The sequence below is a fragment of the Microtus oregoni genome, unplaced genomic scaffold (genome assembly GCF_018167655.1).
Source record: "Microtus oregoni isolate MIOR12 unplaced genomic scaffold, Mior012 000064F_ref0000363, whole genome shotgun sequence".
NCBI lineage: Eukaryota > Metazoa > Chordata > Mammalia > Rodentia > Cricetidae > Microtus > Microtus oregoni.
In genome coordinates, this window is record NW_024543874.1 from 3,135,563 (window position 1) to 3,189,808 (window position 54,246).

General features: G+C 43.2%; 1 protein-coding gene across 5 annotated transcripts; it reads right to left on the bottom strand.

Moving 5' to 3' along the window:
- Positions 1-6,093: 6,093 nt before the first annotated feature.
- Fam221a (family with sequence similarity 221 member A) lies at positions 6,094-26,586 on the bottom strand. Of its 5 annotated transcripts, XM_041640769.1 has the most exons (8): positions 26,522-26,586; positions 21,386-21,559; positions 17,813-18,003; positions 15,769-15,975; positions 10,453-10,569; positions 9,044-9,046; positions 8,486-8,565; positions 6,094-6,162 (listed from the first exon to the last, which is right to left on the bottom strand). In XM_041640769.1, exons 1-8 carry the CDS (start codon positions 26,584-26,586, stop codon positions 6,094-6,096), a joined length of 906 nt encoding a protein of 301 aa, XP_041496703.1. The 5 variants fall into 5 exon arrangements, with proteins under 5 accessions (XP_041496703.1, XP_041496702.1, XP_041496704.1 ...); XM_041640768.1 differs by lacking the exon at positions 9,044-9,046; XM_041640770.1 differs by lacking the exons at positions 9,044-9,046; positions 10,453-10,569 and adding an exon at positions 12,803-12,805.
- Between the last annotated feature and the right edge of the window lie 27,660 nt (positions 26,587-54,246).

Below are 54,246 nucleotides of genomic sequence, written 5' to 3' on the forward strand. Positions count from 1 at the left end.
TTGTCTAGATTCTACACGAGAAACTCGTGTTCGTCTCTGTGAGTCCACCTTATTTCACTTAAAATGGTGGTTTCCTGTTCTAGTCATCTTTCTACAAACGACAGTTCTTCTCAAACTGAATAGTACTTCACGACATAAAACGAGACATGATTCTTCACCCATCCCTTCGCCTATGGTCATCTAGAGTGAGTCTATACCAGCCATTGTGAAGAGTGTCATGGCATACATTGGTATGCAGGTATCTTCTACGATACAGTAACTTTGATTCTTTGGGGGTGTGGAATAGCTGAGTCAAACAGTAGTTCTATTTTTAGCTTTTTTGTTTGCTTGTTTTAATTTTTTATATTTTTTATTTTTATATATATATATTTTTTATTTTTAGCTTTTGAAACGCCTCCAAACAGATTTCCAAAATGACTGTCCATTTGCATTCCTGCCAACAGTGTACCCCATCACATCTTCGCCAGCGTTTGTTGTCCTTTGCTTTCTCAATGATGCCCATTCGACGAGAACTGTTGCCATCTTGGTGTCGCCCTGACTTGTGTTTCTCTCGAGGCTAAGAGTGTTGGGCATTGGGCATCTGTCGTGTGTACACCTTCGCAGGTTGGCATGTGCAGCTCATTTTCCAAGTACTGACTGGACTGCTTATCTTTCTATATTTTTCTACTTTCATAACATGATGTCTGGACCCGCTAATTTGACAGTGTCCTTCTTTGCTGATTTAAATATTTGTTGTCCTAAGTTTTCCTATAAATACTACTTTAGCTACAACCCAGGAGTACTGTTTTCATGGTCAGTTATTTTTAAGCACCCTTTTGTGAATGGCTAAACTTGAGACAAAGTATTGAATTCAAGTAATGAACACAGTTATGAAAGGATATAAAGCTAATTATTTGTCCAGTTCTAACTCATTTATGTTTTTTTCATTTTTTTATTGATAGGTAAGTATGTAAAAATATACTTGAGAGTGAAAGTATAATATCAGATATGATGTGCCACAGCTTCAGCGTGGAAAGGATGCTAGAACCATATAGAAGTTCATCCAGTTGCATAGTCTTTGAATCTAGTTAATTTTGGTAATAATTTTTATTTGTAGTTTTATAATGAAGTGTAAAACATTTTAAATGCCCCATTTATTTATGTATTTATTTATATAAATGTACGCTGAGTAACCCAACAGTGGCCGTCAGCATGCTTGAGAACCTGCCAGCTGCTAGGCCCACAAAGCTAGATGCCTCAGCAGTCCCAGGCAAGGTGCTAAAGGCCTGGAAGATTCCTGGACAGATGCTGATGTCCAGTCCACATTAGTAGGCCAAAGAAGCTTGTGTATGGTATCAGTCAAGAATGGAAGCAGAGCAACACAGGCACTCAGCAGCAAGGAGGGAAAGCAGGTAGGCTACACTTTTCCCTTAGGTCTCTTGGCCATTGCAAGGTGCTGCCCACTTTGAGGAAGGGTCCTCTTCCCTCAGTTAATCCCTTCTGGAAATGCCCTCATAGACTGACTCATCCAGAGGCAAGCCTCTTAGCTGATCCCAGATACCACCAAGGTGACAATCAAGAGCAACCATTGCACCTGGCCACCAAAACAAGCTCCCCTGCTTTAAAAACAAAAATTTTAAAAAAGAAGAAAGGAAGGAAGAACTAGGAGTTGGGAAGGACCTACTGAGGAGGTAGCTCACTCAGTCAAATAGGAGACCTTGAATTTGATCTCCAGCACCCCCCAAAACAAACAAAAGAAGCCAGGCGCAACAGGACGTGCTGGAATCCCAGTGCTAGAGGGGCAGAGCCTGGAGGATCATTGGGGTTGTGACCCTATCTCAAAGACCAAGGTCAGTGGCTACTGAGGAATGACACCCTCAGGCGACCTCTGTCCTCCATACACATGGGTTGGCATTCCTACATGTGAGTGTACACACAAAACCTTTTGTTAAAAAATACTCTTAACCAGTGGGCCAGAATATTTTTGGTCCTTTTGAATCTGTTAATGCACATCCTGTGCCTTTGTGTCCTTGACTGAAAATGTATTAACCTTTATCTGCTGAATAGTTGCTCTAGTAAATATCTTCCCCAGAAAGATTTTCAGAAGATAGTAAAGATCCTTCCTGCACTGTGTGTGTGTGTGTGTCAGCTTGACACAAGCTAGAGTCATCAGAGGAAGGAGCCTCAGATAAGGAAATGCCTCCATGAGATCCAGCTGTAAGGCATTTTCTCATTTAGTGATCAATGTGGGAGAGTCCAGCCCATGGCGGGTGGTGCCATCCCTGGGCGGGTGGTCCTGAGTTCTATAAGAAAGCAGGCTGAGATAAAATGAACAAATGGGTCAAGACCATGATGGGGAAACCCACAGAAGCAGCTGATCTGAGCCAGTGGGAGCTCACTGACTCTGGACTGACAGTAGGGGGACCTGCATAGGACCAAACTAGGCCCTCCGAATGTGGGTGACTGTTGTGTAGCTTGGGCAGCTTGTGGGGGTCACTGGCAGTGGGACCAGAATTTATCCCCAGTGCATGAACTGGCTTTTTGGAGCCCATTCCCTTTGGAAGAATACCTTGCTCAGCCTAGATACAGGGGTAAGGGCCTTGGTCCTGTCTCAACATGATGTGACAGACTTTGTTGACTCCCCATGGGAGACCTCACCCTCTCTGGGGAGTAAATGGGTGGTGGGATAGAGGGAAAGTAGGGTGTGTAGGAAGAGGGGAGGGAGGGGGAACTAGGATTGGTATATAAAATATTGTTTTAAAAAATAAAATAAAATAAAGCAGCCTGAGCAAACCAGGGAAGCAAGCCAGTAAGCAGCAACCTCCATGTCCTCTGCATCAGCTCCTGCCTCCAGGTTCCTGCCCTGTATGAGTTCCTGTCCTGACTTCCTTCATTTTGAAGAGCAATGCTGAAGTGTAAGCCTAATAAACCCTTTCCTCCACAACTTGCTGTATGGTCCTGGTGTTTTGTCATAGCACTAAAAACCCTAACTAAGACACTTCCTGAAGGGATCTGGAATCTCCCTTCCTCCTAGAACCAGGACTGAACTGCTTTAGAACTGGTAAGTAGATAAGAAATTGTGGAGTTTGTTTGTTTGGTTTGGTTTTTTGTTTTTTTCTGTTCCATTACCAGAACTTACATGAGCCTTCTGCTTGCCAGTTACCAGTTTGGGATTTGGGTTTATTGTATTTGAGAGATGAGGCAGGAGTAGATATCTTAACTGCCTTCCCTTTGTATCGTGAACTTAACTTAATCAAACTCATGCCTTGTTGCCCATTTCGTTACATTAAGCCTCTGACAGTCAGATTCCCCCACTTGATATTCCATTATCAATCTGCTCGGAGTCCAGGATAAGGGCAGTATCTTCCAATAATCCTAAATTGTATTGGTCAGCCAGGCGAAGGTGACGCACGCCTTTAATCCCAGCACTCTGGAGGCAGAGGCAGGCAGATCTCTGTGAGTTCGAGACCAGCCTGGTCTACAGAGCTAGTTCTAGGATAGGCTCCAAAGCCACAGAGAAACGCTGTCTCGAAAAACCAAAAAAAAATAAATAAATAAATAAAAATAAAATAATAAAATAAAAATAAATTGTATTGGTCAGACCTGCTGAGTTGTTTCCAGGACACTCTCAGCTATTGCATAAGACCGTAGTGGTGAGTATCATCCAGGCCTTCCTAGAGGAGATTCAGACGATAGCTTCTCCAGGTTACTTTTCCAACATAATATACACCACAATAACACTCATTTCCCAGTCCCCCCAGGTCCACCCTCCCACCCTTGGACCCTCCCCAATAAAAGAAAACATACACCAAGTCCAATTTGTGTAGCCCATATATTCATTGAAGCATGGTCAAACTCCTAGTAGCCAGCCCTTTACTGAGTCCACAGGGTGGTGATGGAACACGCCTTTAATTAATCCCAGCACTTGGGAAGCAGAGGCAGGCAGATCTCTGTGAGTTTGAGACCGACCTGGTGAGTTTGTAGTGAGTTTGTAGTGAGTTTCAGGACAGCCAGGAAACTCTATACATACATACACACACTCATACACACACACACACACACACACACACACACACACAACTGAGTCCTTCCCCAGCCCTACCCCACCCCCACAGAAGTCATCAAGTGTGGAAGAGCTACACTTCAGATTTCAGAATCCCTATGACAATTTTGAAGGACTCTCTTCAATGGCTTCCTGTCTAGACTGGTTTGTTGTTGTTATTGTTGGGGGTGGGGTATCACAGAAGCCTTCAATGTCTCTCACTCTCAGGCATTCTGCGGTCAATCAGGCCACTGCAAAAGAAGCTTTCTTGTGCATAACAGCCAGCAGCAGCACAGATCATGGACTTCCACATGGTTTCCAGCAGCAGCAAGGATCATGGACATCAACACGGCCTGAGACAACATGGACCACAGACAACTCAGTCTCTGGCAGCAGCACAGACCGTGGAGGTCTTTCGAGGAGGCCCAATCCAGAAATGAATCATTCTCCATCTCGGACATCCTGCCGTTGCTCAGAGCCAAGGAAATGGTGTGACTGGGCAGCACTTGCCTGAGCTCCAAGCTGCTGCACAGCACCCTGCCAGCAAGAAGGTACCACGTTCCCACACCTGTCTCCATTGCCGTGTCTGTAGTTCTCCCTATTCCCGCCTGGCCCCACCTGGCATGTGACTCCATTCTGCCATCTTTCCCAACTCTCCATCACACATGTATTCATTGAACTGTAACTGCAAACTTCAGTGTGTCACTGTGTGTGTGTGTGTGTGTGTGTGTGTGTGTTTGCAGCTTTACATGCAAATTCTTATGACAATGAGCCATTGGTCTAGTTCAAGGTTCCTGGTTTCTGAAGCACCATAAATACTACCACTGAGACTCATCTCAGATACCCTGTTCTTGCCCAGAACCAGGGTGACCTTGCAGGGTCAGCACCTTGAGGCCCATTGCTCCTTGCCTCCTGGCAGGCAGAGCACCAGCCCTACTCAGCTGTGACAAGTTCTTTATCCACTACAGCCATGTTGCTTCTCTGTTTTCAACACTCTCACATCCTTGAGTTTCTGACCCTTTTATTCAGTACTATGTCAAACAACTTCTGAATTCCATATAGGCATTCCATATCTTCTGTGCACCATCCCTACAGTCTCTTAGGGCCAACTGCAGGCACCTTTGTCAAAGTCCAAATCGCATATCCTTATGAGTGCTTCCGCGTCATCCTTTCCTACCTTACTTCATATGCTCTTTTCACCCCGCTCTTTGATCCAGCATATTCTCAAGATCTGCTCTCAGACATGTTTCCTGGGTTCCAGCCAACACTCTTAGACCAGAATCTGCAGTCCCATTCAGGACATAGTATTCTCCTCAAGGCAAGACTATTCCCCAAAGGGGTGCAGTGAGACCTGACCCTCATTATTAATCTGGAGTCAGTGTAAGGTAGCAGGAATGGGGTGTGAGAAGGACAAGTGTCATTTGTCATACAACTGCCTTAGGTTATTTTTTAATTAAATTTTTACTACATACAGGTGTGTGTGTGTGTGCGCGTGTATGTGTGCGCGCGTGCTTCACTGCAGGTGTACAATACACCTATACCCAATGGACAAGTTTGTAAGACAATGTAAAAACTCAAGTGATTTTTATTAGAAAGAGACTTGTAATTAAAATATAATTTTTAATTAAAATAAGTTAACATTCCAAAGCTTAAAAAGTAAAACCTAATGGTTGTAACTTTCCATTTTGAATGAAAAACTGACCAGTATTTATTTGTTTAATTTTATAGATAGCCTACAAAAGTTAAATATAATATGCTAAAAATATTTAAATAGTTTCAGGGTTCTAATAATATGAAAATAACATATATAACTCGCTGAGAGAGAGAAAACATACGTGTGCTGTGGCGGGAGTACTGTGACTTCAGCACCAGCCTGGGCTACATAGTAGACCACATTTAAAAAGCATAGAAAGTGCTACGTCAGGAATTCTGGCAAAAATAATTTCATTTCACTTGTTTCAATAAAGATAAACAAAATTCAAAAAGACATATTTATACAATAAGAACGTACACAGATCGAGAGATAATAAATAAATAGAGATGTGTCCAGAAGGTGGCTTGTCCAACAGACTTCAAGAAGGTTTTGTACCTGGTGGCAACAGAGCTTTTCCTTTCTGCTTAGCAGATTTTTCCATTTTTACCTGTAAATTTAAAACATTTATTGATAAAATATTTAAATTATCCTAAATAAAGCTATACATATCATACCTTGTTAGCCATGCCTTATTTAGCATAGTCATGCCAGAGTTATTAACTGTTAAACACTAACACCAAAATCTGATCATTAATGGTGCATGACGGCATTCTTCAAATGACCGGCTTTAGCTTTTCAGAAATTTGATAGGAAGAATATATAAACTAATATTGCCTTGGATAAAAATAAATCTGAAATGTTACTGGAGTATTTCTGAATGCTTAAAATCCTGACAGTGCACCTGGCCTGTCTGTTTCCTGCAGTTACAGAATAAACCTAATTCAACAGGATCATCTGTGACGCACCGGCACCAGTCAGGGTGAGTTCCTAGGATCCCAGAGTCCCCAGGGACCCTAAGTGGCAGCTGCCTAACTGAGGAACATGAACCTTCTCATGACAGCAGGGACTCCCCATAACACCAGCACATCTACTTCTTCGTCACGGCCACTCAGGACAACTCCCAGGCACACCATCTCAGCCTCAAACTTCAAGGGGACAGGGGCTGGAGAGATGGCTCAGTGGTTAAGAGCATTGCCTGCTCTTCCAAAGGTCCTGAGTTCAATTCCCAGCAACCACATGGTGGCTCACAACCATCTGTAATGAGATCTGGTACCCTCTTCTGGCCTGCAGACATACAGACAGAATATTGTATACATAATAAATAAATATTAAAAAAAAAAAAACTTCAAGGGGACAAACAAAAAATAAAGGGCCCAAAGTGAAAACAGGACCTTTGAGCTTAAGAGACAGCACAAGGGGAAATGGAACAGGGATTGAATATGACCAAAATAAATTATATACATGTATTAAATTCTCAAAAAATAAACATTTTTTTAAAAAGAAACCAAAAAAAAAAAAAAAGTCAGGAGGACGGTGTAGCTCAGTGGCAGAACACTTGCCTAGCAAGTACCAAAACTTGATTTCCAGCAGAAAGGGAATGAGAAAGGACAGGACAGAACAGGAGGAAACAGAAGAGGAGAAGAGACGAGGGGAGACTAAAGGAGCAAGGGAGAGCTGTAGAGATCAATAAAAATCAATTTTAAAAAAAGAAAAAGATGCCAGAGAGCTAGCTGCCTTACCTCGTTCACAACCACACACCAAGAAGGTACCAAATATGGACCGGAAGGCAGCTCTCACAGGATACCAAATCTGCAAATGTCTTCACTAAGGCTTCCTGGCCTCAAAAACTTAGTAAGCTTCTATTGTTTATAAGCTACTTAGTTTACGCTATTTTGTTAAAGTAATCCGGACAGAGCGCTGCAAAAGAACTCTGCAGTGGTGGAAAGGAGGTATCTTTGCTGTGTCCGTGGGAGCTGCTAGATCCTGTGGCTACTGAGAACTTAAGCCATGGCTCGTGCAGCTAAGGAAAATTGTTTCATTTTTAATTTTATTTAAATCTAGACTTATACAGTCACAAATGATACGTGATTATAGCACAGATAGCGATAGTTTCTATCACTGCAAAATGGTCTGCCATTTATCTCTGGCCTAAATTGTGTCCAGGATGCCCCTTCCCAAATTCAGAACCTGCCCCCCAACTTCAGGATTCCTCATGGAGGCAGCTGAGGTAATCTTGTTCTCTTTTCACCTCCTGTGCTCATGCATGGAATTTATTTAATATTCTACTTCTAGATCCTCCATTTCATGGTGAGCTGAGCTAGGCATCATGGGGGGACAACAAAGTAAAAGGAGAGTAGTTAATTATGTATACTGGCGAGCTGCAGTGTGGTCCAATACAGCATAAAACGTCTAATAATTGCACTAAGGTAGTTGGCATATCTATTACCTCAAACATAAACCACTCCTGTGTTTTAAAGCCATTCAAATCCTCTCTGCTAGCCATTTTGAAGTACAGTCGAGCATTCCTGGTATGCTACAGAACATTAGAATGTGCTCCTCCTACCCAGCTTCACCGCTGCACTCATTAACCAGCCTCTCCCCTGACAATTACTTATGTAAAAAACTTTAAATCATGTATAAAAAATTCAATACACATAATTAACAAATATGCAGTTGGTTGATGTTTATTTTACTTCTGTATTTAATCAATATATTTATGAGTTTCACAAATCAGCTGGTAGATGAGTCCATTTACTCACTGGTGCTATTTCTATCTGCATTGTTCTAAGGAAGCCTTAAAGCCCAATACCAGCTGTGAGTTAACCCTTTACAAACTATTTTCAGTGATGCTGCACATACTCGATTGAATCTTCAGTGGTATCTGTGTTTCAAGTAAAGCCTTATGCAAGTAAATTTCCGCAAACACTTACCCTTTCCTGGTATCGCCTTTCAAAGTAAGCCATATCATCCTCTTCAGGTTTCCTTAAGGAAGAAATCTGAGTGCTTGGACCTAGTAACGTGAGAGAAAAATTCAAGTTGTGTATTTATAACATTACGTGCCCTCTCCCCAGAAGGAGATGGGGAGGAGGCAGAACTCCCTTATACCAAGGAATAATAGTTTATTGTTCAAACCGGAAATGACCTAGTGGTCTCATATTAAATTCTTTCTCTACAAGAATTCCATCACAAAAGTGATTTTTCCATGGCAAACATTCTCTAAATATTCAATTGGTTCCCATTAAACAACCCCATACGGCTATTCCATTTGAGTAGCCTAGAAGTAGGCACAGAGCTTATACCTAAATCCAAGCCACTGAGAGAGGCAGGAAGAGTTCAAGTGGACTCCCTACATAGCAATCCACGCTACGTTAGGCTACACCGCTGCATCAGAAAGTAAAAGAGAGGAACCACAGATGGTTTGATAGGTAAAGGTACTTGTCACCAACCTAAGTTGAGTTCCCAGGACACATGTGTTGGAAGGAAAGCACCAACTTCAGCAAGTTGTCCTCAGAACTCCACATGCGCGCGCGCACACACACACACAAATACACTTATTTTCCAACTATTTTTAGGATGTAACTAGAATCCACATCATACCTTATGAGATAATATACAGCATTGTACACTATTGAGGCTGTCTATAGGCAACAATAGAAATGATACTAACTGCTTTGAAAGTTCCAGAACTAAAATAGTTTAACCATCTTTCATGGTGTTTATTTTGTAAAAATTAACCAATATTGCTTTCATAAAGTCAATTTTTTCCACTTCTGTGCAAAAAGCATGGGATAAAACCAGACTCGCTGAACATAGCGGACAATGAGGACTGCTGAGAAGTCAAGAACAATGACACTGGGTTTTGATCCTACTGCAAGTACTGGCTGTGTGGGAGCCTAGGCTGTTTGGATGTTCACCTTACTAGACCTGGATGGAGGTGGGAGGGCCTTGGACTTCCCACAGGGCAGGGAACCCTGACTGCTCTTCGGGCTGATGAGAGAGGGGGACTTGATTGGGGGAGGGGAGGGAAATGGGAGGCTGTGGCGGGGAGGAGACAGAAATCTTAAATAAATAAATAAATAAATAAATAGAAAATAGCATTATTCCCTGAAGCCTATAAGAAGTAAATTTGATTTAAAAAATCATCTGATGTATGTGTAACTATCATCTGCAAATAAAATAACTAGAACAAAGTGAAAAAAAAAATTAACCAATAGTTGGTTTAGTGTTCTGAAAGGAATTTAAAATCGGTTTTGTTTTTTTTTTTTTTGCTTTTTCGAGACAGGGTTTCTCTGTGGCTTTGGAGCCTGTCCTGGAACTCGCTTTGTAGACCAGGCTGGTCTCGAACTCACAGAGATCCGCCTGCCTCTGCCTCCTGAGTGCTGGGATTAAAGGCGTGCGCCACCATCGCCCGCCTTAAAATCGTTTTTATATGTGTCTGTGTGAGTGCTGGAGTGGGGTTGGACTCAGCGCATAGACCCAGGTTCCTGGGAATTGCAACATTCCTTCCAAACTGAAACATTGCCTGCAGGAGGGGGGAGGAGGCTTTTTTCCTTTACAGCCTCACAGGGAAATGGGAGGTAAACAAAAGGCCACCACTGGAGAAAAACGAGAATTCCCAAGATTCTCCCAGCTGTGAAAAACAGGAGTAAACAGCTGCTGTGGGCAGAGAAAGCCAGACTGTGGAAGAGATCCCCAACTTGGGTTGTCCTGAGTTGGGGTCTTTCCGGTAAAGCAGCTTTCTTGAGCTATCCCTGCTCCTCACGACGCTGTTAGCAACCCCAGTAAAAACTCACTGGCTCACTAAATTAGACACTGGTACAGTCCTTACCCTGGTCGCCTGGGAAGCACATCAAAGCTCCATATTGTTAGATTGTACACCCAAAAGTACTTCTTTTACCTTCATTGCCATCTGTTAGTGTTTGTGACGCAGAAGTAGATGGCATCTGCAAGGCTCTGAGGAATGGGTGGTCCATGGCCGAAACTGGGGACTCCAAAACTGCAACTGAGGGTGCACCTGGGGACAGAAGATCCAGAGGATGGAAATCAATCTCTCTCCATAAAGATGGATGCAATTCATCATTTATATAGATCAGAACATCAGCAGAACTGCCAGGAAGAAGTCCTGTCTATAATCCCATACTTAGGAAGTGAGGCATTAGGCCAGTTTAAAGAGTACAGTGAGACCCCAACTCAAAAGAATACACAAAATCAAAAAACAACGACAAGCACAAGGAAACAAACAGGAATTTTTATTTTAAATTACTTTTATTTTCTGTGTATGAGTGTGTTGCCTGCATGTATGTCTGTGTAATGTGTATGCCTGGTGCCCAGGTGTTAGATCCCCTGAAAATGGAGTTATACAGTTGTGATCTTCCATGTTAATTCTGGGAATCAAACCCAGGTCCTCTGCAAGTGCAACAAGTTCTCTTAATCACTCAGCAATCTCTCCAGCCCAATGAATTTTTATTTTAAATTCTTATCTACCACATAAAGAAAAAAAATAGCTTTAAAAAAGTATTTTGCATTTCTCATAAACGCTTCCACCAAAGGAAAAAATATTGTATACCTATGTCCAGAAATAAGTATCAGATCTAATATAGTTATAAAACACTAAAACAGCATTCAGTATGAGGCAAACTGAACCTCTAATCCACTCCTTACTAGAAAACCAGTGATCTGCGGTGTTCGTCAGCTGGACACAAACTAGAGTCATCTGAGAAGAGGGAGCATCTTTTGAGGAATGCCTCTATCAGGCTGTCCTGACAGCATGTCTTTGCACTTCCTGATTAGAAATGACTGATGGGGCTGGACGGATGGCTCAGTGGTTAAGAGCATTACTCTTCCAGAGGATCTGAGTTCAGTCCCCAGAATCCATATCAGGTCGTTCATAAACACCTGTATCACCAGCTCCATGCAATCTAACACCCTCCCCTGGCTTCCAAAGGCACCTGTATACATGTGACTTACATACACACACCAAAATAAAAATACATTTATTTAAAAAAAAAAAAAGAAATGATTGTTGGGTGGTGGTGTCATTAACCTTTAATTCCAGCACTTGGGAAGGAGACACAGGCGGATCTCTGAGTTCAAGGCCAGCTTGGTCTACAGAGCAAGTTTCAGGGATACACAGAGAAACCCTAATTTAAAAAAAAAAAAAAAAAGACTGGTGGAGGAGAACCCAGTCCACTGCGGGTGGTGTCATCCTTGGGCAAGTGATCCTGGGCTGGTTATATATTTGGAGTTTTTGTTTTGTTTTGTTTTGTTAGATGGGGTCTATGTAGAATAGGCTGGCCTCAAACTCACAGAGTTCCCCTGCATCTGCCTCCTCAGTTCTGGGATTAATGGCATGCATCCTACCCTAAACCAGTAAGAAGCATTCTTCCACAGTCTGTTTCAGTGCCTGCCTCCAGGTTCCTGTATGGCCTCACTCAATGACAGATCATCACTTGTAACCCTTTCCTCTCCGAGTTGTTTGGGGGCAGTTTTAAAACAGTCAACAGAAAAGCAAACTAGAACAACCAAGTATGAAAAATGAAGTTCTTTCTTCAATGAACAAGAAACATACACTGCCCACAAACTACAAAAACTGCTAAAGGCATTAACTCTTGAACCAAAAAGAAGGAAGCTACAGAGAAACAGATCAAACCATCCTTCCTCAGAAACCACCTCCTTGGAAATGAATTTTCAGTCTAACTGGCTGACAAGCCAGTCTTAGCTCCTAAAGCACACAGCTCAGAAAAAGCACTCATTCTTCCAATCCCTAACCCTGCCCATCTCCACCATGCCTTCCTGTGACGGTGGGGACATGGGAGGCTCAGTCCAAGTGGGTCTGTACAGCCTCACTTGTCGCATGGGTTCCTGGTCTCCAGTGGTAAGAGCTGGCATAAGACAGGGCCTCATGGGCTCCCATTTACTCTCACTGCAAGTGCAGACTCTACCAGGCTCCAGTGCCTGTCACTTCCCATACCGAATCTTCCAGTGATGGGGACCCACCTTCAGCTATGCTCTGGGGTCACCTTAGCCCCACTACAATAGACTGCATGGCAGACCTATCATCTCACAGCTCAGCTGTCTGTCCAGCTCTCCTGAGAGCTGGGAATTACGGACTGCTTCTAAATCACAAAGGAATTAAGTCCCAGCCAAAGAGCACCACTGTTTAGAACTCTACATGGCTGCGAGCAGAAGCCTCACAGCCCTGGGTGGTCCTTCAACGGGGCAGAAACTTCTGGATCTCCTCTCCTCACCCACTTTCCCTTACCACCCCTCCCTCATGGGTTGTGGTGGTTGACTAAGAATGGCCAATAGGCTCATGTCTGAATGTGTTCCCAGTTGATGAAACCGTCTGAGGAATATTAGCAGGTGTGACCTTGTTGGAAGAGCTGCGTCACTGGGGTTGGGCTTTGAGGTTTCAAATGCCCATGTCATCCCCCATTAGCTCTCTACCTCCTAGTTGTGGCTCAAGATGTACGCTCTCAGCTATTCCTACAGTCAGGCCTTCGTTCCCCCACCATGGACTCAACCCTCTGGAACCATAAGCCCGAATTAAACACTTTCTTTTCTAAGTTAGCTGCCTAGGAAATGATGTCTTATCACAGAAATAGAAAAGGAATATGAAGGCAAGACTGCTTTACACCGCAGACTTGAGGGATAAATATTAGATAAATATTAATTAGATAATTAAATAAATATTAGACAAATATTCACCACCACTATTCAGGACAGCTGTAAAACTATTAATAAAAAGATTTGGAAGCACCTGGGGAGAAGCAAAAATATCATTATTTGCAAACTGTACTGAAAATCTATCTAAAACTCCCAAGATTGAGGTTCCACACGATAGAGGTACTCCAAAAAGTTGTTGTCTGGGCTCCATATGTGTTCTCATGCATATACATGTGCGCCTACACATACATACACACAGTGCACAAATGTAATTTTTAAAAATTTTAGAGATTAAGAGTCGCCATGATTCTCCCACTCCAGACAGACGCAGGTTAAGATCTTTCCTGGGTTTTTCATGACAATGAGACACGTCTGCTCCTGGCAGCACCAATCTACTTCAAGAGGAAGATGGGCATCGAGAGGCTCCTTATGGAGTTGGTTAGACATTTGGGCAAGAAACTGCTCCTTCCTGGACTGATGCATAAACTGGACACAAAGAACCCGCAGAGAGAGGACTGCTGAACTTGCCTAAAGGTGAGATGGGGTTCCTGATTCATAAAAGAGTCTGCAAGACATTCTGCAGAACACAGCAGACAGTGACTGTCTTTAAAATTTCCTGCTTCATGGAAATGTTTGCTGGAAACTATGGGCCTGTAGGCCAAAGATGGATGTCCCAACGGTACAAAAGAACTTTGGGTGACTGTCCAGACAGCGAAGATGTCTCTGTCACTTCTAGAGCTTTGTACTTCTTGTTGGCTTAGGTAATATTATATCCTTCTGGAGTCTTTGATGGAGTTGAAAAATAAATGGATAGTTATAGTTTTCCTTAGTTATGATAAAAGATAAAATAGATATAAATATTGTAACTGTAATTCTTGCTTGATAACTGTTTTGTTATATGTAATTTTACTATGTCAAAGTGAACGCCTTTCTTTTTTGTTTAAACAGAAAAAAGGGAAATGATGGAGAAGGGTCATCTGTCTATTGGTTAAGGTCATTTGTCTATCTGTTGCTTTCATTGGTTAATTAATAAAGAAACTGCTTGGCCTCTGATAGGACAGAAAATTAGGTAGGCAGAGTAGACAGAACAGAATGCTGGGAGAAAGAAGCCGAGTCAAGCAGTCGCCATGATTCTCCCACTCCAGACAGATGCAGGTTAAGATCTTTCCTGGTAAGCCAGCTCGTGGTGCTACACAGAATATTAGAAATGGGTTAGATCAATATGTAAGAGCTAGCCAATGAGAGGTTAAAACTAATGGGCCAAGCAGTGTTTAAAAGAAAAAAAAATTTAGAGATTAAATAGAAATAAGAATTGTGTGGGCTTTCTAGAAAAATAATTTCAGAATTCTACTTGTCTGTACAGAAGAGCACAAATCAATGAAGATAAAATATTATAAACTATCAGTTCTTTCTATATTAATCTGCATATTCAATGTGCTTTTAATTAAAATATTGTGATGTTTTTATTAAAAAAATTAGGCCAAATTTCTGAAAAATTTTAAAAATAGGTCAGAAATATTCTGAAGTAGTAAAATTAAATCGTAAGTTAATTCATTTACTTACTGTGAGCCCACAGTAATGAAAATAATACGGTGCCTATACAGAAAGAGACAAGAGTGAGGCAGACCCAGGAGTTCAGAGCAATCTCTAGGCTGAAGCCAGTCCTACTAACTGATGAAGAACAGCCAATGTAGTATATCTATTGCTCATCAGTAAAGCAGAAATCTTAACTTACCCCCACAGACTCGCTTTAATAAATGAGATCATGAGAAGTGGTTGGAACAACTGAGAGCACTACAAAGCTTCAACCTTCATTATCATCAATTTTGTACTTGCTTTGGGTTTTCTGAAGCTGTTGCATGAGCCTAAGAAAATCATGTAATTCAATCTACAGAAAATTTTGTTTATGTGATTATACAATTATGTAAAATAGAAAATATATAAAAAGTATCATAATTTTGACAGATGAACACAAACAGGAAGAATAGGTCAATGAGAAAAGATGAAAAAAAAAAGGAAAGGAAAACTGAGGAGGGAGGAGAAAGAGCAGGAACATAACAATAGCAAGTTGCACATAATAAAGTAACAAGTAACTCTATCATATCAAACAAAAGTGTCATCCAGCTTCTTCAATAAACAGGAACATGGATGGACTCAGGTTTGGATTAAGTATGAAAGACAGAATAATCTTTTGTGTTTTGTAAGTTTTCTATAACAATACGTTGTATAGTACAGCAATTTTTGTAAGACACAAATCAAATAAGGAAAATTTTCTGGAAAAAAAATATGACGATAAAATGCTAAATAAGGCCAGGTGGTGATGGTGCACACCTTTAATCCCAGCACTTGGGAGACAGAGGCAGTTGGTGGGTCTCTGTGAGTTCAAGGCCAGCCTGGTCTACAAAGTGAGTTAGTTCCAGGACAGCCGGGGGGGGGGGGGGGGTCTGCTACACAGAGAAACTCTGTCTCGGGAAAGAAAAAAAAAGTAAGGATTCATTACTATTAGTGCACCTTGTGCCAAGTTCACACTTCAGATGCTTTCACTCACCAATGCCACTGTCATCTAAGCGCATGTAGCCTTCTGCCAATGAGCTGAAACCAGTTAAACCTCCCATTGCCGCATAAGGAACATCCTGTCCTACTGGTTTGCCCTGAGCCAACCTTTCTTGCCGTGTTTCCACCACTGTGTCGTGGGCATATGCCGGCTGGCCACAGGCACAAGTGAAACAGCTGTGGAAGCCTGAACACTTGGAGCCTGGATTAAGACACAAAGGGTAAACCGTTAATAAATGCTAAGCTGCCCACCCTAAGACATGTATCTTAGGCAAAGCCAGCTAGGGGTAGGTCCTTCAAGCCCGCACCTCTTATCTCCCGTCACGACTACTCTACAGATGCTGAAGTGGCTAAGTACACACTGAGGGGAAAATGTTTCAAACACCAACTGGGCCCAAAAGACACTGAGTTAAAAACCTGAGTGCCCGAAAATGCAGACCCTCTTCCTCAAAAGCTACACTAAAGCTGAGCACTGTGGTGAACTCCTGGAAGCTTAGCACTTGGATGGCTGAGACAGGAGGATCACAACTCTCAGGCCAGACTAGTTTACACAGCAAAACCCTGTCTCTAGAAAATAAAATAAATAAAGGCTGGAGATGGTTCAGGGGGTTAAAAGCATGCACTGTCCTTCAGTTCTCAGCACCTACATGGTGGCTCACTACTGTCTGCAACTCCAGCTCCAGGGGTCTAATGCCCTCTTCTGGCTTCTGCCAGCACCAGATGCATGCATGCAAACACACACACACACACACACACACACACACACACAACTTTTTAAAGTAGCCATAGTGGAATGGAGACCAGAACATACAATGTAAAATCTTTACCTGCTCACACCACTTATACCTGTGTATGGGAACCAAAGCTCCTAAATTTTATGCAACTAATGCCATTCTTGGCAGATGAAACACATTTACTGCTGCTCTTGTCAGTAAAAATGTGTCTCGGGTTGAGTATCCTTATCCAGAATACTGCAAGTCAGAACTGCTTCAGGTCTGTTCTGGATTTGGAACTGCTACATGTAGAATTTACTGGCTGAGCACCCGTAGTCAGAAAATATAAAATGTCTGTCAGGTTGTTGTATCTTCTTTACCTATAAAATTCCTCTTTTAAAAGTCTATAAAGAATTAATTTAGGGCTGTGGGTGTAGCTCAGTGGTAGAGGGCTTGCCTAGCATTCATGAGACCTTGGATCAATCCCCAACACCAACCCCCATAGCAAAAAGGAACCAGACTGACTAAACTCTCATTATTAAAAACATTTTTGTCATTTTTTAGGTTTATTTATTTTAATGTATATGAGTGTTTTTCCTGAATGTACGAATGTGCACAGTGTTTTGTAAGCCATCATGTAGGTGCTGGAACTGAACCTGGGTCCTCTACAAAAACAGTGTTTTTACTGCGGTGCCATCTCTCCTGTTATTGACAACTTTTAATCAGAACTAGAGAGATTCTTCTAGAGGACCCGGGTTTAATCCCAGCACCCACACGGCAGCTCGCAGCCATCTATAACTCCAGTTCCAGGGATATGACACCCTTTTCTGGCCTCCACATACACCAAACACACATGTGGTTCAGACATGCATGTAGACAAAGCACCCAGACACATTAAATTTAATTTAAAAAACTTTTAATAAGGTGGTATCTAGTAATTCTTTAAAATATATTCCTATTACTTAAATCATTTAAATTCTATGACACTGAAGTTTATTATTATAAATCATACCAGGAACTGAGTATCTACCCATTGAATTTTGCTTTGTAGCCAAATAAATTGTTACAAAAATTCATCACCGGGCAGTGGTGGCACACACCTTTAATCCCAGCACTCGAGAAGCAGAGACAGGCAGATAGATCTCTGTGAGTTAGAGGCCTGCCTGGTCTACAAAAGCTAGTTCCAGGACAGGCTCCAAGCTACAGAGAAACCCTGTCTCGAAAAACAAATAACAAAAAAACAAAAGGAAGGGAGGGAGGGAGGGAGGGAGGGAGGGAGGGGAGGAACTAAAAACGGTCTGCAACTGTGTATAAAATGGAACTTACAGGAATTGCATGCGAAGCCAAGTGCAGCACTGTGCTGGTCAGCAAAGTGCTTGCACCTGCAGCGAACAGGCTGGGTACCATTCAGAGGAACATAGTGGTAAGCCTTACACTGGCACCCAGTCACTCGGCAAGGCAGCTCAATGGGGCGCTGCTGTGGGACTGTTTCAAAGTCAGTTTTATGCTGTTTGTACCTTTTAAAAATAGAAACACAAACACAATTTGGATATTGTCAAACATTACAATTTGTTGTCTATTAAATGCATATGTAATTGTTTTGATTCTGTTTTTATCTTTTGCTATTCATATTAATAAGGTAAAAGTAACCACTCCCACATTCAGTATTTCTATCTGCTTTGGTCGGTCAGTAGTCGTCACCTTTTCAGATTTTAATTTTTGGTTACGTAAGAAGTTTTACAATTGTATAAAGGAATATAATTCCCTTACAATACTCGTCATTGCAGTTCTTCAGTGTGGATGCATATCCTCAAGGGATGAAAAAGCTCCTCTTTAGGGACTATACTGGAAATCAAACCCAAGCATCAAGTATACTCAGCCAATGTACCATGACTAAAATATAACCAGCCATACAAAATAGCGCCTTACAAAAAATTTGCTTTCCATCAAGACAGTGCGTGCAGTGGTATTGAGAAAGTGGAGGCAGGAGGATCATGAGTTTAAGGCCAGCCTGAGCTATACAAGACCCCATGGAAAACCTAAGGTGTGAGGGAAGTGGTGAGATGGCTCAGAGGGTAAAGGCGTTTGCTGCCACAACTATGACTCCATAAAAGCTCCATGGTGGGAGGAGAGAACTGCTCCCCTCAAGTTGTCCTCTGCACATCCACACTGTCACACTGTGTCATAGTATATCTGTGTCCTCTCTCCTCTCCCCTCTCTCTCTCTCTCTCTCTCTCTCTCTCTCTCTCTCTCTCACACACACACACACACACACACACACACACACACGCAGAGAGAGTAAAATTATATGAAATTTGTAAGGTTAGGTAGGTAGAGCATTTGCATGCTATGTACAAGACAATGAGTGTCCTAGCACACCAAGAAACTAAGAGGGCCTGAGAGATGCCTCGGTGGGTAAAGGGACTTGCTACAAAGCCTACTGTCCTGAGTTTGTTCTTCTGGACCCACTGACCTCACGCATGTACACATATACACACACATACACAATAAATGAATTAATATAAATGTAAGGTTTTTTTTAAAAGAATTGTTTTCATCAAAGTACATCACTTAAATTTATTTTTATGCTTTGCTATCTAAACCTAAAACAAATTTAATAAAATATTAATGATATTTACTTAACTATAATTTAATTTTTAACTTTCAACATCAAAATGAAGTAATGGTATTGATAAGGTATTTTAAGGTGTGTGTTTTTGGTTTTGCATACACATAAAATAATAAAAAATCAATTTTTTTTGTTTTTGAAAAGAGGTTATGACAAAACAACCAGTTCCATTTGGTGTTTCAAGAAACTTTAAAAATTCCATCCTCTTACCCTGGAAATTAATTTTGGAAAACACACCTCAAGTAAATAATTTCACATATAGATAAGGGTTTCACATAAAGGCAGTGTTGACAATAGTACACACACTAGTAGATATTTATGTATAATAGGCAAAAAGGGAATGGACAAATCCATTACTAGAGAGCAGTGTTTTTTTAATCTAAAGAGAGTGACAAAAGAAAACCAGAGAATCACAATACTATATATAAAATATTTAGAATTTAGATGGTTAAAGCCAAAGGAAGAACAGCAATTGGAGTTCCCACTCCTGTAACCTGCCTTTCTGCCTGGCACCCTGGAGTCTCACTCACAGTTTGGAGAACAACAGTGGACTAGTTGAGACATGGACTAGTTATTTGAGACCTGCCTTGAGATTGCTAATAGCCGCATGCATGCACATTTCCTGTGATTCGATCGTGAAAAGACAGTGTTGTTTTATGAATACACAGAATACAACTAAGTGAACACTGCAAAGAGAAATTATACAGGCAAAATGGGAAGCACTAACAGCAGCAGGCTTCGGGTGGTGAGTGTTCTACTTTCTATATATGCCCTGTTTCTCTTAATAACCATGTTTCACTTATATAAACAGAAAAACATGTGTGAGACAGGAATTTCATTAAGTGAGGAATACCACAGAGAAATTTCTTCGTCGTTGGGTTGGATTTCGAGGGTCATTTCCAGACTGCACAAATTCCACACAGAAACTGGCACTAGACATTCACAAGCATAAATCATAAGACTACCACACATTTGCCCAACCCCTTCAGTTTTGACAAATATCAACATGTACCCATCATCCTCCAGTCCTCCACAGTGCTTTTGGTTATGGTTTCTAGGTAAGTCTAAAGTCAATCTACACACATTACTCATCCTAGCAACTGCCTAACAACTTTTGGCAAACTACAACTCTGTAAATAGCAACTAGACAAAGAGTCTCTCAGAAAGAGCCTCGCAGGTTGCTGTTGAAGCAGGGCGGTTCCCCTTCAATGGATTCCTTAGAACAAAAAGTCAAACCTGGTCCCTAAGAAAAAGTACTAGGTTCGGTGGATTTTCCATTTTGTACTTTTTACAACGCACGTTGGTCATTTTGCTATTTACAATTGTGAGATGATATAAAAATCTGAAGGAATGTATTGCACAACAATACAAACAACGCACATCATGACTGACCTCTCACGTCTCTTCTCTCAATGATGTTCTTGAACACAGCCATTTGAAGTCAGAAGAATTTGTATTTTTTTGTCTGTTCAAGGTAGGGGCCAGGTATGGTGGTCGCACCTGTCATCCCAGCAGCCGGCAGACAGGAGAAGCATGAGTTTGAGGCTACATGGGATGATTGCACAGCAAGTTCCAGGCCAGCCTGGACTGCATAATGGAACCCTCTCACAAAGAACCGAGCCAACAAATACAGAGTGGAAAACACCAACCCAGCTCCCTGCGGATGTAAAGAGTGATTCGTAATCCTGAGAAATGGGTCTACCTGTGGATGAGTAAGTAGTCTGACCAGCGCGGGTCAGTGTGACCCCATGTCCTATTTTTCTAATAATGGGACCAGTAGGTGCTACCTTCACCACACCGAAAGACCTCTGGACAAACACCATCCTCTGGTTTTGCCAATGGCAAAATAAGAGTTGCTCATGGTGACAGACCCTGTGATGAGTTTTAACACAGTACGGGGGTTTATTATACGTTTAAAAACCTTTACATAATCCTAGTGCATTATGTAAATGCTGGCATCAAATGCTTCTTAATCATCACAATGTTATTTATAGGAGGAAGACATGTATTTGCCATAACTTTCATTTTCATTAACAAGCACTAAAGTAGGCTGGAGAGATGGCTCATCAGTTGAGTGTGCCCACTGTTCCTGCAGAATCCGCTTCCCTGCCTCTCAGGTGGCTCACAACCATTTGTAACCCCAGCTCCAGGCATATCTGATGCCTCTGGCTTCAAAGGCACCTGCACTCACATGCACATATCCACCAAGACACACACATATACATAAGTAAAAATAAAATTTTTTTAAAATAAATGATGCATTATCTTACCTATGTGTACAAAAACACAGTGTCTCTGGGCCGATGAGTTTACAGTCCATTCCTGTTGGTGACCGCCAGCTCACAAATAACCTGTTCTGTACACGCATGGGTAAGACCTTTTTCTTGTACTCTTCATACTCTTCAGGAGTAAACAGTTTCCCTCCATCGTCCTCACCAACAATTCTACAACAAAAAGTATTCTTATAACCCTGAAATTTTTCCAGGCCCAAAATACTAAACTCTAAAATTAAATTATTCTTGTATATTTAAATAAAAAGTAGCTTTGACTTTGGATTTTTCCTTTCAACACAAATACATAGTCAAACTGCAAACGGTAACAATAAAACTGCTGCTTCTGATGGAGTCCAGGATGTACCACACCTCCCCCGACACTTGGCAAGCACCTTCTTGAGCAAACAGTCAAAGTGGGACCGCTACTCCCACCTTCCCTGAAACGGGTCCTACCCCTTGTTCCAGGAGGAGCCTCCTTCCACCCACATACTTACAGATGGATCTACACAAACAGTTCATTGCCATTAGGTCATACCCTGCTGTCCTTGGGTTATGTTTCTCTCTGGCTGGTCCCCATTCCATAAACCTAAGCATAAGGTTACAGTATTTCCTGTGTGTTTATTTTTTTTTCACTCCCATGCCACATAAACTTGACTCTGTAAGTGTTTCCCTTGTCAATCTTCCTTTTATTTTAGGTACTTTTGCTATGAACCCAGGGATGTCTGAAGAAAGAAATCTTTTCTCTATTCTCTTCCCATATAAAAGATTGTAAGTAACAATTTTTAAACATGACTTCACTGATTGTGGCAGTCTGACTGAAAAATGTCCCCATAGGTTCTTGTATCTGAACACTTGGTCTTCAGTTGGTGGGAACTGTTTGGTGACATCATGGAACCTTTAGGGGTGCACCCATGCTGGAGGAAGTACATTGCTCAAAGCCAGCATTGAGAGATTATAGCTTTTCTCCACTTCCTGTTCTGTCTGTCTCTGCTTCCTGTGTGCAGACAAAAAATGGTCAGCCACCTTCCTGTTCTTGCCACCATGTCATAATCCCCGCCATAATGGACTCTAACCCCTCTGGAACCATAAGCCCAAACAAATCCTTCCTTCTTCAACTTCTCTTGCTCATGGCATTTCATCACAGCAGCAGAAAGGGGACTCTACACTGATCAAGGTCTATCAGTGATCATCACTACTCATCTCAGTAGCTCCTTAATTCTGAAACAAACATTCATTCATTAAAAGCTAGATCTGAAACCAGATGTGGTGTCCTCCCGAAATCCCATCTGAAATGGCTAAGGCAGGAAGATGAATTAGAGGCCAGCCTGAAATACACAGCAAGCCCCTGTCTAGAGAAAATACAAATCTTGAGCTTAAACCTCTAAAAGTTATGTTTTTACCCTTTTAAAACAGTACTTTAATTCACACCTTTAATCCTAGCTCTCGGGAGGCAGAAGCAGGCAGATCTCTGTGAGTTCAAGGATACCCTGGTCTACAGAGCAAGTTCCAGGATAGCCAGAGCTACATAGAGAAACCATGTCTCGAAAAAAAACAAAACAAACCAAGGAAATAGTACCTAAAATTAAAACTCTATTAGTGCAGAAGTCAACATAACATTTTGGCCTACCTGACCTCTGGACAGAAGCTGAAAGTCATGTGAGCTCTGAAAACCTTGAAATGTTTCAATTTACACAAGGTCAAAGTCATGGTTTATAATGGGTGATCAGACGTTTTGAAGTTTCATAAGATTCCAAAATCTTATGAAAAAGAAAACTATTTCTATGGGGGAAAATTGCTTTGCTAGAAGAAAGAAAAAATACAATTTAAAAAATTTTTCAATTGTTCACAGCGGAAGAAATTTCTCTTTGAAAATATCTCCCTTTAATTTCTTCTTTAAATAATTCTTTATTTACTTATTTCACATCTTGGCTGACGTGTTATTTTTTTAAATATTTATTTATTATGTATACAATATTCTGTCTGTATGTATGTCTGCAGGCCAGAAGAGGGCACCAGACCTCATTACAGATGGTTGTGAGCCACCATGTGGTTGCTGGGAATTGAACTCAGAACCTTTGGAAGAGCAGGCAATGCTCTTAACCACTGAGCCATCTCTCCAGCCCCCATGACGTATTATTTATAGAATGTTTATGTGATTTTTTTTTGTACATTACATACTTCTCCATGCTTTGAAACAGCTGGTTGCAGTAGAAAATCGAAACCCAGAGGCAGGTGGCAGAATCGGAGTTCAAAGCCAGCCTGATCTACAAAGCAAGTTCCAGTACAGCCCGAGCTACACTGAGAAACCCTGTCTTAAAAAAACAAACAACAAAAAAAAAGAAGAAGAAAGGGAGAAGGAAGGAAGAAGAGAAAATGAAAACCCAATTTATAAGCTATACAATCAACACAATTATCTTTTTTTTTAATAAACTGGCAAATAAAATTTCACACACTGAAATTAACCAGCCCCAAAGCTACAATGTTAGAATGCCCTTTCCGAAGCTGTGAGCTTCACATTAGATGTTATACTTACAGCATGGAATATATTTCTATACACTTATCTGCCAAGAAAACAAAAAAGTCTATGACATGTTGAAATACGGAGCGGCGGGCTGTGTCCCGCCACCCGGCTAGCTTTACCCGAAATAATTACACGGAAACTGTATTCTTTTAAACACTGCTTGGCCCATTTCTATCTAGCCTCTTCTAGGCTAGCTCTCGCACCTGGATTAGCCCATTTCTAATAATCTGCTGTAGCCCATGAGCTGGCTTACCAGGAATGATCTTAACTTGCATCTGCCTGGAGTGGGAGAACCATGGCGACTCCCTGACTCAGCTTCTTTCTCCCAGCATTCCGTTCTGTTTACTCCGCCTACCTAAGGGTTGGCCTATCAAATGGGTCTAGGCAGTTTCTTTATTAATAAGAAATCACTCCCACATCAATGACAGAGTTAGGACTAGAAAAACAGCTTTGTACCATCCTCTTTCACTCCTGTGTCCATTGCCTGTGCTCAGTTCCTCCTCTTCCCAAATGCTCACCCTCTGGCTCTCTCCTTTATTCTTTTGATTTTTCTCTTCTTTGCTTAAACATTCTAGATACACACAATAGTTCTTAATAATGAACTTATTTGAGATAAGGTTTTACTATAGCCATCAAAGAATATCAAGAGTACCAGAAAGCTCTTAAGTCAAATGCAGACCTTTAAAGAGAATGCTGGTGTTTACATTTCCAAACTGAGCACTCAGACTTTATTGTACATCCGTGGTCTCCAGCGCCTCTGGTTCACTGCAGAACTCAGTCACTGAGTCTGAGTAAGCCCCAGGTGAGGCGGGATGCCAGGGGACCCACCTTCTGACACTTTGAGTAGAAAGACTGTATACTCCCTCCAGACGCCTCCCACCCAAGCTAAGTCAAAGTTAAAGAAAACTGTGAAGAAGCCTTCGTTTGGTATTTTTTCTGTGTTTGCAGAACCCAGGCCTCCCAAGTGCTAGGCAATGGTTCTACCACTGAGCTACAGCTCAGTCCTTAGTTTTTGAGCAGGTTCTCCACCCGTGGTTTTGACTGACCTTGAACTCACGGCCCTCTGGGTTGAAATGTCAGGCCTGGGCTACTGACTGTGTTGGAAAGTTTATTTCTGATGGAGATCATTTCGGGAGCCTCCCCATATAGCCCTTTTATATCTAGGAGCCCAAGTCCTCATGTCTCTCAAAGCTTGTTGATGGTTAAAGGACATGATAACCTCTCGTAAAGGGACATGTCCCATGATACTTACACTTGCACAAATAATTTCAGATGAGCCTGTCCCTAGCATTTTCTGGACAAGAGACAAGTGAAAGTCCAATCCATGTTTGTAAATATGTAAGTCTTCATTCGGTCAGCCTCGGGATCAAGTGACTTCCTCAAGGGGAAAGCCAGAGAGCCGAAAGGAATGACGCCAGCCCCGCTGGAGGTAAGAGGGTAAACATGTGATGGGCAGACCTGCCATGAAGACTGTGGGCTAGCTAGTTTGACGCCAACTTGAGAATCATATAGAAATATAAAATCTCAATTGAGAAAATGCCCCCAACTAGATTGGGCCTGTGGGCAAGCCTGTAGCTTTGTTTGCTGATTGATGTAGAAAGGCCCAGTTCACTGTGCTCAGTGCCACTCCTAGGCAGTGTCTAGGGTGCAATAAAATAAAATAAAATAAAAAATAAAAAAAAAGCAGGCTGAGCAAGCCCTGAGCTGCAAAGCAAGCTTCACCCCTCCATGGGCACTGCAATTAGCTCCTGCCTTGAATTCCCCAGATGATGGACTTCAAGCTGTAAATGAAATCAACCCCTTCCTCCTCATGTTGCTTTCGACCGTGGTGTTTTATCATAGCTTTAGAAACCTGACAGATAGAATGATCAAGCTGTTACATCTCAAATTTCCTGTTGAAAATCTTCAGAAAGTTCTAAACATTACCACACTAATGCAGCAGTATGCCGGGAAACCCAACTGCCTAGATAGATGCCCCCAAATGACTTGGGGGAAGCACCACACTTCTAGCCTTTCTTTTGTTCCCACACATACTCCTGACAAGTGGTCTGTAAACCCCATTTTCCCAGTTTCCCAACTGCCAAAATGAAACTTAGGAGATAGGAACTTAGAGGCTGATGTATCTATCAGCCTTAGTGCAACCTTGAGCCAAAGGAGCAAGCAGATGTGCCCCCTGCTTCGGAGAGAAATCTCTGAAACCAAGTCCTAAAACCATCTCCCTAGGGTTGGAAGTGCATTCATCAGTTCACGCCTTACCCATCACTGAATTAAATGTGCAAACTGACGTCTACTAACTTTTATAGGTCCCGACTGCTTCAACTGTTACTAAGAAAAACAAAAAAGGACCCACTATAAAAGTCATTAATCACCCCTCTTGTCAGGTGAGACTCAAGAGGTCTCGGAAGAGACTCATTAAAGAATAGAACCGTCTGTCGGCATATTTAATCACAGAAGAGAAAATGTGAAATTAATCCAGGCCTCCCGAACAGCCCAGGAACGGACTCCCGGAACCCTAAAGCTCTTGCCCGATCCCTGCTCGCCCCACAGTGCTCTGACGACGAGAGACTCAGCCGAGAACGGAGTCCGCCCCGGGAAGCAGATTAAGGCCTCACCTTCGGTACTCCAGGTACTCGTCTACCGCCGCCGCGCCGCCGGGAGGCAACGTCAGCCGCTCCATGGCCCCAGGAAGCGAAAGAAGCCCTCGCCTCGAGCCCTGAGGCGGCCCTGCAGCCGCCAAGCGAGGACCTGCGCGCGAACACCAGCCTTGCCGCCGGAAACTATCAGGCCCCGCCCCTCTGAGCTCCGCCTTCGCCCGACCCCGCCCCTACCTCCTCGCGCTTAGCTCCGCCCCTTAGTCCCGCCCTCGTCCCCACAGCTCCTCCCGTTTAGCACCGCCCTCTCCCCCTCAGTTTCTCCCCTATTAGCCTCGCCCTCGCCCCGGGCTCCGCCCCATTTAGCTCCGCCCTAACCTTCCCCAGAGTTACTTCCCTCCCTATCGCCACGCCCGCCCCTTGCACCCCGCCTGCCCTAGCGCCACGCCCCTTCTTTATACCACGCCCTCCATAGCCACGCCCACTCCGACCCATCTCTGGATTGACTAAACCTCTCCACCAGCCCTCAGGATTACTCGCCTGGCCCTCTTCGCTACCTGGAGGACCTCTTTGGTTCTTGAGCCTAACGTAGCTTGAGCATCACCACCGTACCCGGTACCTGAGCCCTACAAGCTGGCTTCTCCTGCATAGAAGCAGGCTGCAAAAGAGATGGGGTTTGCCACCTTCCTCTAACACTATGGTTATCACTGCTCCATTCTCAGAGACTCCTCAAGAACAAGGAAATCCAATGCCTGGATATAATGGGTTCACAAAATAGGGCTTTGTACACCTCTTTTCATTTCATCCATCTCTTGAAATATAAGTGGTCTTGGAGAGATGGCCACTTGGAGCGGTTAGAGTGCTTGTTGAGCAATCCTAAGCAGTGCAGTTCAGAACCCAGCCCCCACATAACAAACCAGGCATCTCACAGATGCCTTAAACTCCAGATTCGAGGTGGGCGGAGACGAAAAATCAAGGAGGCTTGCTGGCTTTCAACCTAGCCAAGAAAACTCCAACCCTGGGCTCAGGAAGTAACTACTAAAAAGGACTAAAGGGAAAGTGCAGAGGAAAACACCAAACACCCTCCTCTCTGTCCTTAGTACAGGTGATGAGAAAAAATGCTCTCTGAAGAAAGTGAATCACAGGTCTAGGGAAGAACAAATAGAAGCAATTCAGCCAAGTTCTTGCCATCTGGGTCGGAACCCAGAGCCTCTGAGGTGCAACAGAAGCCCTGTACCGCCAAACTATACACCTGGCTCCAAGCTAAGTCTGTTCAACATATTAAAAGAATCTCCACACATTTTATATAAAGACGGAATTATCATCCATTAGTAATTTAGCCATAAGTTGTTCTGGCAAGCTGGAAAGGGGTAAGAAATCTGCCATACTCAGGACAGAAGAATCCTTGAATAGTGAAGCTCTCTGGGGACCAGGTTTTGCGTCCTTTGTTAATCATCTTGATTTAGACATAGTTGTGTTTTTACAGAGTCAAGGTTCACAGCAACACGCACGCACCAGGTCGATTGTGGCTGTCTCCTAACAGTGTGTCTCCACTTCAGAGTCTACCAACTGAGCTGTGTCCCCTGGTCAGGGTGATGAGGATTCTGAGAGAAGGTCTCACCATGAAATCCTGGCTGACTTAAAACTTCCTAGGCTGTCCGGGCTGGTTCACACTTGCGTTCCTCCTGCCTCTGCTTCTCAGGTGCTAGGAATGAATGGAGATGTTCTTTTTTTTTTTTTTTTTTTTTTTTTTTTCGAGACAGGGTTTCTCTGTGGCTTTGGAGCCTGTCCTGGAACTAGCTCTTGTAGACCAGGCTGGTCTTGAACTCACAGAGATCCGCCTGCCTCTGCCTCCCGAGTGCTGGGATTAAAGGCGTGCGCCACCACCGCCCGGCTGGAGATGTTCTTAGTATTAAACTTCTTAATGTTGTTAGCCTTTCATTCAAAACCTTTTTTTTATTATTTTTAATTAATATACAACATATTGGTTTTCCATAAGGCTTTTTCACACATCACTAGTTTTGTTAACTCACCATTCCCCTTCCCTACCCTCATCCCTACTGAAGACTCCCTCTGCTTTCTTTTTTTAAAAATACTTATTTATTTATTATGTATACAGTATTCTGTCTGTGTGTATGCCTGCAGGCCAGAAGAGAAAACTAGACCCCATTACAGATGGTTGTGAGCCACCACGTGGTTGCTGGGAATTGAACTCAGGACCTTTGGAAGAGCAGACAATGCTCTTAACCTCCGAGCCATCTTCCCAGGCCCCTCCCTCTGCTTTCAAATCACAGGGTCTACCATCCCCTCGCCACACTGAGGCCTCTTTCCCTCCCCCTCCTACAGGACCTTTCTGGCTCACTGATGTCTACAGACACTCCATATAAATAATAAATATATAAATTTGAAACACACATCCATGTGGCACGTATCCTTTTGGGCCTGGGTTGCCTCACTTAGCACAATATTTCACTGGTCATTTTCCTGCAAATTTTATTTTTTTTCCAGATGAATAAAATCCTGTTGTGTACATATACCACATTTTCATTGCCCATGCAACAATTGGTGGATATCATCTATCGCCTCTGATTCCGTGTCCTAGCTGCTTTGCATAGAACCACAGTAAATGTGGGTGTGCAAGTATGTCTATAGCAGGATGTGGAACTCTTAGGAAATATGTCGGGAAGCCATACGACTGGGTCATACAGTAGTTCCACTTCCAGCTTTAGAGAAACCTCCACACCACTTCCATAGTGCCTGCGCCAGTTTACACTCCCTTCACAGCAGGGGAAAGGGTTCCTCCTTTCCCACACCTTGCCAGTATTTGTATTTTGTTTTCCTGATAAACAACAATTCTGAATGGGGTGGAATGGAATCTCAAAGTTGTTTTAATGTTCATTTCCCTGGTGTCTAAGGAGATTTGTGGGGATTTTTGATGTTGTTTACTTGTTTGGTTTGGTTTGGTTTGGTTTGGTTTGGTTTTTCAAGACAGGATTTCTCTGTGTAGCCCTCACTGTCCAGGAACTTACTCTGTAGACCAGGCCTGACCTCGAATTCAGAGATTCACCTGCCTCTGCTTCCAGAGTGCTGGGATTAAAGGTGGCTTGGCTCCATTTGTGTTTCTTGAGAATTCTCTGTAGTCCATGTAGATTGGGCTGTGTGTTTTCTTTATGTTTAGTTTATTGAGTTCTTTATATATTATAGATATTAATCCTCTGTCAAATCTATAGTTTACAAAGATTTTCTCCCAATCTGTATGCAGTCTTTTAATGTGATTGTCAATTTCCTCTGCTCCTGCTTTTAATTTCATGACAATGCATGATTGATAGTTGGCCTTCCTGGGCCATCAGAGTCCTGTTCAGAAAGTTCTTCCCTGTACCTCTATCCTGAAAGATGCTCCCTGCTTTCTCAGCTATGTGGGTCAGCGTTTCAGGAAGGAGTTCGAGGTCCTCGATCCATATTAGCTGTTTTTTGCCGAGTGAAAATAAGGACCCAGTTCTATTCTTTTGCATGTAGACATCAATTTTTCTAAGCATCATTTGTTGAAGAGGCTGTCTTTTCTCCAATGTGTATTTTTTGCATCTTTGTGAGAAATAAAGTAGCCTTGTTTCTCAGTAGGGTGAGAGAGTTCTGAGCCCCCCTCTGGGTGTGGGCATGAAATCCCACCAATCCCTGGGCTTGGCTTGAAATCTCACTAATCGCTACCCTGAAATTTTCCACCCTGGAAACTCTCCCCCCAAAAAACTTATCTAAGCCTGCCTCCTGTTAACTTCTTAGCTGCTTCTCTCCCAAGCAGAGGCAGTCACTCTTGTGTCTTTCCCAATAAATGCCCTGTGTGAGGTTTGTTGTGTGGTGTGACTCCGTGGTATTCCTTGGCTCCTGGCTGCCAAGATACCTTTTCAGAGCTGTAACACACAAGGGAAACCTCTCCCCTCAGAGCCGTAACACTTCCATTGGGGAAGTCTTTCCCCTCAGAGCTACAACACGTGCATTGGGGATTTCCCCTCAGAACTGCAACACTTACATTTTTCTATTTTATTCCATTTTTTTTGATCACTTTAAATATCCAATAATTTTGGCCACTTTAGACGTAGCTGAAGGAAGGAAGAATTTATGAGAAGGTCCCGAACCCCAGCTGTCCCAAGTCCCCTGTGATTACAGAGCAGTCCACAGGGCTGGAGAGATGGTTACAAAGAGTACATGCACTGCTCTTGCAGAGGATCCAGGTTTGTTTCCCAGAACCCAAGCCAGCTCATAATCACTGGTAAGTCCAGCTCCAGGGGGCTCTGACACCCTCTCTTGGCCTCTGTGGGTACCTGCATTCATGTGCATGTGTGTATGTGTGTGTGCGCGCGTACACACACACACACGCGCGCGCACACACACACACACACACACAAATCTTTACAAAATAAATTAAACTTCACAAGCCTACACTCACTAGAACTGTAACAAAATATCACTAGTGAGTATATCTTAACCAGGTGTTAGGGTACTATTCCTTTTGGATCCCCATCTCCAACACTCTTGTTAGACAACGGTCTGTCATAGATTTGGATCTATGGAAAGATAAATCAGGATCTATGCAGTACACAAGTACTCCAGACTCTGTGTATTCGTGTGTAATTCCAGAAGGGGGCTCCAGAGAAGCTAAGTACCATCATCTATTATACAAACCGAGTGCAATGGAAACCCCAAACCCAAACACCTTTATTCCAGTTGGGAAATCAAATCTGGAACATGGAAAATTAAACTGTAAATAAACAAATACATCCAGTCCCTAATGCAGAGAACTCCAACTCCTATTGAAATCAGCCTTGGCAACCTTTAAGGCAACGTAACCACTTGAAAGAGGAATTAAGAAAGTCTCCACGGCCGGGCGGTGGTGGCGCACGCCTTTAATCCCAGCACTCGGGAGGCAGAGGCAGGCGGATCTCTGGGAGTTTGAGACCAGCCTGGTCTACAAGAGCTAGTTCCAGGACAGGCTCCAAAACCACAGAGAAACCCTGTCTCGAAAAACCAAAAAAAAAAAAAAAAAAAAAAAAAAAAAAGAAAGTCTCCACGTTGTTTCTCTGTTTAAAAATTACATAAACCACATAAGCTACAATTACGAGGAACCAGGGGCCTCTTACAACATTCCTCTCGTATTTTCTCTAGTAGCAACCTTCCCCCTCCAGAATGTTTTGAATATTTGAAGTACTAATCTGGTATAGAATCAGCTGGGCAGAGCAGGGCAGGGTGTGCAGCCCGATGGATGATGGAATAAGTCTGCTTGGGCAGTTCTTGTTGAGAGGAGTTATTCCGTTATTCTTCAGGTCTGTTTTTGTGCTAGTAGCATGCTGCCTTTATTACCATGTCTATAAAGTATAACTTGAAATCAGGTCTAGCATAGGGGTACTTCTAGCAGCATTCTTTTTGCTCAGAATTTCTTTGTAAATCTAGTTTATTCCCATATGAATTTTCGATTTTTTATTTTTATTGCGCTCTACCTTTTTCTCTGCCCCCCTCCCTACCTCTCCCCTCCCATTCAATCCTCTCCCAAGGTCCCCATGCTCCCAATTTACTCAGGAGATCTTGTCTTTTTCTACTTCCCATGTAGATTAGATCTATGTAAATCTCTCTTAGGGTCCTCATTGTTGTCTAGGTTCTCTGGGATTGTGATTTGTAGGCTGGTTTTCTTTGCTTTATGTTTAAAAAACCATTTATGAGTGAGTACATGTGATAATTGTCTCTCTGGGTCTGGGTTACCTCACTCAAAATGATGTTTTCTAGCTCTCCCATATGAATTTTAATATTGTTTTTTTCTATTTCTGTCAAGACCACCACTGGAATTTTGATTGGTATCATATTAAATCTGTACATTACTTTCTGTAGATGGCCATTTTTTTACAATACTAATCCTACTAATTCATGAGCATAAGAGGTCTTTCTAGTGTCTTCCTCAATTTCCTTAATACAATTTCTGTGTATTAAGGCTTGCATTCTAGATAAGGTTATTCCAAGGTAGGAGGTATAGTTTAGTTTGAAACTATTGTGAATGGGTTGCTTCCCTGACTTCTTTTTCAGGATATTCGTCTTTGGTATATAAAAACGATAATGATTTTTACTGCATTAATTTTGTATCCCACCACTCTGCTGGAAGTATTTATCAGTCCTGTTTCCTGGCAAAGTCTTTAAGGATCCTTGTGTATGGGATCATGACGTGCACATGGAGATGCTTTGACTTCTTCCTTCCCGATTTATATCACTTTTATTTGCATCTCATGTCTTACTACGCTAGCCAAGCCTTCTAGCCCTATATTGAGAAAGAGTGGAGATAGTGTACCTCTTTGTCTAGTTCCTGTGGTTAGCAGTAATGCTTTGAGGTTTTCTTCCATTATAATGTTGGCTAAGAATTTGTCATATATAGCTTATCGTTCTGAGTAATTTCTTTCTATTCTGAATTTCTTCAGGACTTTTTAACATGAAAGGATGTTAGATTTTGTCAAAATCCTTTTCTACATTGATAGAAGTGACCATGTGATTTCTGTCTTTGAATCTATTGTGCAATTTATAACATTTATTGATTTTTATCTATTGAACATCACAAACTTGCTTGGTCAGGCTATCAACATCAAGGCAAAACTTCCACCAGCAAAAATATCACCACCTTCTGAAGGCAGAATGACAGTTAATAAGTTCTTGGTAATAGATTATGTTAATTGAGACATGTGCACTATTATTTGAGACACAATGCTGTTGTTCATGTAACACAAAGCATAACTTGTTTATGTGCGAGAAACCAAAACAAGTTGTGACTTGCTTTGCTTTGGTATACACATTCTCACAGAATGGTCTGGAACTGAGCCTGCAGTATCTCTGTGATATGCCTGTTCATGGTATCTGGGAGAGACCATAGGTGCACAGTAAGAAAAAGAATCCACTAAATTTCAATATTTTATTTTGAAAGTACTTTCTAGGCTGAGGAGAATGCTTGGTTGGTAAAGAGCTTGCCACACAATCATGAGAACCTGAATTTGATGCCCAGAATCCCATGTTAAATACTAGAGTGAGGGAGAACATACTTGCAATCCCCGTGCTGAGGAGGCAAAGACAGGTGGTCAGCCAACCTAGCCTATCAAAGACAGATGGCCAGTCAACCTAGCCTATTTGGAAAACCCCAGGTCTGATGAGGGAGGTCCTTCTATCTATGTGCTGCTTTTATTGGTTAATGAATAAAGAAACTGGCTTGGCCTGATAGGACAGAGTAAAGCTAGGTGGGGAAAACTAAATGGATTGCTGGAAGAAAGAAGGCGGAGTAAGAGAGAAGCCATGTAGCCCCACCAGAGATAGATGCCAGGACTTTACCAGGTAAGTCACAGCCTTGTGGCAATATACGGATTAATAGAAATGGGTTAAATTAAGATGTAAGAGTTAGCCAGTAAAAGGCTAGAGATAATGGGCCAAGCTGTGATTTAATTGACACAGTTTCTGTGTGATTATTTTGGGAGTCTGAGTGGCTAGGAAACCAACAAGTGGCCTTCCTTACAACACAGGTCCCACTAAGACCCTATCTTGGAAAAAAAGATGGATAGTATCTAAGGAATGGCACACAAACACATACACCCACAATACCCACATAACCACATACACAAACTCATATATGTATTATGTGGATATATGCATATATAAAATAAAAGTGGTTTCTATATGGACAAAGTGAATCCCCACCCCTTGTTGTAGAAGCAGATTCACATTCCATTAACTTCTTCTCTTTTTATTAACTACTTTTTACTAAATTATCATAACTCCACATTTTATTAGCAAGCTTAGAAGCCTGTCAGGCACACAGGCGTTTTTAAAGAGACCATTTAAGACCAAAAATCATTCACCTATCAGATAGGTCGGTGATTCTAGGATCAAGTACACATGTAGGGGAAGGATCTCCATGTAGGTCCCTCAGTCACACCTGATGGTATTTGCTGGTGCCAGTCTTACACTTTGTGAGCACCCAGTTCTGCTTTAGGCAGCAGCTAAATTAACAAAGACAAATAGCAGAAAACGTCAGGCTCTGTGAGCTTGTAGAACCCCGGCAGGGGAGGGTCTGGGTAGGCAAAAGTGTTTAATGAATCCAGAGGGAGATGATTAAACAGGCTCAGCACAACCATGCGTTCTCCAGGGAGATGCCGGAGCAGTGACTTTTCTACAAAATACAGCTACCAAAAAGGCAGCATGACGAACTGGAGTATGAGGCCAACCAGAATATGTAATACTGACTCTGTCATTTTATATAAAATTAACACTTTGCTAATCAGAACACTGCACTTGGTGTGGCCAGTCAGACAAGATCCAACTACAGTTTCCTCCTAAAGCATAGCTAATTTGATCCAGTAGGTTGGGTGGACAGAGAGCTATGAAAATTGCCTATGCAAGTAACTGTTAGATGTTTTGTGCACTTTGAAACATTATGAAGTGAGAACAATCTGTCATTTTCAAGGACAAATACATTAGGAATGCTCTCTCTGAAAAGAACGGAAACATCAAACTAGCAGCGCCTTAAGCATAAATTTTGACAAAAGTGTTTTTCTTATTACTCTGCAGAAGTAGTAGCAACTGCTGGCATTGGTTCAGGCATTTCTCCATGATTGCAAGAACAGTCAGTGGCTCCAGAAATTATTCTCACACTCAAGGACGAGAAAAGGAGGGCCACTAACATCAACTGCCATTTCGCCAACTTAGGGGTTCCTAGAAACCTCCCTGGAAAGGGGTTTGCTATGGAGTTTGGGAACCCTGGGAAAAGAGCATAGATTTAAAAGATGTATTGATTAGCTACTAGCGGGATGAACAGTCTCTACGCCAGATTTGAGACTGCCCTGAGAAGGGGGTTGAGGGAAGGACTTTTAAAGGGGAAAACCACAAGAAGACCTTTAGTAGCTACCCAAGCAAGCAAAAAGTAGCCTGTTCTGCCAAGCTAAATGATTATAGCTGCTCAAAACAATCTTTGGGTATCTGGATAAGAAAAATCATAGTTAACCATATTGTAACAAAGATAGTTACAGCCGTACATTTTTGGGTGGGGGTCACTGACCCGGGATTACTGGGAATTTACCGTCCAGGAACTGGAGCCAGAGACAAATGGCTGGCGAGCACCAAGATGGATGCCTAGCATAAAACAGAGCTTCTTTGGCCGTAGCAGTTACCACTGAGTCACTCACTCTCACAGTTCCCGTTTCCTCCTCTAAACACAAAGAAGGCTGAGCAAACAAGCTTAGGTTTCCAGGAGATGCTCACAAATGCATGTTAGTTTAAAGACAATAGATCCGATCCACAGGGCCTGTCACGGTTGAACTGTGTATACTCGAGCACACGACGTCTCCCCAAGCAGCTGTCTCACACGGAATGCATTCACAGACCACCGAGGCAGCAGCTCTAAGCCTCGGCAGGGTACTGCATCCGGCTCAGTCTAGGGTCTGCCATCTTCTCTACAACTCATTCCCTTTGCTCCTTCTGCTTCTCCTTTTTCTTCTTTTCAGTGCTGGGGATCAACCTGGGGACTCACACCTGGGAACTGCCTTGGCAGCCACCTATCATTGAGTCACAGCCCTGCGCAGAATCTCTTAAACCACAATGCTGTTGATGGCAGAACCTGTCCTTGAAACTGCTTGCTGCAAAGGCACTCTAGGACACGGATTAGAACTGTGTGGGTAGGAATGAGCCCTGGAAGTACTGCCGTGTCCTCTGCCGTGACTCGACCCCATCACTGCCTTTAAGTGAGAAAATACAGAACGTGCGCCACACGATAAATGACCTAGGAGCTTAAAGGAAAGTTTTCACTCTCGCTCGGGCCATCTCGGATTTCAGCGTCTTCGTGCATCCCGGCAAGATTTACCACCCTCAGCTAGGTGTGGTGCTGCACACCTTTAATTCCAGCACAGGGAAGGATCTCTGTGAGTCCAAGACCAGCCTGGTCAACATAGTTCCAGGTGAGTTCCGCCAGGGTTATAGAATGAGCCTGTTTAATATAGATAAAGATAGGGCTGGAGAGATGGCTCAGTGGTTAAGAGCATTGCCTGCTCTTCCAAAGGTCCTGAGTTCAATTCCCAGCAACCACATGGTGGCTCACAACCATCTGTAATGAGGTCTGGTGCCTGCTTCTGGCCTGCAGGCATACATGTAGAAATTGTATACGTAATAAATAAATAAATATTAAAAAAAAAAAAAAAAAAAATATAGATAAAGATAGATATATAAATTCCACCCTGAATATTCTCTCCCTCTGAACTCTGGGCAAGCATCCGGCCCTCCCAAATCCTTTTCCTTACTGCCACACTGAACAGCTCCAGGCGCTTCTGGAGCCCTTAGCCTGTGATGTGCACTGTCGCTCTCATTCCTGTAGGTGGCGAACTTCCTGAAAGAATTCTTCGGGAGCTTCTGTCTCCCTACTTTACACTGAGAACAGTAAGGGGAACCAACTGATAGGACCACAACAAAGCGCTTACCTGCCTCCTGAGCTCTCAAAGAAGAACCGCTCCTGGATAAGTTTGCTTCCACAATCCTGGGCGGTGACCAGAGTTGACACGCAACTTGTATCTATAAAAATGTGATAAATGAGTATAAGTTGAATTTTTTAAAAAGCCCCATTGGGAATATAGTTTAAATGCCTGAAATTAGGCCTTGAATATAGTGTTATCCCTGATTTGTCAATATTACCTAATGACATTTTCCAATCTGAATTGTCACAGTTATCCATGTTGTCTTTGTTTTAAAGGGAATGCTATGTTCAAGACTACATAAAATTTACACAGAGAGTGAATATATTGCAAGAAGAAAAAGTTCTTGCTTTTTTTTTTTTTTTTTTTTTTGGTTTTTCGAGACAGGGTTTCTCTGTGGTTTTGGAGCCTGTCCTGGAACTAGCTCTTGTAGACCAGGCTGGTCTCGAACTCACAGAGATCCTCCTGCCTCTGCCTCCCAAGTGCTGGGATTAAAGGCGTGCGCCACCACCGCCCGGCAAAGTTCTTGCTTTTAACTTATTTCTTTTTTAAAAAAATATTTATTTATTATGTATACAATAGTCTGTCTGCGTGTATGCCTGAAGGCCAAAAGAGGGCGCCAGACCTCTTTACAGATGGTTGTGAGCCACCATGTGGTTGCTGGGAATTGAACTCAGGACCTTTGGAAGAGCAGGCAATGCTCTTAACCACTGAGCCATCTCTCCAGCTCCTAACTTATTTCTTTCATACATGTAAACATCTTACATTATAAATTAAAACCAAAAGTTAAAAAATAGTTATCTTCCCTTTTCTTTCTCTGGTTTTTTTTTTTGGTGTTTCAAGACAGGGTTTCTCTGTGGTTTTGGAGCCTGTCCTGGAACTAGCTCTTGTAGACCAGGTTGGTCTCGAACTCACAGAGATCCGCCTGCCTCTGCCTCTGCCTCCCGAGTGCTGGGATTAAAGGCGTGCGCCACCACCGCCCGGCTCCTCTTTCTCGGGTTCTTTTCCTTGCTTCATAGTCTTGAGGCTGAATAGGAAGATAGAAAAGAGTTAAGAGGTAGGGCACTGGGAAGATAGCTCCATCAATAAAGTTCTTGAGGATCTGAGTTCAATCCCAGACACTCAATATAAAAATCTGGGCATTGTGGAATGTGCCAGCAATCCCAGTGTGACGGAGGCAGAGACAGGGAGGACCTCTGAAGCTTACTGGACTGCCAGTCCAGCCTCAACAGTGAGGTCCAGGCCAATGAGAAACAAATGAGATTTAGGGCAAGGAGTGGGGTTAAGAGTAGCACAGGCATTTAATTCCACCTCTGGAGAGGAAAAGGCAAGTGTGACTCTGAGTTCAAGGCCAGCCAGGGCTACACAGTAAGACCCTGTTTTAAAATTTTAAAAAAAAATCCATCTGGGTTTGGAGAGATGGCTCAGAGATCACAAGCTCACACTGCTCTTGCAGAGGATCCAAGTTTGGTTTCCAGGACCCAACATGTGGCAGCTCCCAACTGCCTGTCACTTCAGCTCTGGGGGATCCAACACCCTCTTCTAACCCCAAAGGACATTGCACAAATATGCCCAAGCACACTCTGAGATGTAAACATATACACATAATGAAAATAAAAAATCATTTTAATTTGTTTAAAAAAATAAGCTGGACGTGGTAGCACAGGTCTTTAACACCACCGCTAGAGAGACAGAGACATGCATATCTCTGTGGGGTTTAGGGCCTCTCTAGTCTGTATAATGAATTCTAGGCCAGTCAGAGATACATTAGACATAAGACACACAGTCTTGTCACAAAAAAAAAAAATCTTAAGAAGACAAGGGGGGGGCTGGAGAGACGGCTCAGTGGTTAAGAGCAGTGTCTGCTCTTCCAGAGGTCCTGAGTTCAATTCCCGGCAACCACATGGTGGCTCACACCATCTGTGATGAGGTCTGGTGCCCTCTTCTGGACTGCAGACGTACACACAGACAGAATATTGTATGCATAATAAATAAATAAATAATAAAAAGGTGTGCACCACCACCATCCCATACACATGCTATAAAAAAAAAGAAGACAAGGGGGAACTCAGCTGCACAAGGACCTGAGTTCAAATCCACAGAGCACATGTTAACTCCAGCACTATCAAGGAGCAGAGTTGGCAATCAGTGGGGCTTGTGCTCTGTGTCACGGCAAAAAGGCAGAGAGTGATAGAGGACACTCAGGGTCCTCCTCCAGCCTCCACACACCAGTGCCTCTGAGCACACACACATACACACCACATACATCACCACACATGCGCACACACACACACACACACACACACACACACACACACTGAAGGAAGGCAATAGCAACCACGGTGGATGGCTATTGAAGAAAGACACCCGACGTTGACCTCTAGTCCCCATACACAGACCATGCCCTCTCAAATGTGACACACCAAAAAGATTGAGGGCACGTGCGAAAGGAAAGAGCCCCTCATCTCATCGCTGGCATAAGATCGCTCACAGCTCTATGGCAGAGGCACATGAGTACATTTCTCTCCTCACATCTGCACCAATCCTCTCCAAGTGCATCTTCCCTGTTGTGAATCAGGCTTTACTCTGATTGCCCTGACATTCTTTCTTGCAGTCCCAACAAGCCGTGATCTCAGTTACAACACATACAGAGGTCCCAAGCCATGATCCTAGCCACACATGTATAGAGGTTCCAAGCCCTGATTCCAGTTACAACACACACAGAGGTTCCAAGCCATAATACAAGGCGCACACGTATAGAGGTTCCAAGCCATGATCCCAGCCGCACACACACAGAGGCCCCAAGTCGTGATTCCAGCCGCACACGCACAGAGGCCCCAAGCCGTGATTCCAGCCGCACACACACAGAGGCCCCAAGCCGTGATTCCAGCCGCACACGCACAGAGGCCTGAGGCTCTGCAGCTCTGGATTCCTCCTGGTTTCCCAGCTGCCTAGCAATCAACCTTCCCTGTTTCCCATGACCTGTGAGTTTTGAATGACAAACAATTGCCTTCAAAGATTAGTTCATAGCACAACAAGTTTTGTTATAATTAACAGCATCTCAAAAGTTTCAGTGTGTCAAAAAAAAACTTGGCTCCATAACATGCCCCAATCAACTGAGTTTCTATGACTACAATGTTTTTAAAAAATGCTAAGACAGAAGAATTTGGAAATTTCAAATTTTCAAATTTTCTTTGAGAAATAAGATTTTATTTATTATATAAAACATTATCGATTCTCAAGTTAAACATAATCCAAGGGGCCAGGAATGGGTCATGTCTAGTGGAATTGTTGACCAAAGGAGCCCCATGGAAACCCCCAACAACCCAGGCTATTCCCAAGGATATTGGTCTTTCCTGGCAAACTGACAATGAGACCCTGCTGCTGAAGACAGCACTTACATACCTCATCGAACACAGAGAAGTAAAGCTGGGGCCCAGCCAGAGCCTTCACCATCCCACTAGTGCCCATGGTACCGCATGGTACCCTGCATGCTACCAGAGGAGAAAGGTGACCAGCGCAGTGGCAAACCCTGTGGTCTACACAGGTGATCTGCCTGTGTGATACGATGGTGCAATAGTGGGAACAGACAGCTGCCAACTGCTTGGGGTTAAGGCCCACTCCACAGATGGAATCCTTCACTGACACTGCCAGGTGTTATGGTTTTTTGTTTCTTTTTTTTTTTAAATATTTATTTATTTATTATGTATACAGCATTCCTTCCATGTATGCGTGCAGGCCAGAAGAGGGCACCAGACCCCATTACAGATGGTTGTGAGCCACCATATGGTTGCTGGGAATTGAACTCAGGACCTTTGGAAGAGCAGGCAATGCTCTTAACCTCTGAGCCATCTCTCCAGCCCCCGGTTTTTTGTTTCTTTAAGAGGCAAGCCATGCCCACTCCTGGCAACTCCTGCTCCCCCCCCCCCGCGCCATCTTGGATTTCTTACTGTTCCCTCTTCATGTGTGTGTCTCTCTGCTTCCCCATGTGTCTCTCCACTTCTCCCCTTCTCTTCCCCCCACACTCTCTCTTTCTTCTAAGCAATAAATATTCAATTCTATTCTATACAATGTGTCTGCCCGTGTCCCTTCTTACTGCTGCCTGCTCAGCCACTCGCTGCTGGAAAACCACACTGGGTGGGACCAGCCCGTCGGGGACCACTGCCTGCCGCCAGATGGCCCACCGCTGTCTCTGCCTTGGGACTGACTGCTCCCAGAGCTCGCTGCCTGCCTACTGCCGCCTGGGGCCCGCCAGCATTTTTAAAAAATCATAAAACTAGGGTACAAGAAGCTGAGGCTGAGCAGGCTAGGGGCCTAGGGAAAACCCATTACTATTGGTCTGATAAAGCAACATAGCAATAAAATGGCTCCTAAGGATATTCTGCTATACCCATAGATCAGTGCCTGGCTCAGTCATGATCAAAGAAGTTTCCTCTTGCATTAGATGGCAACTAACACAGAGACCTACAGCTGGAATTTTCAGAGCACTCAGTTCTAAGCAGGATCTCTTCATCACTCCCCTCCCATTAGGGCTCAGGGATGTATGCAGAAAAAGAAGGCAGAACAGCTGTAAGAGCCAGAGGGGATGGGTGACTCCACAGAAACAGTGTCTTCCAGACACAACAGGACCGATGAACATGTGAACTCACAGAGACTGTGGCAGCATGCATGGGGCCTGCACAAGCCCAAGCTAGACGGGGTCCCAGTGCTGAGAGGGGGAAGTGGACAGGAGCCCCCATCCCTAACCAAGGAGCTATCTCCAATTGACATGCATTTGGGAAGAAATATTAGTTCTCTCCAATAGAGTCTCATTGGGAATATTAACCATTCCCAGCACAAAACAAATTCAAAGGCATGTTTGTAGACTTTTTTATCTCATATTGCTTTGTTTGGGTATTTTTTTTTGTCTTACTGGACTTTTGCTTGTATATTATGTTTTCTGATTTTGTATTTTTATGAATTGTGTGTCTGTGTGTGTGTAGTGTTTTTCCTTCGTTTTATTTTATTATGCTTTGGGTTTTTTATTGCTGTTGCTATTTACCTGTTTCCTAAAAAGAGAAAGAAAGAAAGAAAGAAAGAAAGAAAGAAAGAAAGAAAGAAAGGAAGGAAGAAAGAAAGGGCATACAGTTGGGTGGGCAGGTGGAGCAGATCTGGGAAAAGTTGGGGGAGAGAAAACTGTGATCAAAATGTGTTGTCTAAAAAATTTTTTTTCAATAACAAAAAGAACCTTAATCTGTATTTTATCAACTTTCTTCAACTCTTGTTTTTTATTTATTTATTTACTTTGTGGGTCTGAGTATTTTGTCCATATGTATGTCTATAAACTGTGTATATGTGTGATGCAGGAGGGGCCAGAAGAGGGTGTTGGATTCCCTGGAACTGAAGTTATAGGTGGTTGTGAACCACCATGTGGGTGCTGGGAACTGAACCTGGGTCCTCTGAAAGAGCAGCCAGTGCTCTTAACTGTTGAGCCATTTTCTCCAGTCCCATTTTCTTTAACACTTTGCATCTCTAAAATCCCATCTTATTAATTATACAAGCATAGCAAAGTTGAATAACGTCAAGTCGTTTATTTTACTTTAATTTCTTTTAAAGGAATAAAACCTGTATCTATATCATATTAGAGTGCACTTACTTTCTTGTGTAAAGTATTTTATGTATTGTAATTTTTCTTGTACTCTAGCAACCTTTTCTTATTATAAGTTTAGGGAAACTGAATAATCAGTATTGAATTTGAAATCATTATTTCTTCATCCAACAAATGTCACCATATACCTGTTTTGGATCCTCAACTATCGTCTCTCCTGGACTGTCCCCCCCATGCTCAGACAATAAGATGAATGAATATGTTTCTGTGCTGTCACACGAAAGAGCAAGCCCAACACATCCATGAGCACTTCCTGTCACATAAGCTCCTCCCACGAAACGTGGTACAAGCCAAAGGAGACTGTAGGTGTCAGCCCTTAAACCTCCAAAACGTTTATTCCCCCCTCCCCCCACAGGGTTTCTCTGTAGCTTTGGAGCCTGTCCTGGAACTAGCTCTTGTAGACCAGGCTGGCCTCGAGCTCACAGAGATCCACCTGCATTAAAGGCATGTGCCACCACCGCCCAGCTAAATAAACATTTCTTTATGAAGTGCCAGCCTCAAGTATTTCACTACAGGAACAGAAAGTGGACTGCTATAGCAGAGATACTTACTACAACGAGGGAAGCAGGCGCAGGGGGGAAGGGGGACATGATCAAGTGTCACAGTCAGGTAAGTTCCGCCAATGAGGCAGTAGCTTGAGTAGACCCCTGGAAGAAGGAAGAGAAGGAGCCGCCCTGAGGCAGAAAGATCTTTGGCCTATTCCAAACAACGAGGTCATTGTCTTTGGAATGGGTGTGAACAAAGAAGAGACCTCTAGAAAATGACATCAATGGGAAAGCAGAGCAAATCACAGGGCCTGGCCGAGCCAGCAGAAACATAACATAAGTTGCAGGTGTCATTTTAAAATTTCAAGCAGTCAAATTGGAAGACTAAAAAGAAACAAGTGCAACTTTAATGACATATTATTTTGTTCCAGCCAAGATATTATCATATTAACAACTGTATTACACTACAAAGCAAGGTACTAGCGTGATGGTTTACATTTTTGGCTTTCTTGCTAAGTCTTTAAGTTTAGCATGGATTTTAAACTCCCAGCACAGCTAAATTCAGTCTCTCAACATTTCTGTGAGGGCCAGCCATGATAACCTAAGTCTGGGCAGAAAGGAAGTTCTTTCCTTCCTCCAATCGTTATCACCTAGGACTCTGGCCATCGATAAATTTAAATGGAGTCTGGAGTCTCAATAGTTTACCCTGAGACAAGGCCTGGCAGGCCGAGATTACCTGACCCCCCACCCAAGAGCAGACCATTCAAAGGAAACTCCTGCCAGCACTTCACCAGGGCACCCCTAGACAAATGTCAGCCAGTCTGGGGTCCTGGACCTCAGAGACCCCTCACCCCCACCTTTACTACTATAAAAACCCAATTCTAATTGAGCTCGGGGCTCTCCGGTTATTCCAATACATTGGACATGCGGAGAGACCGAGTTTGCAAACTTGATTAAAACAAAGGATCTTTGATTTTACATATGGGACTCGGTCTCCTTTGTTGGCTTTTGTGGGAACCCACGGATTTGAGCATAACAATTTTCAGGTATCCATTATTCACAAAGGGCTACTAGCTACCCTAACTGATCAGGCAGTTAAGCAAAAATTGTGAAGCTTTTAAAGGGTTTTGGTTTTGGTTTATTTTTATATAACTATAACATTATTAATTATTCATTTTATCATTTAATATTTGATATTATTTATTTTCATTTATTACTAATTTATATTATATATAATTTAAGTGATAATGCCTAGCAATACGAGAAAAACAATGAACTATTATGAATTCATGTTTCCAACACACACTTTAAACAGCAATGTCTGGTCAAGCTTCTGTGTGTGTGTGTGTGTGTGTGTGTATATACCTGTGTGTGCGCGGGCGCTCACACTGCGACTGTGTCTGTGTGTGACTCTAACGCTGTGTGTGTAATGTGTATGTATGCACACCACCATACCACAGTACAGAGCATATGTGGCTGGTGGCTTGATTGGTTCCCCCCTCCCCTTGGGAATGAGGAGGCTATACAGTACATATGTGTAGATCAGATCAGAGACGACCTTGAGAAGCTGGCTCTTTCCTTCCAGCAAGGGTTTCAGGAATTCCTCTAATCACCAGGGTCACACTACAAGGACTTTCTCTCTAGTCAGTGTTGATTCATCTATATTAGCCAAAATCCAAGCTATTCTAAAGAAATATACTGGCAAGTTTGGAACAGAGGAGCACCTTATCAAAGCCCATTCCACTGCCTAGTGGGAAGAAATTGTGAAGGGCAAACATGGAGGGAATTATGATCTGCTGGCCTGGTCTGTCACCTAGTTACTCTGGCCTTTAAGAGACAAGCCCCGCCCTCTCCCAACTCCTCCCTTTCTGCCTAGGGAAGCTTACAGCCCACCTCCTCCAGCCTGCACCCTCTCTTTCTCTCTCTTTCCCAAAGAGGTAACTTCTGCTCCCCCCCTCTGTCTCCCCTCTCTCCCGCTCTCTCTCTCCCCCTTCCCTTCCATAACCCACTATATAAACTACACCCACTTTCTCTGCGTGGTGCGTATGTCAGCTTCTCACCCACTGAGGGCCACCAAGGCTTTGCCCAAGTCTCAGGTCACCTGCCGTGGCTCCTCGAGGGACCATCCGGTCAGTGGCCAAGGTCTCTCACCTGCCGCCTCCCACCCACCTGGGACCCACAGAGGCTTCGGTGGTGGCACCGGAGGAACTACACCATGTTATCTAAAGCATTGTGCCTAACCTCCGGTCTTTTTATTATAAAAAAAAAAAAAAAAGAGATGGGAATGTAATGGTCTATCCGGTCCCTTTAAGAGATAAGCCCTGCCCACTTCCTCCCCTTCCAGCCTGAGCTTCTTTTCTTTCTCTCCCAAAGAGGTAATTTCTCCCCACCCCACCCCCATTTTCTCATTCTCTCTCTCTCTCTCTCTCTCTCTCTCTCTCTCTCTCTCTCTCTCTCTGCTCTTCCCCCTCCTTCTCTCCCCCCTTTTCCTTTCCCTCCATAACCACTAAATAAATAAATACCCACTTTCTCTGCCTGCCTATCGTCTCTTTCACCCACCAGGTGACCCGCCAAGGTCTCTCATCTGCTGCTTAGCTCCCTCCCTGCTTGGGACCTACTGCCCCTCGTGGCCCACTGCCCACTGCATTACAGGAATATCCAGACAAACTGGCAGCTGTGTATCTTGGGGTGGTGGCTGTTTGTCAGGGTGGTGACTGACAGGGTGGTGGCTGTCGGCTGAGAATAGACTGGGCTGATCCTGACAACAGAAGCTAACCGTAGATACTGATGGATTGGTTATGGACTAAGAGAAGGAAAAGTCATTTATTAAATATGGGAGAGAACCAGCAACTGCTGAACAACAGAGAGTTTGTTTGAATTTAATGCATTAAATTCAAGACACCCATCCACTACTGAAGTGGGGACAGTAAATTTAAAAGTTGGATTTGTAGAGCTGCAGCTGGGAAAAGAAGTAGCAGCAGGAGAAACAAATTTGAGAATATAGGCAGCAGCAGAAACCCTGGGCCACCTATAATCTATTGCTCAAGAGAGAGGAGGATTTTAAGTTCTAGACCAGTTTAGGATACATTCTTATGTCAAATGACAGAGGAGGGCAGGCAGATGTGTTTAGGAGGAAAATTATGGAATTGAGAGGAACAGAGAGAGGGTTGGTGCCCCCCCCCCCATGTTCATGGCAGGAAGAGGAAACACAGAAGCCCCAAGTGAGTAAGAAAAATTTAAAAATAAAACACAAAGGAAAGTAATGTCACTAGAGATAAGAAAAAGATGTATTTCAGGAAGGGGAAAAATTAATTCACAAAATTAGAAAATAAATTGAAACAAATCAGCAGTCAGCATCTGTTTGGTGACAAAATCCAGACAAAGGGTTATTCTACCAGACCTGGAAGCAAAATTTTGTCACTCCACATCTCTGCACAGTACTTTCTTGGATGGGGGGGGGGACGACAAGCAGGGGAACAGGCTTCAGAATTCTTCCTTCAGCAATCTCATTGTTAACAATATCACAGGTATTTTGAAGCAGTGTATTTTATTATATTGCTACAAATAAACTCAAAGACAGAACATTCAGCATAAAAAGATTTGTAAACATTTGAGATCCCATACTGCCATCTGGGTGAGGGATTTCACACCTATAATCCCAGCGAAGGAGACTGAAGCAGGAAGACAGTGACTATGTAGCAGGAATCTGTATCCTAAAAAAGAGAGAGAACGAAAATATAAAATTCTCCTATTGTAGATAGAATCCTAATGTAAAAAAAATTTTAATTTTAAAAGTTACATATTTTATCTGTCTATGACAACAATGCTTCCACAGGGAATGCTCCTAAAATTCATGGGACTTTCTGGGAGAAATATAGCAATCACCTACCCTCCAAAGTCACACAGCACAAGGATGTCTGTGGGACCAGGGAAAGCAGCACCGTGGCAGGAGCCTGCGAAGATGATGACATGCTGAGCCTTGAGTGGATGGAGCTCAGACATAGACTAAGAGAACCTCTGCAGGACAGAAGAGAAAAGACCAGTGGTCCAGTTCTCAGCTAGGCGATGGTGGCACATGGCTTTAATTCCAGCAATTGGGAAGCAGAGGCAAGTGAGTCTCTGTTAGTTAGAGGCTAACCTGGTCTACAAGAGCTAGTTCCAGGACACCCAGAGCTGTTACTCAGAGAAACCCCGTCTCAAAAAAAAGAAAAGAGAAGAATGTAAATTTGCACAGCCACTATAAGAATCAATATATAGTTTCCAAAAACATTAATAGAAATTACCATGCAATTCTACTCCTGGGTTTACATCCCAAGGAAGTAAAATCAACATATCACATATCTGTGTTCCCATGTTCATTGTCACAACAGCCCAAGACAAAGAATTAATCTTAAGTGTCTATCAGTGGATAAACTGATAAAGAAACTATGGTATAAATATAAGATGGAATAATATTCAGTCCCTGAAAAAAAGAAAAACCCTGTAATATGTAATAATATAGGCAAACCTGGAGAGGAAAACATTTAATTGGGGCTGGCTTATAGGTTCACAGGTTTATCATGGCATGAAGTAGGGCAGCATGCAGACAGACATGGTGCTGAGAAGGAGCAGAGAGGTAGATCTACATCTGAATTGGCTGGCAGCAAGAAGAGAGAGAGACACTGGGCCTGGCTTGAGTATCTGAAACCTCAAAGCCCTCCCTCAGTGACACACTTCCTACTTCAACAAGGCCACACCTACTCCAACAAGCATGTCTCCTAATAGTGCCATTCTCTGAGCCTCTGCAGGCCATTTCCATTCAAACCACCACAAAAGGTAAGGAAACCAAACAGGCAAAATAAAGTTTCAACATAAATTCACTAACAAGTACAGCCTAAAAAAAAAAAAATCAAGCCACAGAAGAAAAGAACATGGTAAGATGGGGGTGTGGAGTGGGTCGGGACTAGCTAGAGAGACGTTGCTGAAAGGGTGCCACCCCCATCCATGAGAACTTCCTTCCTCCTTTCTATTCAACTGCTTTGGTCAAGGTGGCCAGAGGTTTCACGCTGCCAAACCCAGCAGCCAATTCTCTGCCACTGGCAACCTTGACCAAAGCAGTTGACTGGGCTCAGGGATGGAAAGAAGGGAGGGAGGAAGTGTTCGTGGACAGAGGGAGGCCGCGGCTGCGGCAGGCCCACAGGCCGTCTGTAAGTCTTCTGCCTGTCCGCCTTTTAGCAGATTTCTCAATTTGATGAATCTAGCTGCCATGTCAGGAGTCCGGCCATTAAGCAGCCTAGGAACCAAAGTCCTCCGAGTCCAAGAGGCCAGCGTGTACAGCCTGCACTGGAGCAGAGCTGCCAGCCCTGGCAAGCTCCTTGATGCCACTTTGTGTGGAAGGTAAAATGTCGGGGACCAGCCTCGACGAAAATACCTTTCTAGGGTAGAGGCGTGGGAATTTAAAAATATAGTAAAGAATACGAAGACATTAATGAAAATAATAAAATGCAGAAACATATAGGATAGTATCAGGAGGGAATTTCCATGAGTACTGAAAATTCTCCCATGTTTAATTTCCAATTGCTTAAAATACCCCTGACCCCAAAAGGTAGGAGTAAGATAAAGACTGTTTTAACACGATACAAGGAAATGAACAACAGACGAATTGAAGGTCGTGGACTACGTCCACAGTTTAACATTCTGTTGCTAGAACGAGCAAGTCATGCTCACACCCTAGACCAAAACATTCTGTAGGCAAACCACTCCCTGGGTGGAATCCAGAGTTCTCTCCATAAAAGAAGATAAATAGATCCTTACACTCTTGTTTGAGGTAGGAACATCTACTTCTTCCTGGAGTACAAGGTCTGGCTATTAGCCACACCTGTTGGCAATAACTCTGATCTCGTCTAGGTGGGACCTTTCAATAACCTTGAAAGAACCAGAGGTAAGTTCCAACTCTCTGCCCTTTAGTCAACATGGAAATAGGCTTGTATTATATATGAGATATTATATTTCGTATATTTCCACATTAAAAGGAGGCCCAGTTAGCTGGTGCCTGTGCATCCAATCAAACAGAGACTGGGAGAACAAGTAACTTTAAAGTGGTCAATTCTTTGGTGAAAGCGGTTACAAACAACAGGTAACTAATATGGGGGCTACAGTCAAAGTGTAGGGGGAGGGTGTGGAGGGAGGGTATGGGGGAGGGTGTGGGGAGAGGGTGTGAGGGGAGGCTGTTTGTTTGTTTGGTTTTTCTCAAGACAGGGTTTCTCAGGTTTCAAGACAGAGCCGTGGCTGTCCTGGAACTCACTTTGTAGACCAGACTGACCTCCAGCTCATCTGTATTTATTCCATACAGCTGAACAAGGGGGTTTACAGACAAACAAGGAGATGGGATTAGCTAATCTCAGTAGGAGTGCCTTAGGATTCCTATTTCTGTGAAGAGGCACCATGATCAGAGCAACTCTTACAGAGAAAGCATTTAATTGGGGTGGCTTATAGTTTCAGAGGTTTAGGTGTGCAGGCAGATGGAGTGCTGGAGTGCCCAGTATCCTATATTGACTTGCAAGCAACAGGAAGTGGTCTGTCTCACTGGGCATGCCTTGAGCATGAGACCTCAAAGCCTGCCTCAACAGTGGCACACTTCCTCTAAAAAAAAACCACACCTACTCCAACAAGGCCACAACACTCCTGCTGGTGCCACTGCCTTTGGGGCCATTTTCTTTCAAACCATGACAAGGAGTAAATCTCTGTAAACAAAGTTTTTAGGTTGTATACACCCAGGGAAAGAAGGACCGGGGAAGGCTTTGCCATCCCTGAGTCCACTTGAGAGGAAGACTTGCTATTTTCTCTTGGGCTGAGGATTGGAGTCCTTTGGTGTGGAAAGTCCGTCTGTGTGCCAGATGGTGGTGGTGCATGCCTTTAATTCCAGCACTTGGGAGGCAGAGACAAGCGGATCTTTGTGAGTTCTAGATCAGCCTGGTCTACAAGAGCTAGTTCCAGAACAGGCTCCAAAACTACAGAGAAACCCTGTCTTGTGGGGAGGGGGGAGGAAAGTCCTTCTGTGCATGTTTGTGTATGTGTTGTTCTTATTGGTTAATGAAGCTGCTTGGGCCTATGGCAGGACAGAATAGAGCTAGGCAGGAAAACTAAACTGAATGCTGGGAAAAAAGAAGGTGGAGTCAGAGAGAAGCCATGTAGCTGCCAAGGGAGACAGATGCCCAGGAACCTTACCAGTAAACCACAAGCTTTGTGGTAAAATATAAAATAATAGAAATGGGTTAATTTAAGATATGAGCTAGCTAGAAATATGCTTGAGCTATTGGCCAAACAGTATTGCAATTAATAGAGTTTCAGTGTGATTTTTTTCATGTCTGGGTCCTTGACAGGGCTGTGTGAATGTTAGTTAATAGCACACATGCACTTAGGGCTTCATTCACTCCAGGCTTCTTCCACCCCCTATATCCTTAGCACTAGAGTAACCTCCACCAAGGCTCTGTGCTAGGAACTTGAGGTAGCAATCTAACACTTCTATAAGAACTAAAAGGTAGCCCAGCAGTGGTAGTGCACACCTTTAATCCCAGCAGAGGCAGAGCAGGAGGATCTCTGAGTTCAAGGCTAGCCTGGTCTACAGAGCAAGTTTCAGAAAAGCCAGGGATATACAGAAAAACTCTGTCTCAATAAACAAAAACAAAACCAAACAAACCAAAGTACAAAACAAAAAAAAAGGTATTAGTTATGTCATGCATACTTGACAAACTCCAGCACAGTCATATATCACAGAGACTACTAGCTTCTGGAATTAGTAGCTCTGATCAATTTTTTCTGTTGCTGTGATAAAATGCCACAATCAAGGCAACTTACAGAGAACAGAGTTGATTTTGGTTTCTGTTCCATGGTAGGAAGCAAGGCAGCAAGAGCAGAGAGAGCACATCTTTTACTGCAAGCACAAAGCAGGGAGAGTGAACTGGAAGTGGAGGAAGGTCATATAACTCCCATGCCTCCCCAGTGATCTGCATCCTAAATCTCCAAGGCAGCACCACCAACTGGGACCACGTGTTCAAATACCTGAGCCCATGGGAGGCACTTCCTGTGCAAACTATCATAAAGACATTGAGTTAAAAAGTACATATTTACTAATGCCATGCTGCTAAAGTATCAGAAATTCAAAATATACATTAAGCATTCTTTGAAGGAGTCTGAGTTAAACCTAACCTAATATTATGTGTAAATCCCCGTACCAGTAGCTCACTGTGCTTGCTTCCTACCAACACCCGAGTCTTGATTTCATATCAACCCTTCTTCCTCTAGATATATCAGAACCGCAGTTCATGTCTTTGTCTGAAAAATCATAATTTGATATATGTTAGACTCATCTGGGAAGGAAGAACTTCAACTGAGCAAACGCGTTCATCAGATTGGCTGTAGATAAGTCTCTGGGGCATTTTTTTAGTTGGTTAATCATTGACATGGGAGGGTCCAGTTCTCTGTGGTTGGTGCCAGCTCTGGGCAAGTAGTTTTGGGTTGTCTAAAGAAGCAGGTTGAGCAAGCCCTGGGGAGCAAGTGTAGGAAGCATGTGCACCACATATGTCCCTCATTCCCAAGGAAAGGGTAAGCCTCCATGTGGGTGCTACAAATCAAACCCAGGTCCTTTGCAAGAACAAATGCTCTTAACCACTAAGCCAACTCTCCAGCCCTCAAAGACAGATTGTAGCGCTGGGCAGTGGCGGCACACGCCTTTAATCCCAGCACTCAGGATGCAGAAGCAAGCAGATCTCTGAGAGTTTGAGGCCAGCCTGGTCTACAAAAGCTAGTTCCAGGACAGGCTCCAAAACTACAAAGAATCCCTCTCTCGAAAACCAAAACAAACAAAAATAACAAAAAAAGATGGATTGTAATGCAGAGCTATATGCCAAATAAACCCTTTTCTCCTCAAGTTAATTTTAGTCAGTGTTTTATTACAGCAAACTATTGATAGTAAAGAAAAAAAACAGATAAATTAAGCACCAAAAAAGAATAAAAAAAGTGTTTTTTTAAATAAATTATTTTTTGTGGATGGATGTTTTGCCTGTATGTCTGAGCATGTGTATGAAGTGCCCACAGTGGTGAGAAGAAGGGTATTGGGTCCCTAGAACTGGAGTTATGGACCAGTTGTGGTCTGCCATATAGGTGTTGGGAATTCATCCCAGGTCTTCTAGAAAAGCAGCCAGTGCTCTCAACTCCTGAGCCATCACTTCAGCTGCCTATAGAGTAGATTTTAAAGATGTTATTAACCTAAATGCAAAAGGAATAAGAAGATGTACTTGACATGCTAAGGTACTTAGAGAGGTCCTAAACACCTTCTGAACAGATACTTGAAAGATACTGGTAATACTGGTCAAATTTAAAAAACAAAAAGTGTAGGGTTAAGCCCAGCCTTAGGGGGCGTGTCTGCCTCGGGCTAATGTTTACCTATAAATCTGCCGGTTGTGCGCCCAGCCCAGCTGCCCCTTCTGCTTTCCTGGTCTAAGCAGGAACGGTGGTTCTGTAAGTCTAAATCCCCATTAAAGCTGTATATATTTTTTACAATCTGTCTGCATTCATTTACGCCGCTACAAAAAAGTTTTTAAGATCTGTACAGCTTAGCTCCCTTAAGTGTACACTACTATTACCAGAGTTATAAAAATTGCATGGACTTAGCATGTATGAGGCCCTGGATTCAATCTCTAGCCACCCCCATACACCCAACCCAAATAAAAACAAAATGAATCATAAAAGCTATACAATTACAAACTCCTTCTGGGTAACACAAGCATGCGCCTGCTCACTCGCTAACTCAGTATGGATTAGGCACTGTATAAAGATCTGCATCTTCCCCTTACTCTGCAAAACTCATCTAGCCTCTACTGGTGATGCTACTGATTACCTGGTTCTTCTGCTCTAGGGAGAAGTCATGGTGGACAAGCCGCTCACTAGTGCCAGTCTCTGGCAGCTTCTGTGCCCCTGCAGCAGCAAACAGCAGCCAGCCATCTCTCTAGGATGGTTCAGCTGCTGGCATTGATTGAGCTGCTGTCAGGCCTGCTGCTATTCCAGAGGCAGCTGCTGCCACTTTTCGTCGCTGCTCCCACTGACCACAAACCTTGCAGTTCCATCTCTTCTTAGTTATCAGTTGATGTGGGATTCCCCTCTGTATGCTCACAGCATACAGAGTTTTATTACCATTGGTTAATAAAGAAGCTGCTTTGGCCTAAGTGAGGTGGGAAATTCGAGTGGAGATATATAAAGAGGGTAGGTGGAACCAAGGAGACACCGTGTAGTGGCCAAGGGAGGACACCAGAACGTTACTAGGCCACAGACTCGTGGTGATACACTGATTAATAGAAATGGTTAATTTAAGATAAAAGACCTAAACCATTGCCCAAACAGTGTTGTGATTAATATAGTTTCTGTGTGATTATTAGGGTCTGGGCAGCCGGGAAACCAACATGCAGTCTCTGTTTACGTGGCACCCACCCTCTGGCAGGGATCCACATAAGACCTAAAGTCACGCACAGTTTTGCTTCTACAGCTTAGCATGTGCCAGCTGCTCTATCACTGCTGTTTGTTTCTGATGCTTCCTGCATGCTACCAGCTCAACTCAGTACCAAAAGCCCACAAGAAAAGACCTCTCCAGGGAAGTCTTTCATTGTGCCTGATGTTGCAAAACCAGATACATTAGTTACCTTTATAACTGGGACAAAACAGCTGGAAAACAAAACTTAAGGAAGGATGCCTTTCTTTTGACTCAGGGAGTACAGTCCATCATGGCGGAGGCAGCTGGTCACATAGTGTCTGCACTCGGGAAGTGGAGAGGTAGGAATGCGGGTGTTCAGCTCATTTCTCCGTTTTATCCAGTCCACGACCGCCCAGGCCATGAATTGGTGCCATACATTGAATCATCCGCACCCCCTCAAAGAGAGGTATGTTTCCTTACTGATTTTAAAACCAGTCAAACTGACAATTGTGGCAGTTTGAATGAGATGGCCCCCATAAACCTCAGGCATTTGAATATTTGCTTCCCAGTTGGTAACTGGGAAGAATTAGAAGGTGTGACCTTGCTGGAGGAAGTGTGCCACTGGACATGGGCTTTGAGATTTCAAGTTACACCATTTGAAACTAGCCTTCTGTATTTCCTGATTGTGGATCAAGATGTGA

Bases quoted from the DNA above. Each gene is read 5' to 3' on its own strand.
- Fam221a (XM_041640769.1), bottom strand. From the start codon at position 26,586: ATGGAGCGGCTGACGTTGCCTCCCGGCGGCGCGGCGGCGGTAGACGAG. The intron at 21,560-26,521 runs GTGAGGCCTTAA...TTTTTGTTGTAG, and splicing joins GAGTACCTGGAGTACCGAAG to AATTGTTGGTGAGGACGATG. The intron at 15,976-17,812 runs GTAAGTTCCATT...GTCTTAATCCAG, and splicing joins TGGCTTCGCATGCAATTCCT to GCTCCAAGTGTTCAGGCTTC.